Source organism: Triticum aestivum, chromosome 2D (genome assembly GCF_018294505.1).
Source record: "Triticum aestivum cultivar Chinese Spring chromosome 2D, IWGSC CS RefSeq v2.1, whole genome shotgun sequence".
NCBI classification, from domain to species: Eukaryota; Viridiplantae; Streptophyta; class Magnoliopsida; order Poales; family Poaceae; genus Triticum; species Triticum aestivum.
Window position 1 is genome coordinate 2293190 of NC_057799.1, and position 72089 is coordinate 2365278.

A 72089-nucleotide genomic window follows, 5' to 3' on the forward strand; every position below is an offset into this window, starting at 1 on the left:
CGCCCCGATGGACATGGCTTAAACCTGTCATTGGGCCGCATCCAGGAGATAGGTCCCGCAGCAACTCTGGCCTTTGATCCGGAGCAGATCAAGTCGTCCCAGGATGGGAAGCTCAACCCCATCACGGGGGCTACCGATTCCGCAGCCTTGGAGCCGCACACAGACTCTACTGCGTATGATATCCGCATCAGCGGAACCCCGAACTCGTCCCCGGCGACAGGTTTCGAACCCTGCGAGTCCGCAGATACCGAACTCGATCGGTTATCGATCTTCAAGTTCAGCGCCACAGACGTCTTCCAACACTCGCCCATGGGCGATGTACTAAACTCACTAAAAAACCTATCTCTGGCAGGCGACTCACCACCGAACTATGTTCGGTTCGAACTTACGACTGATGATGGAGAATTTTGCTTCCCACCCGCCACCCACTTCATAGCCACTATCGAAGACCCAACCAACACGCTCGACCTCGGCCCCGAAGACATCGACGGTATGGACGACGATGAGGGGCAAGGCCAGAACTCACTACCCGCTAGACACGGGATGGCCACTTCATGGTACGACGTGTGTATGATAGACACACCCAACGACGCTTTCGACAATGACAAGGAGGACCCAGTTGAGGATAAATCTCCTGGTACACAGTCCGAACACCGGCGCGCCCTGCGCCGCTCTAAGACATGACGCTCAAGAGAAAATAATACCAGCACCGGAGAAGACAACACTCCGGACGATGAAGACCCTGTTGAGGAAGGATCCGAACAGGAGGAACAAGAAGGCGGGCGAGACAACCTTGATGAACAGGCAACATATGGAGACTCGGAGGATAGCAATTATCTCCCACTCTCCGAGGAAGAGGAGATCCTCGACAACGAGGATTTTATCGTGCCTAAGGAACCTCTCGACCAGGAGCGCATTAAACGCCAGCTCGTAGCCACTGCAAGGAGCCTAAGAAAGAAGAAGCTGCAGCTTCAAGCGAGCCAAGATTTGCTCAATGATAGATGGACCGAGGTCTTGGCCGCCGAAGAATACGACCCTATTGGCCCAGACAAGAGCCACCCCAAGAGTAGGTGGCCCCCTCAATACGATGGCAGGGCGATGAAGCCCACACCACCATCGAATACGACTGTAGGCCGACCACAGTTTGGTCCGAATAAAGCAGCAGCCCAAGCAGAGCACCATACCAACCCATCTGGCCATCAAAACAAGAACAAAACAGCTCGGGGGAACACTCGCGACATCCAACAGGACCTGGAGGGTAGAACAGGACACACGAAGTCAATACACAGATTGAGGGGATATGCCCCGACCGGTGATGATGGTCACCTATTCGGACACAACAGAGCCGACCACGCTCGGTCCGAACTCCGTAAACAGAGTCCGCCGGAGGTGCTTCATAGTGTGGCTCAACATAGAGGAGCCGCACACCCTCTCTGCTTTACCGATGAGGTAATGGAGCATGAATTTCCAGACGGGTTTAAACCCATTAACATACAATCATACGATGGAACAACACATCCCGCGGTATGGATTGAGGATTACCTCCTCCATATCCACATGGCCCGCGGAGACGACCTTCATGCCATTAAATACATACCTCTCAAGCTTAAAGGGCCAGCTCGGTACTGGCTAAACAGTTTGCCAGAAAATTATATTGGTAGCTGGAAAGACTTGGAAGACGCCTTTCGAGACAACTTCCAAGAAACATATGTCCGACCATAAGATGCCGATGACTTAAGTCATATTGTCCAGCAGCCCGGCGAGTCATCCAGGGAGCTTTGGACTAGGTTCTTAGTCAAAAAGAACCAAATTGTCGACTGTCCGGACGCAGAAGCCCTCACGGCCTTCAAACATGGCGTCCGGGATGAATGGCTAGTGCGTCACCTCGGCCAGGAAGGACCCAAATACATGACAGCCCTTACCGCTCTAGTGACTCGCTTTTGTGCGGGAGAAGAAAACTGGCTCGCTCGTAAAAGCAACACCGCCAGCGACCCGGGCACTTTCGAAATTCGAGACGGCAACGGTAAGCCACGACGAACTGAACACAAAAGTCACAACAATACTGAAAGATTAGGCGACACAACGGTCAACGCCGGATTTGACAATCCGAAACCCGGTCAAGGGAAGAAGCCACTAAAGGCAAACCAGGATGGATCATCCACCCTTGACAGAATATTGGACCGACCTTGTTAGATTCACGGTCATCCTGATAAGCCAGCTAACCATACCAACATAAACTGTTGGGTCCTCAAGCAGGCAGGTAAGCTTAACGCCGATAGCAAGGGGAGGAGGCCACCAGGCGATAAGGACGACGGAGCGGCTCGCCAGCCGAACATCAGGGGCCAAAAGCAGTTTCCCTCCGAAGTTCGGCCACTCCCTGAATGGAAATAGCAGTTCGGCTTCCGCCACCCACCTGCCATACTGACGAGATCTACACCACGCGTACATCACTACACACTCAAGATACCATGGGCATCGGCGGAAGCACAATATGGACAACCCTGCAAGAATCCTCGTAATGTTTTTTTATACGTTTTTCTTATTTTTCTGTACCATTTCTCAAGAACAGGTGACCAACACGACAGCATCTACAATGGACTCTATCGGAGTTCAGATCCGTACACTCACCTAAGGGGCTACTTCCGTTAAGGTCCCCCCCCCCCCCCGAGGACGGGCGGCGCAGACGTGCGACAGGAGGTCCAAAATAACTTTTTGTAGACCGCACTCTTTATTCCGAGCCTGTACTATGCCCTTTTTCCTCTGTTCTCAACCCCGAGCATGTCAAATAGCTGGGCTTGTGGTTTCTTTTTTATTATTTTATATATACATAAATTCGTCATTGGCGTATTGCTCCGCTTCCAGTAAACCTCGTCCGAACTAATTTTCATACTCTTTCAACAATGTGTACGGCCTCAATGGCTGCGTTACAGATGCACCTCGGCATACCCTGCCAGGGGCTCGGTATCGGAGCGAAAGAGTCGCCAGTAAAAGTCTGAACAACTCTATAGCGTACTTCGGCGTCGCAAGTTTGGCCTTATATGGATCAGCTCCGAATCATTGTCCTGGGTCAATAGTTGGGTTGCCCGGCTCCTGTGCTTGCTACCCTACGTTCCGCTTCATCGGCTAGGGTAGTAAAGGGAGAACTACTGCGATTGTGCCCTGGTCTAAACCGGACGAGCACCTCAGTAGAGAAAGCCGAAAACTGACTGTCATGATGCGGCGAGAGCTGGTCAACCACTTGACGACTTCTTGAAATCCTTAGCGATTCTCCGTGTCACACGAGGAATCTTTTTCAGATCAAATATGCAAGGCATTATACGCCGCATACATACCAGGGGCATTATCACCTCCTTTATGGACCAAGACGTTGGATAAAGAGTGATTAAATGCTTTTCCGAACACGCCCGTACTTCCTACGAGGGGGCTGAAGCCGACGACTGGAAAAGTTTCCGATTATATTAAAACGGCCGCACAGGAGGAATTCAAGTTTTGGAGCAAAAATATAAAATAGATCAAGTATAAAATTGTCTTTTACAATTCTAATACACCTCACTCAAACATTACGTTGTTCGAGCACTGACCCTTGATACGTCTCCGTCGTATCTACTTTTCCAAACACTTTTGCCCTTGTTTTGGACTCTAACTTGCATGATTTGAATGGAACTAACCCGGACTGACGTTGTTTTCAGCAGACTTTCCATGGTGTTATTTATGTGCAGAAACAGAAGTTCTCGGAATGACCGGAAACTCCACGGAACATCTATTTGGTAAATAAGAAAAATATTGGAAGAAAAATCCACGTCAGGGGGCCCACACCCTGTCCACGAGGGTGGGGGCGTGCCTACCCCCCTAGGGCGCGCCCCCTACCTCATGGGCCCCCTGACGCTCCACCGACCTCAACTCCATATATTCACTTTCGGGGAGAAAAAATCAGAGAGAAGGATTCATCGCATTTTACGATACGGAGCCGTCGCCAAGCCCTAAAACCTCTTGGGAGGGCTGAGCTGGAGTCCGTTCGGGGCTCCGAAGAGGGGAATCCGTCGCCGTCGTCATCATCAACCATCCTCCATCACCAATTCCATGATGCTCACCGTCGTGCGTGAGTAATTCCATCGTAGGCTTGCTGGACGGTGATGGGTTGGATGAGATCTATCATGTAATCGAGTTAGTTTTGTTAGGGATTGATCCCTAGTATCCACTATGTTCTGAGATTGATGTTGCTATGACTTTGCTATGCTTAATGCTTTCACTAGGGCCCGAGCCATGATTTCATATCTGAACCTATTATGTTTTCATGAATATATGTGAGTTCTTGATCCTATCTTGCAAGTCTATAGTCACCTACTATGTGTTATGATCCGGCAACCCCGAAGTGACAATAATCCGGACCACTCCCGGTGATGACCATAGTTTGAGGAGTTCATGTATTCACTATGTGTTAATGCTTTGGTCCGGTACTCTATTAAAAGGAGGCCTTAATATCCCTTAGTTTCCATTAGGACCCCGCTGCCACGGGAGGGTAGGACAAAAGATGTCATGCAAGTTCTTTTCCATAAGCACGTATGACTATATTCGGAATACATGCCTACATTACATTGATGAATTGGTGCTAGTTCTGTGTCACCTATGTTATGATTGTTACATGATGAACCGCATCCGGCATAATTCTCCATCACCGATCCAATGCCTACGAGCTTTTCACATATTGTTCTTCGCTTATTTACTTTTCCGTTGCTACTGTTACAATCACTACAAAACCCAAAAATATTACTTTTGCTACCGTTACCACTACTATCATATTGCTTTGCTACTAAATACTTTGCTGCAGATACTATGTTATCCAGGTGTGGTTGAATTGACAACTCAACTGCTAATACTTGAGAATATTCTTTGGCTCCCCTTGTGTCGAATCAATAAATTTGGGTTGAATACTCTACCCTCGAAAACTGTTGCGATCCCCTATACTTGTGGGTTATAAAGACTATTTTCTGGCGCCGTTGCCGGGGAGCATAGCTCTATTCTTTGAGTCACTTGGGATTTATATCTACTGGTCACTATGAAGAACTTGAAAGACGCTAAGACAACAATTTATCCCTCAACTACGAGGGGAGGTAAGGAACTGCCATCTAGCTCTGCACTTGATTCACCTTCTGTTTTGAGTAAGCTTGCGACACCTAAACCTGCTTCTGCTATTCGTTCTGATATGTCGCATGTTATTGATGATGCCACTTCTGCTATGCATGATACTTATGATGAAACTACTTCTACGGTTGATACTACTGTGCCACTTAGTGAATTTCTTGATGAACAAATTGCTAGGGTTAGAGAGAAAGAAATTATTGAAACTGATTATATAGATGAAAGTGATGATGAAGACTCGCGTGTTATTCCTGAGGGTTATGTTTTTGAAAAAGAAGCTGCTTTAGCTATTTTAGCTTGCAAAGATAGATATGAACTCAAGAGGTTATTAGCTAAATGGAGGCAACAATCTCTTAATGCTAGAATGAAACCTGACCCTGCTTTTGCCACTTCACCTATCTGTGTTACTGATAAGGATTATGAATTCTCTGTTGATCCTGATATAATTACTTTGGTTGAATCTGATCCTTTTCATGGCTATGAGTCTGAAACTGTTGTGGCACATCTTACTAAATTAAATGATATAGCCACCCTGTTCACTAATGATGAGAGAACACGCTACCTTTATATTCTTAAAATATTTCCGTTCTCATTAAAGGGTGATGCTAAGATATGGTTTAATTCTCTTGATCTTGGTTGTGTGCGTAGTCCCCAGGATATGATTTATTACTTTCTCTGCTAAATATTTCCCTGCTCATAAGAAACAAGCTGCTTTGAGGGAAATATACAATTTTGTAAAAATTGAAGAAGAGATTCTCCCACAAGCTTGGGGGAGGCTTCTCAAGTTACTTAATGCTTTGCCTGATCATCCTCTCAAGAAAAATGAAATACTTGATATCTATTATAATGGACTAACCGATGCTTCCAGAGATTACCTGGATAGTCGTGCTGGTTCTGTTTTCAGGGAAAGAACACCCGATGAAGCTGAAATTCTATTGAATAATATGTTGACAAATGAAAATAATTGGACACCTCCTGAGCCAATTCCTGAGCCTATTCCTAAACCAACTTCGAAGAAGAGAGGTGTTCTATTTCTTAGTGCTGAAGATATGCAAGAGGCAAAGAAAACTATGAAAGAAAAAGGTATTAAAGCTGAAGACGTTAAGAATTTACCTCCTATTGAAGAAATAGATGGTCTTAATATACCGCCTGTTGAAGAAACATATGATCTTAATCCATTACCTATTGAAGAAATTCATGGTCTTGATAACCCGACACAGGTAGTAAAGGTAAATTCTCTCTATAGATTTGATAAAGCTGAAATCCCTCCTACTAAAATTGCTAGCCAATGCTTGGATGAGTTTGATAACTTTATGGTTAAGCAAGAAGATTTCAATGCTTATTTTTGTAGACAATTAAAACAAAATGCTTATATGATTGAACACTTGGGTGATTATATGTCTAGAGTTAATGGTGAACTTAAACTCATTACTAAACATGCTTCTATGGTTACCACTCAAGTAGAACAAGTACTTAAAGCTCAAAATGATTTGTTCAATGAAATGAATAGTAAGAAAAATGATTATGATGTTAGAGTGGCTACTAGAACTGGTAGAATGACTCAGGAACCTTTGTATCTTGAGGGCCACCCTAAGAGAATTGAGCAAGATTCTCAGAGAAATAATATTGATGCACCTAGTCCTTCTAAAAGGAAGAAAAAGAAAAATGATAGGACTTTGCATGCTTCTAGTGAACCTATTGCTGAAACACCTGAGAATCCAAATGATATCTCTATTTCTGATGCTCAAACACAATATGGTAATGAACATGAACCTAATGAAAATGCTATTGATGATGTTCATGATGATGCTCAACCTAGTAATGATAATGACATAGAAATTGAACCTGCTGTTGATCTTGATAACCCACAATCAAAGAATCAACATTATGATAAGAGAGACTTTGTTGCTAGGAAACATGGTAAAGAAAGGGAACCATGGGTTCAGAAACCCATGCCTTTTCCTCCCAAACCATCCAAGAAAAAGGATGATGAGGATTTTGAGCGCTTTGCTGAAATGATTAGACCTATCTTTTTGCGCATGCGATTAACTGATATGGTTAAAATGAATCCTTATGCTAAGTATGTGAAAGAAATTGTTACTAATAAAAGAAAGATACCGGAAGCTGAAATTTCCACCATGCTTGCTAATTACACTTTTAAGGGTGGAATACCAAAGAAACTTGGAGATCCAGGAATACCCACCATACCATGCTCCATTAAAAAAACTATGTTAAAACTGCTTTATGTGATTTTGGAGCCGGTGTTAGTGTTATGCCTCTCTCTTTATATCGTAGACTTGATTTGAATAAGTTGACACCTACTGAAATATCTTTGCAAATGGCTGATAAATCAACTGCTATACCTGTCGGTATTTGTGAGGATGTGCCTGTTGTGGTTGCAAACATTACTATTTTAACGGACTTTGTTATTCTTGATATTCCAGAGGATGATAGTATGTCTATTATTCTTGGAAGACCCTCTTTGAATACTGCAGGGGCTGTTATTGATTGCAACAAAGGCAATGTCACTTTTCATGTTAATGGTAATGAGCATACGGTACACTTTCCAAGGAAACAACCTCAAGTTCATAGTATCAATTCTATTGGAAAAATTCCATCGATTATTATTGGAGGTTTTGAATTTCCTCTACCTATTGTCAAGAAGAAATATGATATTCTTATTATAGGGGATGTGCATATCCCCGTTGAGGCAACATAGTGTTATTCGAAATTTCTCCGGTTCCATGTTATTCGGAATGAGTTTGTTAACAAGACCTGATCAACCTTGTTAGTGGATTCCTTTTGATGAGCATGAGATGGATGAAACTAGAAGGCACAACCTTCTGTACCCTCTTTCTACTTTCTAATATTTAGAGGAAATAAAGTAAAAATAGTATTTTTCTGTTTGTTTTCTGATTTATCCGTGCAATATAAAAATACCCCGAAAATAAAAGTTCTCCAAATGCCCTGAAAATGGAATATGATTTTTTTCTGGAATATTTGAGAATATCTGGCACTGAGAACACAGCAGGAGGGGCAAGCATCTGGCCACGAGGGTGGAGGGCGCGCCCTACCCCCCAGGGCGCACCCCCTGCCTCGTGGGCCCATGGTGGCCCCCCTCCACTTATTCCTGCACCCACACACTTCTTCTTCCTCCCACAAACATCAATATCTAGCTCAAGCACGAGTTCTAGCTCATTTTGCTGCGATTTTCGATCTCCTTGCTCAAAGCACCTCTCGCAAAACTGCTTGGGGGGATTTTTCCTTGGTATGTGACTCCTCCATTGGTCCAATTAGTTTTTGTTCTAGTGCTTTATTCATTGCAAATTTGTGCTGCCTAGGTGACCATGTTCTTGAGCTTGCATGTTAAATTTATATGGTTCCAAGCAGTTCTAATGCTTGATATAGGCTTTAGTCACTTGTAGGAGTAGTTTCTACCAATTTTATTGAGCTTAGTTCACTTTTATTTGAAATTACTAAAAATTTCAGAATTTTTCAGAAAATAATGAAGAGATTTTTGAGGGGCTCATCGAGCCGAAGCTCGAAGGAAAAGCAGAATGAAGAAGCATAGAGGCCCAAATATAATTTGCCTCGCACTGCGGAGGTTCGGCCGTGTGAATGGCCTTCCGATGATTTCTTGAGAGAAGCCGGGATTTATGAAGATTTCTATTCATTGGCTGAGAATGCAGGCCTCACCGACTTCCTCCGCGACCAACGTCATCAGTATCTCTTACTCACCAATACTTTTGTGCAAAACTTTTACTATTTTCCTAAGGAAACACCTCCTTCAGTAGAGTTTCATTTATATGATGTTGTTAAGAAGATGCCACTAGATGAATTTTGCAAGGTTTGCAAAATACCCTTCGAGGGTACCTTAGATGAACCACATCGTAAAGATGTGGACGGGTTTATTGACACCATTACTGTGGGGGAAACCAGGAAGGTTTCCGATGCAATAATCACTAGCATACATTTTCCTGTTTTACGCTACTTTGCCATATTTGCTAGTCGTTGCTTGATTGGTCGCGGAAACTGAACCTTAGTGTTCCTGATATTATCATTTTGTTCCATGGTTTATTTTCCGATAACACTGTTAGTATGGGCGGTATTATTGCTAAACGGTTAAGTCTGAACCGGACTAAGGGTCCCATCTTTTGAAGGTATTTATGCTTCACGCCTTGCTGCATATTATAATATACCTATTACGCATTATGAAAAAGAAGAAAAATTGCTGCCCACTACTTATTTAGATTATAAGAGTATGGTAGCTCATGATTTCATTGTTAAGAACAAGGAAGGGGAGCTTAAATACAAATTGTTCTTTGATAAACATCACCCTGAGACTATTATCCTGCCTGCTCCTTCCTTGTTTAATTTATCTGCAGGCCCGTATCTTGTTCCGTCGGCGGCCATTTACTCTTACCGGAATCCTACACCAGCCCCGGAGCCAGAACCACAATTTGAGCCTCCACGACAGTCTGATTACTTTTGGGGTCCGGAGATGCCTGCCAGCCAGTGGCAATCAGAGTCTTCTTCATCTCAGTACGACCCCGACTCAACTATGGATATTCGCCAGGCCATCCGTGGCAATAAACCAACTTAGGCCAAAAGCCTAAGCTAGATGTCGGTGCTCATACTTTTTCACTGTAATATCCATGCTAGTTTATTTTCCTTTTCTTGCTGTAGTAGTAATAATTAAAAAGAAAATCCCAAAAAGATTTCCCGTTCTTCTTTTTGCTTGTTGGGAGCTTTCCCGCGTAAATAGTTTTTATTTCTTTTCTTTTCTTTGGAGGTCGCTAGGAGAAGACCATGATTAAATTGTTGAATTGGTTCTTATATGCATTATTGTTGATTTAACCAAGAGCCCATATTGCCTTGTCTTCTCCTGTTTCTTAAATGCTCGCAGATTCCAACTTAGTCCAATGCACGTGCACTCTTATTATTTTCACTTTGTTCGGTCGTGCAAGTGAAAGGCAATTATGACGATATATGATGGACTGACTGAGATGAGAAAAGCTGGTATGAACTCGACCTCTCTTGTTCTTTTAAATATGATTAGTTCATCGTTCCTGATTCAGCCTATTATGAATAAACATGTTTGCAATGACAATTAGAGATCATAGTTGCTCGTGCCATGCTTTATTAGCTATGAATTATAATGGTTTACCTTCCGTGCCAACATGCTATTAAAATGGTTGTGATGTGGTATAGTGGGGTGGTATCCTCCTTTGAATGATTTAAGTGACTTGACTTGGCACATGTTCACACATGTAGTTGAAACAAATCAACATAGCCTTCACGATATTTATGTTCATGGTGGATTATATCCTACTCACGCTTGCACTCAATGTTTATCAATTTTAATGCATGTTCATCACTGTTGTCGCTCTCTAGTTGGTCGCTTCCCAGTCTTTTGCTAGCCTTCACTTGTACTAAGCGGGAATACTGCTTGTGCATCCAATCCCTTAAACCCCAAAGTTATTCCATATGATTCCACTATACCTTCCTATATGCGGTATCTACCTGTCGTTCCAAGTAAATTTGTATGTGCCAAACTCTAAACCTTCAAATGAACATTCTGTTTTGTATGCTCGAATAGCTCATGTATCAACTAGGGCTGTCCGTATCTTCCATGCTAGGCGGGTTATTCTCAAGAGGGCTGGACTCCGCTCCTCATTCACGAGAAAATGGCTGGTCTCCGGGATGCCCAGTCCCATGCTTTATGCAAACTAAATCAAATTAATTGCAAACAAAACTCCCCCTGGGACTGTTGCTAGTTGGAGACACTCGTTGTTTCGAGCAAGTCATGGATTGATGCTTGTTGGTGGAGGGGGAGTATAAACTTTACCATTCTGTTTGGCAACCGCCTATAATGTGTGTAGCATGGAATATATCGCCATCTCTTGGTTGCTATGTTGACAATGAAAGTATGCCGCTCAAAATATTATTTATCTCTATTTCAAAACAGAGCTCTCGCACCTCTACAAATCCCTGCTTCCCTCTGCGAAGGGCCTATCTATTTACTTTTATGTTGAGTCATCACCCTCTTATTAAAAAGCATCCATTACTATTAATTTATATTGGGTATGACTATGACTGGATCTCTTGTACCATGAATTATAATGTTTAGTAAGTCCTTGATCTTTAAAGGTGCTCTGCATTTATGTTTTGCGGTCTCAGAAAGGGCTAGCGAGATACCATCTTATTATGTCATATCATGATTGTTTTGAGAAAGTGTTGTCATCCGAGATTTATTATTATGGCTCGCTAGTTGATTATGCTATTGATATGAGTAAACATGAGACTTAACAGTTATTGCAAATGTGGTTAGTCATAATCTTTGCCGAAAACTTGAATGCTGGCTTTACATATTTACAACAACAAGAGCAAACAGAGTTTGTAAAAGTTTTTCCTTATCACTTTCAGTTTATCAACTAAATTGCTTGAGGACAAGCAAAGGTTTAAGCTTGGGGGAGTTGATACGTCTCCGTCGTATCTACTTTTCCAAACACTTTTGCCCTTGTTTTGGACTCTAACTTGCATGATTTGAATGGAACTAACCCGGAATGACGCTGTTTTCAGCAGACTTTCCATGGTGTTATTTATGTGCAGAAACAAAAGTTCTCGGAATGACCTGAAACTCCACGGAACATCTATTTGGAAAATAAGAAAAATACTGGAAGAAAAATCCACATCAGGGGGCCCACACCCTGTCCACGAGGGTGGGGGCGCGCCCCCTACCTCGTGAGCCCCTTGACGCTCCACCGACCTCAACTCCAACTCCATATATTCACTTTCCGGGAGAAAAAATCAGAGAGAAGGATTCATCGCATTTTACGATACGGAGCCGTCGCCAAGCCCTAAAACCTCTCGGGAGGGCTGATCTGGAGTCTGTTCGGGGCTCCGGAGAGGGGAATCCGTTGCCGTCGTCATCATCGACCATCCTCCATCACCAATTTCAAGATGTTCACCGCCGTGCGTGAGTAATTCCATCGTAGGCTTGCTGGACGGTGATGGGTTGGATGAGATCTATCATGTAATCGAGTTAGTTTTGTTAGGGTTTGATCCCTAGTATCCACTATGTTCTGAGATTGATGTTGCTATGACTTTGCTATGCTTAATGCTTGTCACTAGGGCCCGAGTGCCATGATTTCAGATCTGAACCTATTATGTTTTCATGAATATATGTGAGTTCTTGATCCTATCTTGCAAGTCTATAGTAACCTACTATGTGTTATGATCCGGCTACCCCAAAGTGACAATAATCGGGACCACTCCCGGTGATGACCATAGTTTGAGGAGTTCATGTATTCACTATGTGTTAATGCTTTGGTCCAGTACTCTATTAAAAGGAGGCCTTATTATCCCTTAGTTTCCATTAGGACCCCGCTGCTACGGGAGGTAGGACAAAAGATGTCATGCAAGTTCTTTTCCATAAGCACGTATGACTATATTCGGAATACATGCCTACATTACATTGATGAATTGGAGCTAGTTCTGTGTCACCCTATGTTATGATTGTTACATGATGAACCACATCCAGCATAACTCTCCATCACCGATCCAATGCCTACGAGCTTTTCACATATTGTTCTTCGCTTATTTACTTTTCCGTTGCTACTGTTACAATCACTACACAAAACCCAAAAATATTACTTTAGCTACCGTTACCACTACTATCATATTACTCTGCTACTAAATACTTTGCTGCGGATACTAAGTTATCCAGGTGTGTGGTTGAATTGACAACTCAACTGCTAATACTTGAGAATATTCTTTGGCTCCTCTTGTGTCGAATCAATAAATTTGGGTTGAATACTCTACCCTCGAAAACTGTTGCGATCCCCTATACTTGTGGGTTATCAACCCTCTATCAGGCGGGCGGCTTCCAGGACGTCTTCAAAATAATGCTCCGGCTCATTACGGTCCTCGCCCTTGGGCGGACCCTTCGCCGCAACATCGACGGCCTTCATCTTCCCCCAGAACGTGTTGACTCGGGCAAAGGCCATCCGTGCACCCTTAGTGCATGCCGACCGCTTCGCAGCATCGATACGCGGCACCGCATCAACTAGACGCTGCACCAGGCCAAAATAGCTCTTGGGAACAGGCTCACTCGGCCACAACCGGATTATGACGTTCTTCATGGCGTCGCCGGATATCCTATGAAGCTCGGCCCACTAGGACAACTGTTCATTTAGCAACAGAGGGCGCTTTGATGCGCCAAATTGTGACCAGAAAAGCTTCTCCGTTGCATACCCCTCTTGCGCTTGGTAAAATTGCGCCGCATCGGAAGAACTCTTCGGCAAGTCCAAAAATTCAGCCGGAGAACTCCAGACCTGGTTTAGCTGAGCATAGTCCGGATCGCCAAACTTAGTCTGAAGCAAAAAGGGCTTACCGGCCGCTATCTCCTTAGCCTGCCGAATCTCTTCACGAGCTGCCCTAGATTCAGACCGAGCTTCACTCTCCTCTCGTACGGCCTTATCAAGTTCAGCCATTTTGGCTTTATTCTCCTTCTCAAGGAATTCATAGCGGCTGGCAGTATTCTTTAATTCAAGCGCCAGTGCGGATATTTTCTCCTCACTTCGGCGCCGAGCTGCCTGTTCGGCTCTTAGATCAGCCGATGCCTTCTCGGCAGCCGCATCACTACACCGGGCCTGCTCCTTGGCCCGGGCTAGCTCCGCCAGAAGAGCTTCAACGGTGGCAGCTCCATCTGCAATCATGCACATTTCATATAAAACCCTTTTCGGCGTTAGGCCTACATTACAAGAACATTGGTGTAAGGAATGCTCGAACTATATACCTTGCGAGTCGTCAAGACGCCTGTTGATCAATGCAAATATCACCTTCTGCAATATCCAGCTTTCGCTGCAGTTCGGCCACTTCCGTATTTCGGGTAGCCGCAGGAGGGGAGGCAGCCTGTATTCCAAGTTAAATCAAGGTTAGTAACTGAGCATATCTTTTTGATGCTCCGATCGCTTCCTTCGGAAGGCAATCCGAGTCTCAGGGGCTATAGCATATACAACAGTTGCATTCTGTCAATATCATTCAATTGGCAAAACTACATCACAAACCTCAAAACCTCTTAGAAGGCTCGAGAAGGCCTCGTTCAATCCGCTTTTCGCCGATAGAACCTTTTCGACCACCGTAACCATCAAGGCACGGTGCTTCTCTGAAATGGACGCTCGCCGCAGCATGTCCGTCAGCATTTCCGGCGCTCCGGGGTCTTCGGAAACCGCCGCTGGAGTACGACATTCCTTTGAAGGAATCTGCTTACTCTCCCCAAGAATCGTCTTTGGATGTAAACCGGACGGTTCGGGGCCGTCATTCTTGATTCCCGAACCCTGGGTGACAGAGGCACCACCTCTGGGTAATGCCTTCTTCGTTTCCTGCACCGCTTGACGATGGGGAGGAGCCCTTCGGGACGATACCTCCGTATCATCCCCCCTGTTGGGTGAAGAAGCCGGAGATGGCGTGTCACTCTTCGTCATCTCCGGAAGAAGGTCTCCCGAGGAGGAGGACGATTGAGAAACACCAGGCGTTAATCTGCGTGGATGTGCATATGTCGGATGATTACTTCACCAATAGGAAAAGAATGAGGTACGTTTAAAGTGCCCCAACCTCACTTACGGTTTGGCCAGAGGTTCGTCCTCGCCAGAAAGCCTTACGGCAGCGTCGCTCGCCCGGCCCAAACTGCCCGACGATGGCATTTTCCCCCTCTTGGAAGGCTTCCCCTCCTGATCTTCGGAAGCAGCCCTCTTTTTGCCATAGAAGCTTCCTCCGCACCTTTGCCCTTGGGCAAAAGAGTTTTGGTTTCCCCGAACACAGCGTCTAATTCGTCCTCAGGGCGGGTATCACCTTAGGGCTCCCCGCTCTCGCCCCCCTCTGCAGACACCTGGTACGGTGTGGGAATCAGCATTCTCATCAGCAGGGCGGTCGCAGAGTCTTCGGGAAGGGGCACCGGACACCAGATTAACACAACTTTCTTTATCCAGTCCTGTATAGGGACGGATTGTTCCGTACCTTGTCAAGAGGTGCTTGAGTGGAAGGTGTTCAGAGTTTGAGTACTTACTGCAGTGTCCAGATGATTGCAGTCAAGCCCGACATCTTCCGTGGTGTCCGGCCATTGCTCTTGTTCCCCGAAATATATTCCACATTCCTTCATGCGTGGTGCCAAAGAAGTGCTGAAGAGGCCATCGCCCTTCTGGATTAAACTCCCACATACGAAGAGGCCGCCGCTGACATGGCAGGGTCCGGCGGACTAGCATTACTTGAACGATGTTCACAAGACCGATGCCCTTCTCGGTAAGTCTTCGGATGTGACCTTGCAGAGTCCGCACTTCATTGACGGATCCCCAGTCCAGTCCCTTATTGATCCATGAAGCAAGCTGAATTGGAGGGCCGGGTCAGAACGCAGGCGTAGCCTCCCACTTGGAGCCCCGCGGCTTGTTGATATAAAACCACCCCTGTTGCCATAGGTTGGAAGACTTGGCGAAAGATCCTTCAAACCAAACCGCGCTGGCAAGCTTGCCTATTGTGACGCTGCCGCACTCTGCCTGCTCCTCCTCTGTCACCTGCGGCCTCATGTCAAAGGTCTTGAGCCACAAACCAAAGTGCGGAGGAGTCCGGAGGAAGGCCTCACACGTGACGATAAATGTCGAGATGAGGAGAATAGAGTCCGGGGCCAGATCGTGAAAGTCTAGCCCATAGTAGAACATGAGCCCCCGGATGAAGGGGTTAAGCGCGAACCCTAACCCATAGAGGAAGTGGGACACAAACACTACCCTCTCGCTGGATTTGGGGGTAGGAACGACCTGCCCCTGTGCAGGAAGCCGATAAAGGATTTCCGGGGTCAGATACCTCGCTGTGAGGAGCTTCGCAATATCCTCCTCTGTGACAGAAGAAGCCACCCACCAGCCTTGACGGCTGGATCTGGACATGATTAGGGCTGGTGGCGATGGGAACCCGAGGGTTTGAACTTGGGGTGGCTAGGGTTGAGGAAGAAGCAAGCGCAAAGGAAGAAGACGAGTCTGGGACCCTATATAAAGACCCCAAATAATAAGCGTATCCACCTGGGTCTCGAAACTTACCTATCCCCAGAGAGTTGTACCCAGGGGAAGGTTGGGTTACCCACGCTTGCATTAATGAAAATCCCATGAATAAGGGAACACGATCTCTGCCTTGGCAAGACGTGCCAGTAAAACCGCGTCCTGAGACGTGGGGCGACGTGCCAGCCGATGGTTGGAAATTGTAACCGGGCAGGCGTGATGCGATGTCATAAACAGTTATCAACAGATTAGACTCGTGGAATATTGTATTTTCTGCAATTATATACACAGGTCCGGATATATCTACTACATCCGAAGACTATTCCGGAGTTCGGAAGGAGGGAACCCGCCTTGCAATGCCGAAGACAATCTGCACGCCGGACTCCTCGTCATTGAAGCCAGGTTCAGGGGCTACTGAGGGAGTCCTGGACTTAGGGGTCCTCGGGCGTCCGGCCTGTTATTCATTGGGCCGGACTAATGGGCTGTGAAGATACGAAGTCCGAAGACTATACCCGTGTCCGGATTGGACTTTCCTTGGCGTAGAAGGCAAGCTAGGCGACCAGCTGTGAAGATTCCTTCTTATGTAACCGACTCCATGTAACCCTAGATTTCTCCGGTGTTTATATAAACCGGAGAGCATAGTCCAGATAGGGGACATTCATTACCATATACACATAGGCTGGACTTCTAGGGTTTAGCCATTACGATCTCATGTTAGATCAACTCTTGTAACACTCATATTCATCAAGATCAATCAAGCAGGAAGTAGGGTATTACCTCCATAGAGAGGGCCCGAACCTGGGTAAACATCGTGTTCCCCGTCTCCTGTTACCATCGATCCTAGACGCACAGTTCGGGACCACCTACCCGAGATCCGCCGGTTTTGACACCGACAGAGGGGGCGGGGTGGGCCGGTGCGAGCGCGTCGGGCGGCCGGCGGCAGCGGGAAGGGGCTGGAGCACCGGCGTCGGCGGGAAAACCCTAGCAGGAGGAGGGCTAGGAGTAGCAAATCAAGACTAGTAAGGGTAAACCAAAATGAGAGGGATTCATGCCATGTCCTGGATTGCTCAACACCATCTCCAATGTGTGTTCTGAACGCAGGGGCGGAGCTTTTTTTCGTAGTAATACGTGTCTCGTTAATAAAATAAAGGTTCACTTACAAGCCACGTAAACATCGACATTACATGACTAAAAAGATATGATAATCCTATGCAAAAAACCAGCGCCTGTCCCTCTCCACTAAGGAAAAGGAGACAGATCACCTCTTCACCCGAGCTCGACGCAGCTCCATGATGTCTACTACACAACTTTATTCTTGTAGACTCGTGTTGGGCCTCCAAGCGCAGAGTTTTGTAGGACAGTAGCAATTTTCCATCGAGTGGATGACCTAAGGTTTATGAATCCGTGGGAGGTGTAGGATGAATATGGTCTCCCTCGAACGACCCTGCAACCAAATACAAGAAATCTCTTGTGTCCCCAACACACCCAATACAATGGAAAATTGTATAGGTGCACTAGTTCGGCGAAGAGATGATAATAAAAGTGTAATATGGATAGTAGATATGAGTTTTTGTAGTGCGAACAATAAAAAACAGCAAGGTAGCAAGTAACAAAAGTGAGCACAAACGGTATTGCAATGCTTAAAAATGAGGTCTAGGGTCAGTACTTTCGCTAGTGCAACCTCTCAACAATGCTAACATAGTTGGATCATATGATTATTCCTCAAAGTGCAGTAAAGAGTCACTCCCGAGTTCCTATTAGCGGAGAACAAAAGATAGAAATTGTTTGTAGGGTATAAGACCACCTCAAAGCTATTCTTTCCGATCAATGTATCCAAGAGTTCGTACTAGAATAACGCAAGCTATTCTTCCCGATCGATCTAATCAAGAGTTCGTACTAGAATAACACCAAAGCAAATTCATATTCATAATACTCAATCCACACAAACAACTATAAGGAGACCCCAAAGTTTCCGTCGGAGAAAAACGTGCATCAACCCCTATGCATAGATTACCACAATATCACCGCGGGAATCCACGAGTTGAATGCCAAGACACATATCAAGTGAATCGATATGATACCCCAATTGTCACCTCAAGTATTCATATTGCAAGACATATATCATTTTGGGTACACCTTCTATCACAGATCCGAAGGCAAGATATTCATTGCTAAAAATGGATCCTTTCTAGAGTAGGAGTTTCTCTCGAAAGAAGTGAGTGGGAGGAAAGTAGAACTTGATGAGGTAATTGTACCTGCTCCCAAATTGGAAAGTAGTTCATCACAGAAATCAGTTCCAGTGATTCCTACATCAATTAGTGAGGAAGCTAATGATAGTGATCATGAAACTTCAGATCAAGTTACTGCTGAACCTCGTAGGTCAACCAGAGTAAGATCCGCACCAGAGTGGTACGGTAATCCTGTTCTGGACGTTATGTTACTAGACCATAACGAACCTACGAACTATGAGGAAGCAATGATGAGCCCAGATTCCGCGAAATGGCCTGAGGCCATGAAATCTGAGATGGGATCCATGTATGAGAACAAAGTGTGGACTTTGGTTGACTTGCCCGATGATCAGCAAGCCATCGAGAATAAATGGATCTTCAAGAAGAAGACTGACGCTGACGGTAATGTTACTGCCTTCAAAGCTCGACTTGTTGCGAAAGGTTTTCGTCAAGTTCAAGGAATTGACTACGATAAGACTTTCTCACCCATAGCGATGCTTAAGTCTGTCCGAATCATGTTAGCAATTGCCGAATTTTATGATTATGAAATTTGGTAAATGGATGTCAAAACTGCATTCCTGAATGGATTTTTGGAAGAAGAGTTGTATATGATGCAACTAGAAGGTTTTATCGATCCAAAGGATGCTAACAAAGTGTGCAAGCTCCAGCGATCCATTTATGGACTGGTGCAAGCCTCTCGGAGTTGGAATAAATGTTTTGATGGTGTGATCAAAGCATACGTGATGAAGGGGGTGCAATAGTACTGGCTGATGTAATCGGTCCTGTAGAACAGAGAATGGATGATGAGACGGAGGTCGACCCAATGGGTTTCCTCAATACAAACGCGTATGAGTGTGACTTAGATATGATGAGTCAACCATATGACAAATCGGGGTATCAGCATGCTAATGAGGATATGGATGATCTGCCCGGGCAGGAAGGTCGTAGCAGGGATTGCAAAAAGTCTCTCTTCATGAAATCCTCACAGGACACGCCTGAAGATGCCGCCTCAACACAGGCTCAACTAGCCGGGGGTCGTACAGTGCTTAGCCTAGGAACACTGGGGCAGGGGTTAAGGAAGGGTCTGGAAGGTGTGCCCAAGAAAAAGGAGAGCAATAGATCGGGGAAGATAGCTGCCTCCAAACAAGCCAGAGCACATAGTAGCCAGACGATGGATTCTGAAGAGCGTGTACCCGTGAAAGGTGTGGCCATGTTCCATCTCACGGGCGAGCCGATGCTACCGCCGAATACGCTGGAGGCACTATCAGGGGATCTCAGGAGACTGCACGACCATGTGTTGTCGACTGAGAAAAGCCTACTAGCCTCGAAGGATCCAGGATATCCAACATACGCGGCTCGTGTGCCCGAGGGGAAGTGCTACGTCGACACACGGCCCGCAGAGGTGTTCTTCCTGCGGTTTGACCATATCTTTGAGATGTTTCTGACAAGGCGGCTCAATTTTACATCATCCGCCTTCTTGCGCTACATATGAGCTCCGTCATGAAGAGAGAAGAAGTCTCACAAATCTGTGTGGCGGATCCGTACTACATGCACGAGTCTTTCTTGAGTCTCGGCGACTTTGAGCATGAAACTGCTAGGGACTACCTCCAAAACTTCATGGTGCATAATAAGGACCAGGAAATTGTCCTCCTGCCTTATCATCCAAAGTAAGTCAGTTCCGGACAACCCTTTCGTACATTTCAATCATTCCTTCTCGCTCATATGGAGAATAATTTGAGGTGTCTTTTCCCCGCAACAACAGGCGCGCCGTCCTTATCGTTCTTTACCCGCGAGTCTCCCACGCCGTGTATTTCGACCATTCCAGAATCTACGAGAAGACGGTCTACACCCACATAATGAAAATTCTAGATGATGCTCTCCAAGGCTTCAGCATTAGATTTGGCCACATGCAGATCAGCAAACAAAGGAACAAGAAGATGGGTTTCACGCATAAAACTAACTTCTGCTGCATCCATGTCCCAAAACCAGGCAAGAAAAAATGGCTTCTACATCCTCCATCTCATGATTGAGTTCAGTACGGATCACCAAAAGCTTCGCATGACAAGCAGGAATGATGATCATATCCACAAATGGGTAGAATCTCATGGAGAAGCGGATTATAAACTTAGAGATGACTTCTTTCGCATCCAAAGGGACATTGCGACAATCATCATGAAAGAAGTCATCGATGAGAAGGGGATGTTCCACCACGGCCCTATATTGCGAGCTGACTTCCGAACTCGCATAGGCATGCAACGTCATGACCTCACGCTGTTCAAGAAGCTAGGGTCCATCCTCGATGATATGGAAGGATGAAACTTCTAGTGATTTACGATGCCGATGATGATGATATGTGTCGGTTGAACTTGTATACTTTCTGTAGCGATGAAACTTTGTGATGTCCACGGTCCCTGCCGAACTTGTGTAACGCTACTTTGTTAGTTTGGGTACGATGACCTGCGTACCTCTAGTTAATTAGTTTGCGTACTGTATGTTGCATCTAGTTGCTAACCCTTTCTTTTTCATGTTGCTCTAGTATATTTTGTTGCATATGATTGTACATCCGCTTGATGAAGATGCATCTCTAACAGGTACCTAGTTTCTTGATGGCGAGATGGCAGTGCTATGTCGTGTACAAATGAAAGGTTCCGGGGGTGTACAACGAGTGGCCTGAGTGTCAGGCGCAAGTGAATGGGTTCGCGGGCGCTAGCCTTAAAGGCTTCAAAAGCAGACAAGAAGGAGAAGCTAGTTACTTGAGGTTCACGCTAGCGCGAGAGAGGACTCGTAACCGCCGCCTCATGTACTGCATAGTTCCGCTCTCACTCATAGTGATAGCTCTTCTCGCGTATACCATTGTTTAGATGGATGATGTTGTAGTTGCAAGTATTCGAGACTTGCATGTATCGCTATTTTCGAGATGATGACGAGATACCACTTTGTGTTGGATGATGATTATGATGAGACTATTTGTATGTATATGCTATGATTACATTTGTGTCTCACAGCCATTTGTATGTGTATCATGATGACATTTGTATCTGCTAAAGATTCTTGTATAAAGCCTGTTCAAATACAAAACAAATATGCAGAAAAATAAATATCAAAAACTACAAAAATTAGCAGTAGCGAGTGGAGAAAAGTTAGCAGCAGCGTGACAGTAGCAGTAGCGCGTCCAGCCAAAGCGCGCTAGAGCTATTAGCAGTAGCGAGTTTCCATGCAGCACGTTGCTGCTACACTTGTATAGCAGTAGCGCGGGCGTGCACGCGCTGCTGCTACTGGTTAGCTGTAGCGCCTTATTAGTAGCGCCGGTCCCCGCGATACTGATATACCTAGTACCCGCGCTGCTGCTAGGCTTTTCCCTAGTAGTGCTCCTAGCTGGATACTTTGTAACTAGCGTTGGATGGCTCCCTTCCATGTCATATCCGCGGACCACGTCCGAACACAAAAACGAACATATACCCGAGGAATTTGCGGGTCAGCGCTGGAGATGCGCATTTCAAGCGATAATAGTCTATGTTAGCAGTTTACTAGTTTTTAAGAGCTTTTTTTATTCTTTTGTTGCTGAATGCTATGAGTTTTTGTTGAATAGAGTGGCATTTCATTGTCTTCCATCATAACCCCTCTCTCTCCGTGCTTGGTCCAAACATTATAGTGGGGCATGAAACTGGACTCAAACAGGTGGACGTGAATGGTTCTTGACTTAGAGTAATTGTGATCATTCTTACAGCCAGCACATGGACAAGGCATAAAACCATCCGTCCGCTTGTTTGCCTCAGCCGTAAGCAGAAAAGTGTGCACGCCATTAAAGAACTCCGGAGAGCATTGATCATCGTACATCCATTGTCGGCTCATCTTCATTGCACAACACCGAAAAGACCAAATTAATACAAGTTCATACATAAAGTTCATAGAACACTTAAATGCAACAAACAAATAACTCTCTAGCTAAAGCATTTAATGCAACAACAAATGCGATCAAGATCGCAACTAAGGTAACAATTGATCCAACAGCATAATGATACCAAGCATCACTATCAATGACATATTTTCTAATCTTTCTAATCTTCGAGCGCATTTTCTCCATCTTGATCTTGTGATCATCGACATCGGCAACATGCAAATCCAATTCCATCTTCTCCCCCTCAATTCTTTTCAATTTTTCTTTCAAATACTCGTTTTCTCTTTCAACTAACTTTAACCTCTCGACAATAGGGTCGGTTGGAATTTCCGGTTCACATACCTCCTAGATAAAAATATCTATGTCAATTTGATGGACATAATTTGTCATAAACACGAAATGCAACAAATAGTTTTAAAAAAGAATATACCACATCCGAATCATAACAAGGACGAGGGCCGATGGGGACGGATATCAAAACCATGTCACTATGTATAACAAACAACGTACGGGTAAGATAATTATACGAGTAACTATATATCCAAATCACACAAACATCAATTTTTTATATAAAACATTCATGAACAAGAGGCTCACCACAAGGTGGTGCCGGCGACGGGACGGTGCGGGCGATCGATGGTGGTTACAACAGAGATTTAGAAGGCACTAAGTAAACCACACTTACATATGCAAACTAAGTGTTATTTTGACCTCAGATTGCATATAAATCAAATACTAGCACATATAATTCCTTCCAAATTACTAAACTCACAAATTAATCACTATATAAAGCATTGCAAGAGCTAATCTAGCAATGAGAGATGAAAGGACAAAGTTGCTAACCTTTGTGATCATTTGAATGGATGGGGGCCTTCAAATCTTGACAAATTTTGAGAAAAATGTGTGATGAGCTCGAGAGGAAGAGGGGAAGAACAGAGAGGAGAGGGAAAAGGGGAAGAACAGAGCGAGCTCAGATGGACGAAGGGTTTATGTAGGATGACCTTTAGTGCCGGTTCGTGACACGAACCGGTACTAAAAGTGCTGGAGGGGCCCAGACTGACAACTCCTACCACCACTGTCATTAGTATCAGTTCGTGGCACGAACCGGTGCTAAAGGTTCGCCATGAACCGGTACTAATGAGAGCGGCCTGGCTAGCTGTTAGAACCGGTACTAATGGACACATTAGTGCCGGCTCAAATTCAAACCGGCACTATTGTGCTTCAGATTTGACCCTTTTTCTACTAGTGTTTGTACCCAAAAAAAATTAGACATTAAATGTTCGGCCCAGCTAACTTCAATTCCTGGGTCCGCCACTGACTCTACCCCTCGCCCGCCAACCTCACCACCACCGCCGCGGCCAACCCCGTCGCGGCCGCCTCCGCCGTCCTCCGTGGCCTCGATCCCCTGGACGCCGGCGAGCTCGCCCCGCACGACCCCGCGCGTTTACCACGCGTTCATCACCGCCTGCGCGCAGTCCAGGAACCTCGAGGATGCCAGCAGGAAAGTCCACGCTCACCTGGCCAGCTCACGGTTCGCGGGCGACGCCTTCCTCGACAACTCACTCATTCACATGTAGTGCAAGGGCGGAAGCGTGCTCGAAGCGCAGAACGAAATGCGGAGGAAAGACATGGTTTCCTGGACCTCGCTCATCGCCGGGTACGCGCAGAACGACATGCCGGAGGAGGCCATTGCGCTGCTACCCAGCATGCTCAAGGGGAGCTTCAAGCCTAACGTACGGGTTCACGTTCGCCAGCGTCCTTAAGGCCGCTGGTGCTTACGCGGACAGTGGCGTCGGGGGACAGATCCATGCTCTCGCCATGAAGTGTGATTGGAATGAGGATGTCTACGTTGGGAGCGCACTTGTTGACATGTACGCGCGGTGTGGGAGGAAGAACGGGGTTTCCCTGGAACGCTCTGATTTCTTGGTTTTCAAGGAAGGGCGACGGAGAAACAGCTTTAAAGGTGTTGGCCGAGATGCAAAGAAATGGGTTTGAGGCGACACATTTTACTTACTCCAGCCTGTTCACTGCCATTGCTAGTTTAGGTGCTCTTGAGCAGGGGAAGTGGGTGCATGCACATATGATTAAGTCTCGGCAGAAACTGACCGCGGTTCCTTGGGAACACAATTCTTGACATATATGTATGCAAAATCGGGGAGTATGGTTGACGCGAAAAAGGTGTTTGACCGTGTGGAGAGTAAAGATCTAGTTACTTGGAACTCCGAAGCGAAGCAATCTCCCATTTTGAGGAGATGAGGAAATCCGGCATTTACCTGAATCAGGTCTCCTTCCTTTGCATTTTGACCGCCTGTACCCATGGAGGCCTGGTGAAGGAGGGAAAGCACTACTTTAACATGACGCAGGAGTATAATTTAGAGCCCGAGATTGACCATTATGTTACGGTTGTTGATCTATAAGCGGAAGAAGTAGGTAAGCGGAAGAGATATATAAGATGTGGGATGAGATAACCATGAAGATTAGGAAAGAAGGATATGTTCCTGATATGGATTATGTCCTTGTGCGTGTAGATGATCAAGAGAGGGAGACAAACTTACAGTACCACAGCAAGAAGATCGCGCTCGCATTTGCACTGATCCAGATGCCTACAGGGGCAACAATTCGGATCATGAAGAATATTAGGATATGTGGGGATTGCCACTCTGCATTCAAATACGTCTCCAAAGTTTTTAAAAGGGAGATTGTTGTGAGGGACACTAATAGATTTCACCATTTCAGTAATGGGTCTTGTTCCTGTGGAGATTACTGGTGATTCTGCTAATATTTAGTGTGTTTATGAATCTACACGGCCATGGGTTGATTCAGTAACAGACAACAAGAACTTGTTCATGCACAGGTCGAGCCATATCTGCTTGATTTTCTGTCGGCAGAACAAACAGCATGCTGCAGCCCTCAAGATCATTCAGCATTCATTTCGTTCATGAGGGAGGGAGGGAAATTAAGAGCTACTCTTGAAGACATGTGCTTTCGCTCTTATAGCACAATCACTAAAATTTCGCAGGTTGCAGAAGCAGCATTATTGTGTGTGTGTGTGGCTTATGGGTTTCTGAGAGGAACTTAGACCACCTGCATTTGGAGGTGCAATGTCCGAATAGAAGCATGCTTCGGATGTCTTTATTTCAGGTAAAAATTCCCAACAATATATCTTGCGGATATTTGCAAATGATGGTGGGTTGACTTCCAAAACCTAATTACCACATCGGATGAATTCCACAGAGAAATAGTGTTAGGCGTAATTAATTCTAGAAATATAAGGCTGGGTGATTTGCTACTTATGCACACTACCACCTCATACATTTCAGGTATCGCCCTCCGGCACTGACGACGGGTCTTCTGTAGTCACTTAATCATCGTTCTTTTGATCGGTGCTTTCACAAGTCCTCACAAACAGAAGGTATTATCCCTTTTGGGAGTCAGAAACTCTGAGAATCTGCATGGTTGTTGTACTCGGCTGAAGGAGGTGATTGTCCACCAAAAGAATGCAGTTCCGTACTTACCTACTTAATTACCTTCCAGCCTTGATTTGTGCAGTTCAGCCTTGTACAAAAATATACGTACTCCACATAAGTGTTGGCTGTTCTTGGTCTGTTGATGATAACAGGGAGGTTTTTACTTTGTCTTCAATCTCTTTCTGTCGCTATCTAGAACATATTAAATAGTTGTACTTGCTCCACAGGAACAAGAGCCATTACTGAAATGTTGCCTGTTGAATCTAGATGGTTAGATTTAAGTCATGATTTTTTGATTTTGTTTGTTTGAGAAAAGATTCAAATCCTGATTGTACAAATGGGCGGACCTAGCGGGTGGGCCAGATATTTTTTGAAAAAAAAAAACTTGTATATGTCAACTACGGACCTAGCGGGTGGACCAATTTGGCTTCTTTCTACTTCTGTCCTGTACACGAGTGAGCGGCTGAGCGCACGCACCCAATCGATCCAACAGCGGCTGCTCTGCCCGCCCTCCCCTCCCCGGCCCCTCCGCCGGCCACTCGCCGCTCAGCCCTGCGGCCGCAGAACCACAGCAGCTGAGAAGAGCAGCCAGCCGGTAAGTCTGCCTCAGTGTTATTGCCTGCTTATTCATGTCGTGCTTGGTTAAAATCAAAATCTGTAGCTGCCCCCAAACAGCCAATTATCCCTAAATCCCCAGTACCGATGTTCCCAAGTGCTTTCGGAGTCTGTTCCTCCTGATGTGGAGGCTGTGGCTACCAAAGATCTCTATGGTTTCTGTAACCAAACCTTTTCATCATAATCAACACACACCCATTTTCATAAAAAAAAAAGTGCTACACTGCTGCTTGTGCTAATTGTTATTGTGTATTGGTACATTCGTTTCTTTCCCAATTCGAAATCAGGTAGTATCATTATGGTGTCTCAACTTCTGTCTAAGACATTTTTAGAATTTTTGTTCTCCATCTATTTGCTTGCCAACATCGTGTGTTCTAAATTTCTATCTCTCAGCAAGATTTTTTACCTATAGCCAAAATTTTCACATTAATGCACTGCAACTTAGTCCAATGTTTAGCCCATAACAGCTCGCTGTGCAGATCGTTCTGATCTTGAAACCAAACATAGTTTGGGCATAGGCTCTTTGTATTCAATAAAATTGCTTTTGTGTCCTCCCATACAGTTTCAGTTTTTTTTTTATTAAGACAGTCTCTAGGTTCACACCATGGATACCCACATAAACTTTTGTCAAGAGATGGCAGTGTAGAATTATATATTTTGTGTAACTCTTTTGCAAAATTCTCACAAAAGGGAAACAAACCATAACTGCCCCCTGTGCAGATTATGTTAGATTAGAAACCAAACTTTGCTTGGGGATAAGGTCTTTTACCCCTAGATTAGCAAGGCTTGATATTGACTTTTGTAGACTTATCAAATATTAGTGATGTAATTTTCTATTTGTGCTATATTTCATCCTGCAAGAGTTTGTTCATATTTTAAACTATTTGTAATGGAACCATGCACATTTGAAACATATGTTGTGAATCAATTGGTTCTTTATATTAGTCACTTGACAAATTTTTATCGCACATGGGTAGTGTGGAAAAACAGATATAGAGTGTGGTTCTTTATATTATTCATTTGACAATTTTTTATCGCACATGGGTAGTGTGGAAAAACAAATATGGAGTGTGCCCACCCACCAGTTTTTTCCTGGGTCCGCCAGCGACTGCTACCCCTGTTGACATGGAAACCACCGGCCAAGCGCTGGTGCGCCGTTTTTGGATCCCCGGTCCTCACGACCTTCACTATCTCATCTTCTTTCCGAATCCTTGACAGCAACATGAATTTATATGTTTTTTTTATCTCCGACTGGGAAAGAGGCATGCAGCTTCTTCCTCTGCTTTCTTTCATAGAAAAGCACTTCGTTTTCAGTGATTCCTGCACATCTGTTCATCTCCCCTTCGACCGGCTCCGTGGTCCCATGTAGTTAAAGATACTACCACGGAGGATGTACCGTGGGTTCGTGGCGGCAGTCCATGCGAAGACGAGTGAACACATGTCGACAAAGGCTATAAACTTGAGCGCGCGCATTTGAAAGCATGAGCATGATCAAGATTGAGACAAGGAAGGAAACGTCGGAGGCCAATTTAAACCGGAAATAATTGGGCCCGTAGTTGCGGATCATGACGGGCTCTCCAGCCTCCTGCCCTCCCGGCCCGGCGAGGTCGTCTTGCCAGAGCCCACTGGCGGAGCTATGTTGAGGCCGAGGGGGGCCGCTGCCCCCCCCCCCCCCCCCCCCCCCCCCCCCCCCCGCCCCAAATCTTGGACCAAAAATTTAGGGTAAACTTAGATGAGATTTTTTTAGCAATTTACAACCTCAAATACTCATTTTTTGCATTGCCCCCCTCCCCCCAGCAATTTGTACCAAGCTCCACCAGTGCCAGAGCCCCATGGGGGAGGCAATGCCCAGCGCGATCGCCGCAGTGGCGAACAAGCTTGTCAGAACGACAAGTTGCGTCTTGCTTTCTTTGATCCACTTCCTTTGCGCGCGCAGTTCTTGGTTGTCGTCGCCGTCGTCGTCAGCAACAGGTGATGCAGCGTGCAGCGCCGCCGTCGCTGCAGCCTCCACCGCCGCAGCCGCACGCTTCACAACATCTTCTGCCGCCGTTGCAGCCTCCACAGCCGCCGCCGTGCACTGCACGACATCCTCACCACCGTGGACCGGCATGTCGATGACGATCTCCTCCGTTGCCATGTGCCACGAAGATGGGCGGGATCATAGGTCGTGGTGGATTGGACGCGCGCGTGCGGATGTGTGTGATGGTCTTGATACTGTTGCACTTCTGACGTACGAAAGGGAGCATATATATATATATATATATATATATATATATATATATACATATATATATACATATATATATATATACATATATAGATGAAAAGACACCCTTTGGGCGGTGGCGTAGGTATATGGTCACGGAAATTGACACACATTATCAGTGAAAATTAACAACTGCCCTGCAGGTAGGCCTGTTACCCTGTGTTGTGAACTCAGGCAACTTTTGACTGGTGTACGTATGTCCTGCGGCTGCCGCGAAACCCTCCCCGGCGATCTCGCCAACGGATCAGGCCAATATTTGTACAAATGGGAGGCATGCGCCGATCGAGATGATATACTCTAGCATGCATAGCATGCATTGGTTAGCAATGCCACCGTTCCGCATGAACATAAATAGGAAAACCTCGCCGCCCCATTCTCTCCTCTCTCGACACTGGAATATACACCCATCCCTCCCCAAGAACACAACGACATTGCGTTGCGACGTCGACGCGGCCCTCTCCTTCGCCGTCTCCACCCTCTCGTACGTCTCAGGTGCGTGCATGCCGTTCGCGCGCGCCATGCATATCCACCGACATCAAGAACATAAAGTTATCTTTGCGAAAAGGCCCAACGCCATGTATTATCTTTAAACAAAATTTACAAGAACATAAAGTTACAAACAAGTTTTTTAAAAGAACAAACACCATCCACCGACATCACGCCGTGAGAACACCTCGTTTTTTCGCAGTCTCTGGGGACCTTCAAAAAACCCAGTAGTTTGTATAAGGGTGACTTCTTTTGTGGCTTCTAGCCTGCTTACGGGTGGATTTACGGGAATTGGACATGTCGTTGCACGAAATTATGGGTGCATTGCCACCGCACGAACGCTCTCTGCTTCCCCACTCGCGAGTCAACCGAACGTGCAAAAAAATGCATCGCACCTCGGGCCGCACCATTAAGAAGGGAACATGCATGTTTTTTGTGTGGCTAAATTCGTGTTTATTTTTTCAGTCAAGTTCATTGTAATGTGGTCGACTCACATTGTCTACAGAATTTTATCTAGCATCCTTGGTTTGGTGTTCTTACTAATGTGAAGGCTATGAAATATTATTGTTATCCAAAAAGACCATTAAGAAATCAGGGGTATTATAGATATTGCACAAGTCAGGAGCCCAACTTCTATAAGCCAAAAGAAGTCTCCCAATAGTTTCTCCCCGCAGGAGTTTATTCCCACCGAATCCGAGAAGCCTGCTTATGCATAAGCATAAGCACAAAAGAAGTCACCCTAAGTAGTGGTCGGAGAGTCGTTGATGTAGGCCAGAACACAGCAACGGCCGCAATCTAGAAAGACCACTAGTGGAGAACACCCCTTTTGTTCAGCCCAAAACACCCCTTTAGCCTCGGCCCCGGCTCGAACTGGGGCTAAAGGCTGCAGAACTGGGGGCGGGGCAAGCAGAGCAGCTCATGGGGGGCCTTTAGCCCCGGCTGGAGACACGAACCGGGGCTAAAGGGTGCCGCACTTGCCCGCAACACCTTTAGCCCCGGTTCGTGGTTCCAACCGGGGCTAAAGGCCCCCCACTATATAAAAGCGGCCAGCCACCCTCCACCCATCAGCCACTCACTTTGGAGGACATACAGAAGGTGTGAGGGTGTGTGCTGATTTGTTTTTCCCTCCTATGCACAAGAGGTGTTCGATGAAATCCCCGGGAGCATAACGCCACTTCAGGTCGCAGAAAACAAACATGATTTAAGTTGTCCGAGCCACACTTAATTAATTAAGCTTTCTCCTCGTTCTTTCCTCCTCGGTCGAGGTACCAACTTTATCCTTTCATCTGTCGATGTACATTGGTCATTTCTCTATTCACGATGTTCTGTAATGGTTCTTGATAATTATATAATGCAGATGAACCGGCAATGGATGTACGCTGACCGACGCTCTGCCGAGTTCATGAAAGGCGTGGGTTATTTTCTCGATGTAGCCCAGGCAAACAAGCAGAATAATTTTATGTGTTGTCCATGTGCTGTATGTCGGAATCAGAAGGAATACTCTTCCCACATAGTCATCCACAGCCACCTGTTTCAGTCCGGTTTCATGTCCGGCTATAATTGTTGGACCAAGTGTTGGGGAACGTAGTATTTCAAAGAAATTCCTACGATCACGCAAGATCTATCTAGGAGAAGCATAGCAACGAGCGGGGAGAGTGTGGCCACGTACCCTCGTAGACCGAAAACGGAAGCGTTTAGTAACGCGGTTGATGTAGTCAAACATCTTCACGATCCAACCGATCCAAGTACCGAACGTATGGCACCTCCGTGTTCAGCACACGTTCAGCACGATGACGTCCCTCGAGATCTTGATCCAGTTGAGGACGAGGGAGAGTTTCGTTAGCACGACGGCGTGGTGACGGTGATGATGAAGTTGCCGGCGCAGGGCTTCGCCTAAGCACTACGACGATATGACCGAGGTGTGTAACTGTGGAGGGGGGCACCGCACACGGCTAAGACAAATCTTGATTGCCTTTGGGGTGCCCCCTACCCACGTATATAAAGGAGGGAGGGAGAGAGGCCGCCCCCCTAGGGCGCGCCAAGAGTATGGAGTCCTACTAGGACTTCCAAGTCCTAGTAGGAATCCTTTTCCTTTTCGGAGTAGGAGAGAAGGAAAGAGGGAAAGAGAGAGAGGGAGTAGGAAAGGGCAAGGGGGGCGCCACCCCTTCCCCTGGTCCTCTTCGGACCCATGGGGGGGCACCTCCCCTTTGGCCTGCCTCCTCCTTTCCCGTATGGCCCAATAAGGCCCATTACTTCTCCCGGTGAATTCCCGTAACTCTCCGGTACTCCGAAAAATACCCGAATCACTCGGAACCTTTCCGATGTCTGAATATAGCCTTCCAATATATGAATCTTTACCTCTTGACCATTTCGAGACTCCTCGTCATGTCCGTGATCTCATCCAGGACTCCGAACAAACTTCGGTCATCAAATCACATAACTCATAATACAAATCGTCATTGAACATTAAGCGTGCGGACCCTACGGGTTCGTGAACTATGTAGACATGACCGAGACACATCTCCGGTCAATAACCAATAGCGGAACCTAGATGCTCATATTGGCTCCTACATATTCTACGAAGATCTTTATCGGTCAAACCACATAACAACATACGTTGTTCCATTTGTCATCGGTATGTTACTTGCCCGAGATTCGATCGTCGGTATCATCATACCAAGTTCAATCTCGTTACCGGCAAGTCTCTTTACTCGTTCCGTAATGCATCATCCCGTAACTAACTCATTAGTCACATTGCTTGCAAGGCTTGTAGTGATGAGCATTATCGAGAGGGCCCAGAGATACCTCTCCGAAACTCGGAGTGACAAATCCTAATCTCGATCTATGCCAACCCAACAAACTCCTTCAGAGACACCTGTAGAGCATCTTTATAATCACCCAGTTACGTTGTGATGTTTGATAACACACAAGGTGTTCCTCCGGTATTCGGGAGTTGCATAATCTCATAGTCAGAGGAACATGTATAAGTCATGAAGAAAGCAATAGCAATAAAACTAAACGATCATTATGCCAAGCTAACGGATGGGTCTTGTCCATCACATCATTCTCGAATTATGTGATCCCGTTCATCAAATGACAACACATGTCTATGGTCAGGAAACATAACCATCTTTAATTAACGAGCTAGTCAAGTAGAGGCATACTAGGGACACTCTGTTTGTCTATGTATTCACACATGTACTAAGTTCCCGGGTAATACAATTCTAGCATGAATAATAAACATTTATCACGAATTAAGGAAATATAAATAACAACTTTATTATTGCCTCTAGGGCATATTTCCTTCAGTCTCCCACTTGCACTAGAGTCAATAATCCAGATTACATTGTAATGATTCTAACACTCATGGAGTCTTGGTGCTGATTATGTTTTGCTCGTGGAAGAGGCTTAGTCAACGGGTCTGCAACATTTAGATCCGTATGTATCTTGCAAATCTCTATGTCTCCGTCCTTGACTTGTTCACGGATGGAGTTGAAGCGTCTCTTGATGTGTTTGGTTCTTTTGTGAAATCTAGATTCCTTCGCTAAGGCAATTGCTCCAGTATTGTCACAAAAGATTTTCATTGGACCCGATGCACTAGGTATAACACCTAGATCGGATATGAACTCCTTCATCCAGACTCCTTCATTTGCTGCTTCCGAAACAGCGATGTACTCCGCTTCGCATGTAGATCCCGCCACGACTCTTTTCTTGGAACTGCACCAACTAACAACTCCTCCATTCAATAAAAATGCATATCCGGTTTGTGACTTAGAGTCATCCGGATCAGTGTCAAAGTTAGCATCGATGTAACCGTTTACGACGAGCTCTTTGTCACCTCCATAAACGAGAAACATATCCTTTGTCCTTTTCAGGTACTTCAGGATATTCTTGACCGCTGTCCAGTGATCCACTCCGGGATTACTTTGGTACCTCCCTGCCAAACTTATAGCAAGGCACACATCAGGTCTGGTACACAGCATAGCATAAATGATAGAACCTATTGCTGAGGCATAGGGAATGACTTTCATTTTCTCTCTATCTTCTGCAGTGGTCGGGCATTGAGTCTGACTCAACTTCACACCTTGTAACACAGGCAAGAACCCTTTCTTTGACTGATCCATTTTGAACTTCTTCAAAACTTTATCAAGTATGTGCTTTGTGAAAGTCCTATCAAGCTTCTTGATCTATCTCTATAGATCTTGATGCCCAATATATAAGCAACTTCACCGAGATCTTTCATTGAAAAATTCTTATTCAAGTATCCTTTTATGCTATCCAGAAATTCTGTATTATTTCCAATCAATAATATGTCATCCACATATAATATCAGAAATGCTACAGAGCTCCCACTCACTTTCTTGTAAATACAGGCTTCTCTGAAAGTCTGTATAAAATCATATGCTTTGATCACTTCATCAAAGCGTATATTCCAACTCCGAGATGCTTGCACCAGTCCATAGATGGATCGCTGGAACTTGCACACTTTGTTAGCACCTTTAGGATCGACAAAACCTTCTGGTTGCATCATATACAACTCTTCTTTAAGATATCCATTAAGGAATGCAGTTTTGACGTCCATTTGCCAGATTTCATAATCATAAAATGCGGCAATTGCTAACATGATCCGGACGGACTTAAGCATCGCTATTGGTGAGAAGGTCTCATCGTAGTCAACTCCTTGAACTTGTCGAAAACCTTTTGCGACAAGTTGAGCTTTGTAGACAGTAACATTACCATCATCGTCAGTCTTCTTCTTTAAGATCCATTTATTTTCTATGGCTTGCCGATCATCGGGCAAATCCACCAAAGTCCACACTTTGTTTTAATACATGGATCCTATCTCAGATTTCATGGCCTCAACCATTTGTCGGAATCTGGGCTCATCATCGCTTCCTCATAGTTCGTAGGTTCATCATGGTCTAGCAACATGACTTCCAGTACAGGATTACCGTACCACTCTGGTGCGGATTGTGCTCTGGTTGACCTACGAAGTTCTGTAGTAACTTGATCCGAAGTTTCATGATCATCATCATTAACTTCCTCTCTACTTAGTAAACATATGACTTAGTGACATGTGTAGAAATATTCATGTGTTGTCATTAATAGAATTTTATTATTGAAGTATTTCATTTTTAGAACTATTTGACTTACTAATGTATTTTATCTTCCATTTGTATTAGTTGAGCTATGGACGGCAGAGAGGGTGAAGAAGAGGTGTTCGAGATAATAGAAGAAAGTACACTCCCCGTTGGACCCAATGACGATGGAGATCATGACGACGGCTCGCAGTACCTGAACGATTCAGGTCAGGGAATGGAGGAAGAAGAGCAATTGCAAGGATCAGATGTGGAAGCGGAAAAAAGCAACGATGAACAAGCCTTAGTGAAGGTCGTGGAACCTACTGCTTCCAAGAAGACCTCTGCATCGACATCGTCTAGCAAGAAGTCGAAACAAGGCCCGGCTGGAGAGATGGCCTCTGGACAACATATGATAATCAACGCAGTCTATCCTTCCGGCGAACCTGCTCATCCCGATAAGGCTTCAACTAAGTTTAGAAATCAATGTGGAGTTATTGTTAGAGACCTCATCCCAATAAGTGTTCAAGAATGGAATGAGCCAGCAAAGGAAGACGATCGTCCTGGAGTTTCTTTTGTCTCTGATAGGTCCAAAAAGACTCTTTTCGACAAGCTCATGACACATTTCACCCTACCAGACCTTGATACAGAGGCGGAAGCAAAGGAAATGCGCGAGAAAGTCAAGCACTGGGCTCTTAAGAAGATGTCCGAGGCTTTCAATACTTACAAGAAAAGATAAAGGAAAGAATATCAAAAGAAAGAAAGAGTCCCAATATTCGAGGGGCCGCTAGAGAAGCAGAGGCGACACTGGCCATCATTTCTAGCGTACAAGCAATCAGAAGAGGGTAAGTTAAGGTCAGCAAAGAATAAGGCAAATGCGGTGAAGAAGGTATATCACCATACTATGGGTCCAGGTGGCTACAGGATTGCATTGCCTAAGTTTGAGAAACTTGAGGCAGATCTGCGAGCTAAGGGGATCACTCCAGCTACAGCGGATTTTCCCCTGAGGTCAAGAAATTGATTACTTGGGCATGGGGCAAAGTTTGACGCAAATGGGAACCTTATTATGGATAAAAATATTGCGGCCCCCTTTGCAGCACTTGAAAAAGTGTTCAAAGAGGTTAAAGCGGGACAGTTCAAGCCGGATCGAGAGAATGACGAGCCGACGAAGGCCCTCGGGAATCCGGAACATACCGGCTGGACACGAGGCTGGGGAGGATATTCGTGGTGTACTGGGTTTACCAAGGAAGAGTGCGTATATCCATATAGAAGCCGAGCGAGAGGAAAGAAGCGGAAGGAGGCGGAGGTCGCAGACCGGCTTGGTGAAATGGAAGCCAGATTTCAGGCGCAGCAGCACCAGATTAACGAGCTTAGAGGACTGCGCTCCCAGGAGCAAGACCCTACATTCAACGTAGGCCCATCTCAACGCCGGAGCAGCGTGGCTTCAACGGAGGTCCCGGCTGGCGATGCAGCGGTGATGGATACTACACGGATGATACATGATGCCGCTGCACAGACGGAGGCCGTGATGCAATCAAGGAGAAGACAAGCTGTGAGCTACATGTGTCGATTTCGAACGTATCCATCAAGGTGGCAGACGGCTATGCTTTACCTTGTGTAGATGGAGCGACCTGCCATAGCCTTCCGATTCCACCTGGTTATGCTCGTGTCGGTGTGGATGATGTTAAGCAGGCTTGGAGGGTACTGCGGCTTGACATCCCCGGAGGTGATGGGGTAGAGACACTGGGAGAAGCCGTCAATAACATCATAGTATGGAAAAAGAAAGGCATTGTGTTTCCGATGAGTAGTCCGCCGCCACCACCACCACCTCCTTCTCCCAGACGCGGTCCACCGCCACCTCCTTCTCCGAGACGCAGTCCACCGCCACCACAACCACCTACAACGAGTCCACACCTCGACGCCATGGACCTCAGCAGCTCGAGTCTGGCTCGATCTTCGCTGCCTCAGCCGACTCCGCCGCCCACTAAGTCCCGCGGGGAAAAGCAGAAGGGTGGTACCTCTAAGTCTTCCCCAAAGAAGAAAGCTGCTCCGAAGAAGAAACCCAAGCCGCCGCCAGAGGTGTTGCCTTACCATATGACTGACGAGCAGAACGATGCGTGGGTGGCTGCGGACATGCAACGTCAGATGTCTATGTGGGGAAAGAAACCCTTGGAGCCGCCAAAGGAGCCAATAGATTCGGCAGTACGGAAACACTTCAAGGATATGCTGGAAATGCCATCCCAAGTTCAGCTGAATCTGCCATCGGACTATGAGCACGGTTTATCAAAGACTTATTCCAAAGCCCTGAAGAAGGGGAACACAATTCCCCAGCACGGGGAGCAGGAAAAACAAGCGGCCTCCCCGCTCAAGGTGTTGCCCGCTGCACATAATCCCTCCGAGCAAATTGATATGGAAGAAGTTAGGAGGCTTGCCAGAGATTATGGTATGACTGTTGAGCAAGTGCTAAGCGGTCGCGACGGGTCCTTCACAATTGCTGATCCCCTCGCAGCATGGAAATATGAGCCAGGGAAGTCTCTCGTCAGACCTAATCTGCTCGGCTCTCTATCAACACTGAAGCGTCAACTGCATCAGTGGTACTTGAAAGCCTCAAAAAATGGGCTGGATACACTCATGGTGAAAGTTACAGAGGAGCATTTCTTCCGCGACGACTCGGTCTGTATTTATCTTCAAGATCTTTTTGACCTCTATAATCTAGACGCCCTCGACAAATCGATCATCAGCACCTATTGTCTGTAAGTGATTAATTTATTTATGTAATTAAGTCTCTAACTCAGCTTTTTCGATCACTGCTTCTTATTATCCTCACTGTACGATATATTATATGCAGAATGAAGATTCGGGGATGTAAAGGAACCGGTGGCATTGGGTTCATTGACCCACGTGTCCTCAATGATGCAATGCTAGGGCAATACCCCAAGGACACGGAGGATAACATCCATATGTTTTTGAATAAACAATTTTACTGTAGTGAAATATTATTTCCTTACAGACATGATTTTTCGAAAACCTTTGAGATAGAGTGCGATGCAAGTGGCATAGGAATTGGTGGTGTACTCATGCAACAAGGTCGCCCCGTTGCATACTTTAGTGAGAAACTTGATGGAGCACGATTGAACTACCCAATCTATGACAAGGAACTATTTGCTTTGATTCGTGTTTTGGAAGTTTCGCAACACTACCTTTGGCCAAAAGAATTCATTATTCATTCCGATCATGAGTCCTTGAAGTATTTGAAAAGTCAAACGAATTTCAACAAAAGACATGCTAAGTGGGTAGAGTTAGTCTTTCCCTTATGTGATCAAATACAAAAAGGATAAAGACAATGTTGTTGCAGATGCTTTATCTCGCAAGGAATGCCTACTTACACGTCTCGAAATAAGTGTTCTTGGTTTAGATGACATTAAGGATTCATATCATTCCGATGCTTTCTTTGGCCCCATCTTTGAGCAATGTTCCCCACATCGAGGATTTCAAGATTTCCATTTGCACAAAGGGTTCCTTTTCAAAGCTAACAAATTGTGCATCCCCGAGTCCTCGCTTCGTCTCTTATTATTGAAGGAATCGCATGGAGGTGGACTCATGGGACACTTTGGAAGAGACAAGACCTACGCCATGCTCTCAACGCACTACTATTGGCCCAAGATGAAAACTCATGTGGAGCGCCTCGTCAAGCGATGTCCTACATGTCTCCAAGCTAAGTCCACTTTGCATTCTCATGGTCTTTACACACCTTTACATACACCGCAACTCTCATGGAGTGACATTAGCATGGACTTTGTGTTAGGACTTCCACGCACTAAGCACAATATGGATTCTATCTTCGTTGTGGTTGACCGTTTCTCAAAAATGACACACTTCATACCATGTAATAGAACGAACGATGCTTCACACATTGCGAATTTGTTTTTCAGGGAAATGGTCCGTCTTCGTGGAGTGCCAAGGACCATCATCTCCGACCGTGATGTCAAGTTCACCTCATATTTTTGGAAGACCCTCATGGCCAAGCTCGGCATCAAGTTACTCTTCTCCACGGCATACCACCCACAAACGGATGGGCAAACGAAAGTGGTGAACCGAACCCTCTCCTCACTCCTTCGAGCATTGATCAAGCCGAACCTTGAGGATTGGGACGAGTGCATCCCACATGCCGAGCTCGCCTACAACCGTGCTCATCACCAAACAACCAAGAAAACATAGTTCGAGACCGTCTACGCCTTCAACCCCAACACCGCCCTCGACATACTCCCACAATCTCTTCAAGAGAGAGTAAACATGGACTTCGACAAGCGAATCTCCTACATGAAGAAGCTCCATGAGTCAGCAAGAGCTACACTCGAAAAGCACAATGAACACCAAGCCTCCAAGATGAACAAGGGCAAGAAGCCATTGGTGTTTCAAGAAGGAGACCTAGTTTGGCTACATCTACGCAAAGATCGCTTCCCCAACGAACGCAACTCCAAGCTCGACCCCTTCAAGATCCTCAAGCGCATCAACGACAACGCATACAAGCTCGACCTTCCCAAGGCCAAGTACTTGGTGCATGACACCTTCCCTAGGCCGGCTCCCCTGCGCACTCAGGCCGGCGCGCTCGGGCACTTGTCCGGCCTCCAGCCAGGCCTCAGCCGGCTCCTCAGGCCGGCCGCCTCAGGCACCTGCCCGGCGTCCAGCCAGGCCTCTCTGCGACCCCTCAGGCCGGAGCGCTCGGCCACCAGCCCGGCCCATCCGGCCTCCCTGCGCACCTCCATAGGCGTTGACTCCAGCCCGGCCCGGCCGGCTCCCCTGCGTGGGAAAAAGGAATATTCCCCTGTAATCCCTCTACCTACCCCCTCCTCTATAAATAGAAACCCCCACTTCAGATCTGAGATTGGGAAAGAATAGACTTGAGCTTAGCTCTTTTGGTTCCTCTTAGAGGCTACTCCTTGGGTGATCCCCTGGACCGTATCAAGGCTACTCCATCTACTTGCTTGTATTTAGATCGAATCAAGGCTACAACAAGAATACCTATCCTTCTCCCTTGGAGTTCAGTTAGGGTTCTTTCAATCTACCACAACTAACCATTGTTGCTTCTATTGACACGGTGAACCTACCGTGGTGTTGAAACGGTTGCACACAAGGTGAGTTGGGTTCGATTCTTGAGTCGCCGGAGGCAGCCTCGGGTGTAGTTGCCGGTCTCTCTTGGAGTTGTTCACTTCCCGCTAGTTATCCCGGCTACCCCCGTCTCCCCAACGGGCATATATCTTACTTTGCGTTCTTGAGTGTTCATCGTTGTGTTCTTCGTGTTCTTCGTCTTCCCTCCTCTCCCCTTTGGCCAATCCGTGAAGATCGGGCCACAACGAGCGGCTAGCCGCATCAAAGACGCTTATTGACAAAGCTTGCAGCCCGATCCGCCAAGGCCATCTTCCACCTCGGAAGTTTTTCGGAATCGGCTAGCCACATCTGCTCCACGTGGCGCCCAAAGCCGCGAGCATCGAAGCTTTGAAGAACGACCTTATTCATGGAGATCCTCCACCCCAGCTCCGCCGCCTGCCACAACTCCTGCCACCGGAGTCGAACAACAATGGAAACCAGCAAAGAGCCGCCCTAGATCTGTCCGCAAGAGCGTGGGACTCTACTCCTATTCGCCATATGGGACAGGCTAGCAGAAATCATAACTAAGGTATATACAACGGGACCTCCGGCGCTTCTCCTCCGCCATCGCCGGCCGGCAACGCCGCCGGGAAAGGCTCGGGATCGCCTCGGCCGCTTAGGAGGGACTCTCAAGGGTACTCTAACGAGACGAGAGAGGAAAAGGGGAAGGTACATCTAATCATTCGAAAGTTGCACCTAACTCTACCAAAAGCTCCCTAGATCTCTTCGTGACATAGACTGCAACTTCTTCTTTTCTTTTCTTTTTTGACTTGTAGACTGCAACTTCTTGATCCACCCTCAATAGTCAATACTCTCCTCGCCGCAGAAGAATGCCACATCCTCCGTTACAAGAATTCCCTTCCATGGCCCGTTACGGCCCTGCAACGACATTCACTAGGCCCGTTAGGAAGTGGCGTAAGGAGTGGGTCCCCATCGCCGCCGCCACGGCCACGGCAACCTCCGCTGCTGCCTCCTCCACCGGGACCGTATCTTTAGCTTCTTTTGGGTTTCCTGCTTGCCTAAAGATTCATTTTTCTGCCGATTCAGTTTTCTGTATGTTGGTCGAATTGAACTCTTGAAATATCAATTGATCTCTTATATTATGCAAAAGATCAGAGACCATATGGTTGAAACATATTTGAATATCTGTGGATTTGCAACTTTGTACAGCTGTGGTGTCCCCCCTGTACTGAACTTGTATTGGTTATTTCTACAGTTCTAGTTGTTCATAAGAATTACTGGTGCTGTCAAACTGTAATTTGCACAATTACACTAGTAAGCTATATCACCTTAATTGTCACTTGGCGAATAATCAGCAAGTTTCTTTAACCATTTACATTAGTCTTTTATTCTGAAATCTGAATAGTAATATTAATTCAGCGTAGCAACGCCCTGAGAATTATTGTTTAGCTTAGTTCAAATATTATACGTAATCTTCAAGTGATCATGGTTGTAAACACATTTTATATCAGGTTCAAACTTGGGTCATGTAGAAGTACATGCTCACAGTGTTTGCTTGCCTTGTCCCCCTTCTCGTCATATGTTTGTACTGACAAGTTGACTCACTGTTGGCGACAACATTTACCTCCACACTCTTGGTATTTTCACTTGCTTGCTTTTCTGATACCTTGTTAGTGTGTATTTACTGAGTCTGGACACACGACAGGTTTCTGTAGTCCAAGGTCAAAGACAAGAATCTGCCAAATCTGATAATGAGAACAAGGCCAATGATGGAGAACCTTCATCTGCTGAAACCGAGCAATCTAATGGAAAGGCCAATATTGGTGATACACTTATGGATGAATCTCAGGTAACATTTTTCAGTAATTAGCTGTAGAATTAGTAAGTGATGGTCATGTTCGGCGTTACTAATGTTCAACAGCTAATAGACAGAAATATGCTTGTTTTACTACGAACAAATGTCATTTGCAACATGTGGCAACATTCTTATTCTTCTCGATTCATACAAAAAGTATCTACCATTGCATGATGACACAAATAATTTTGCCAGCAAATCATTTAGTTTAGTGTTTGAATTTTTTTGCCATCTAACATCCAATTCTTTTAAATATAAGTATTTACTACATATGAGAATACCAGTGCCAATCATTATTCGTGATTATTCGCACTAGCAATGCTATATGGTTCTATGCAAATAGTCGGTAATAGTGTCACACTTCATATGACTTATGCCTTGGTAGCTCTGGTTCACTAAAGTTTAACTTTTTCCTTGTAAAATGAAAATGTATATTAAATCTCTATCACGTCCAGATGGGTTGACATATATCGACATATACACACTTTGGTCATCTCTGCTTGTATATCTACATTTTGACATTGAAAATAATGTTGTCCATTATGCAGTCTTTTTCCAAGAGCACTGTTTTGAACTTTATGTACACTAGTTTAATGCCTGTGCGTTGCCACGGTCAGTCAAAAATAAAAAATTTACATGTAAACATAATACTTAAGAAAAACTAACCTTATTTAAGATGCAATTCCATAAAAACCTATAACTCGACTTCCTACGCATATATAAAGAAAAAACCCATCTAATCATCTCATTTTTAGATTAGTTATCCGTGTGTTGATATGTGATAAACCAACATTATGATCAGAATACAGTACCGTGCAGGACTAAACCAAGCAGGATCATATAGCTGCAAACCCCTTGTGATAAACAACAACAAAAAATGGCAACATTCAACATTTCCTAACTTGGAGCATTTGGAGATAAACAAAAAAAAACTGAGTGCCAGAATTATTTATTGGTCCTTTCAAATCAATTGTATGCAGCTAGATAAGATCATGTGACTTCACAACTGCATCTCAATTAAATCATATCATTTGTGCATCCAGAAGAGATAAATGAGCAATACTCCATTCCATTTAAGAGCTATATTTTAGTTATTCTAACGTAAGCACAGTGCCCATGGCTTGTTGTCCATGAAAATGGCTAAACCGTTGATAATTTGGGAATGAAGGGTGGCCACAGTTCACTTAGCTGATATGATATAGGTCAAGATTTAACATCTTGATCAATTACTTTCACAAGCGTACTGTATATGTCTGTTACAGAAAAAGCAATTGCTAAAATCATCCTTTGCAACCGACAACAACAGAATATATGTATTTGGTGCACTTACAAAAGAGATGAAAAAGATCAGAAAAATGTATTCCCCATGTATAAGTCACAAAGCTGCAACAGACTGTGAAACGTACTCATATTTGAAAACGTTCTTGCATCTACACAACAATTTTTATGGAGGACACTATCTTAGTTGCTTCAAGGGCAACGACAGCTCCAGCAGGCCTTTGCAAATTGGCAATTGAAGGAAAGATGATCTCTTGGCTCAGGAGCCTGGAGTCCACACATCACACAGAAGTTTAATTGCAGGAAGAAAATCTTTGTCAGTAGCAGCCTAGCAGGGCTCTAGTATTCAGCCTGACTACCAGGACACACCACCACCCTTGATCGCGCATTAAAAAAATACAGCTATGAAGACTGGATCTGTGGCTGTTTGAATCACCTTTAATTACTGTCTCTTTGTTCTCCTACTCTACTTTAGCGTTTTAAAATTACCTTTCACTGGTTGTAATGGGTATAAAACTCAAGATCTATCTGAGAGCCCTAGAGCTCATCTTCTTGTGCTTGGGGTATCTATCCCTAGCCGCCATGTCCTGGTTGGCGTAAATGTGTATACTTAATTCGCTATATTTAGCTTCTCTCCTGATCATCCTCTGAATTCACATAGCTACTCTACTTGGTATGATCTGCCAGTGATTTAGCTTTCTGAACCAGTTGGGCCTTGTCACTCCTTTGCTGCTGCTTTGCTTGCAGGTGAGATAAATGGCCAGCTTCTTCTTCTTCTTCTCAGCAGAAGAAAGAATGCTGCTCATCTCGTCTGGCTTGCTTCAAGTCCTGGCCTTCAGTTGTATTCCAGAAATCATATTCCGTGTGCGTCTGCTTAATGGAGCATGCGCCGTTGATCATCACCGAAGGTAATGGAGTCCCAAGATATCATCATCACCAGAGTGGGTCATCACAAAATTTACTGCAGTTGGCGCATCGAGCAGCTCAAGATGCTCTTCAGATGAGTAGCTTCTTCTTGTCCATCAACTGCATCATCTTAATTGTGCTCCAGACTTGGTAGCAGCAGTATGTGTTGATCGCTTTTGGGAAGATGATCAAGGTGGTAGGACCTTAACTCATGGCGAGATGGTAAGTTGCCGTCGGATCTTGATCTGACTGTGCTGAGCCATCGAGAAAGGCGCGAAGTTGGTGGGTGTCGATTTCTTCAGACAAAACAGAGCAGGTGTCGAAAACTTCAGGTCAGGGCCTGAAACTGGGACCTTCATTGAATGGGGTATGGAATGGGTGCAGATTAGAAGCAGAACCATCCAATATTAATCCAGTTTCGCCGTCAGGCCTTCATGCAGCTCTTAAATCTGTGATGTTGTACAGAGCCAAGTTTCTCTTTGAAGTGTGCATTCATTCATAAAAAAGGACAAGGCAGTCGATGTTCGACACATCTTAGACACCTCCAGAGCTGCGAGCGAGCGCGGATGCCGTGACCCGAATTCCAAAACCACCATGGCAGTGTGGCGTGCTGCAAATGTGGGCATCTCTCAGGCTCATTCTCTCAAGACCACTTCGTCAACAACATTTCGCTGGACTGCAGCCAGGCTTTGGGAAGGGAGGCACATTTTTCGGGTAAAGAAGAAATCTTACAAATTACACAAAAAAAACGTTGACCATGTTGGACAGGCCCCAACATTTTTCAGGTGAAGACATCTTACAAATTACACACAAAAAAACTTTTAAAAAAGTAATAAGAAAATATCCACCGGCTCATTGTCCATTGGATGGACACGCTAAAGACGTTAAACCTGTTTACGTAAGCAGCCACTTCTTTGCAACAAGAGTGATGTTGCGGAAGGCTCTCTGCAACAACCAGCTTGTTGCAATCGCCCAAGCCTATGCTTTTTTTATTTTTTTGCAACACATGACTTATTGCAGAAATTTTTTGCAACATATATCCTGTTGCATAATTTATTTATTTATTTGCAACAGAAATCTTGTTGCAGATTTTTTTTCGCAACGGAGGTCTTGTTGCAAAAATTTAAAAGACCGATTACAGAATCTTTATGCAACAGGGGTCATGTTACAGAATTTTTTGCAACAAAGGACTTATTATGGAAATTTAAATCCATAGAGGACACACGTCATGTGTGGGAACGATGTGATCCGCCGGTTGATTAGAAGAGTTCTCCTTTAAAAAAAATCATGGATACGAGTGGACACATACAAGTTTCCACGGAGTTGTTTTTGAAATTTATGAATTTTAAATATTGTTTTTTTTTTAAAGCAATGGCCTCCATGGTGCCCGGGCATCATAAGCCCGCACTCTGGCACACACATCGATGTAGAGAAAACGAAAAAGCATTGGGGTGGGCTGCTGAGGCCCTTGTACCCGGCCCTGTAACATTATAGCACTGGAGAGGCCCACCATTCCTTCCTCTCCTCCTCTCCTCTGCTCTGCTTCCGACGAGTCCATCAGCAGCAAACGGCGGGGAGGAGACGAACGGCGGGTTGCCCATCTTCGATGGCGCAAAATATCATGATCCCCTTACACAGCAGCCACTGGTCAGATATCTCATTCTACTCGCTCGCGTGGTACAGCAACTCGCCGCTCCAAGCTAACTCGTAGAGGAGTGGCCAGTTGCTCCACGCCCACACACGAGGGAGCACGGTGGCACGGACACCGTGGCTGCTGTGGATGACGACGTGTAGTCCCGCTCCTGTGGTCTGGTCACGCCATCTGCCACAAACGTTGATGGAACCACGCCTTGCCGGCGGAGGCGGCCAGCACGTTCGCGGCCGCTATCGACATCGAGGAAAAGTAGACGATCGGAGGCCGGTGCACGTGTTGAACGGGATGTTGGCCATGATTTGCTTCCTGTCAGTAGTGAATATGCTTTGCGCTGTCAACACTCGCGTGCGTGTGCTCGCGCTGAAGCTCCTACGACTGGTGAACCTGCTCTGTGTCCACTAGCTTCACGTGCTGGAGTTGGCCCTCCGTGTTGTGTACTACGGCCGAGGCGGTGACGCCAGATGGGGATGTCGGCCGTAGAGACGACGATGCATGTGGATGCGGAGGGCAAGACGTCGACCATGAACACGGAGGTGGCACATCAGTGGGAAAAGCTACGAGGCGAAGAGATAAGGAAGAGAGAGAGGGGCGAGCAAAGCGGTGGGCTGGGGGAGGGCATTTTGGTCCGAAATCGCTTGGAAGGGAGATACGCACTGTACTGTGAGATACATATATCTCTAAAAAGATTAAGCGCACTGCAATAGTGTGCGCATTATATTTAAGAACAAAGAGAGTAGTACGTGTCAAAAAAATGTTGTTATATTATTATGTGATGTAGTACTGTGCGCGTACTCAATTATTAGCAGACAAGACAATTATTAGACATTATTAGAGGAGCGATGTAGATGTGGCAAGAGCAGTGTGACAACTGACAACTGGCTCACTCATTCACTCGCTGTGCTGCCTGTCTTTCTTCTCTTCTCCACGGCCGGCCCTGCTCTTCACATCTCTCTGCCTCACCGTGCTGTAATGCAGCTTCGTTCGCCTCTCTCCGGTAACGCACCTCGCCCTCTCACCACGGCGACGCCGGTTCCCGGATCTGAACCAGCCACACCCTACCGACCGCAGCAGGTCAGTAGCCTCTCTCTCTCTCTCTCTCTCTCTCTCTCTCTCTCTCTCTCTCTCTCTCTCTCTCTCTCTCTCTCTCTCTCTCTCTCTCTCTCTCTCTCCCTATCTCTCTTTCCTGCTCTGTTTCGTTGCCTCCATTTCTGTACCCTCCCCTGGCTCGGTGTAACTCCATCACCGGCAAACTTCCCAAGTACAGCAGCAGGTCAGATCTCCCCCCACCCCTCTCTGGCCGACTGTTGGATCTGTTCGGCTGCTGGATTCATGTACCTGAGTTAGCACTCGATTTAATAGAAAGTGCCGAATCATGAACCGAGCCAACTGCGAATATGGTAACTACCTTCCAGCACAATAGTAGGGCAAAAAGATGGTCGTGCTTTACATGTAGATTATGCAGTTTCAACTTGTTCATGTTTCAATCATCTTCCGACCATTTTCAACACTTTACATGTAGATTATGTATGCACTTGTGTATATGCACTCAGATTGATTTATCATCTTCGGTGCAGGGCTCTCTGTTGGACACTTCCGGTCTTCTGTTGCAGCCACGATTTATTATATTATAATAAAGTTATAAGAGTATACCGTAGGTACTTTTTAAGAAAATAGAAGTGAAAAACACAATCATTATGTTCATAGTTTGCATTGGCTCATAATAATCATTACTGCCTTCACATGTTGCATGGTGCTAGCTCATCATTTTGTCTTGTCGATGTCATGAATTACTCTCTGTGGTTTAATCCGGGTACACCCTAATCTGACCATTTTGTTCTAAAATACAAGTCTGATATTATGTGTTTCATGGTTCTCGATTCATTCAGATGCTGAGTCTAGCTAGTAGCCTAAACGATAATGGGCTTGCTCTTGTTTTTCACTTTCAAGGATACCGTGGAATTTAACTGCAAATGGATTGCTTATCAAGTACAGCAAAAAGTGACCTGGAGCGCATGCTATTTGATGAAACCGAACACCCCAAGGCCCTGCCATTATCACTTTTGGCAGAAATCACAAATGGCTTCTCTGATAAGCAGATAATTGGCCAAGGTGGCTTTGCAGTGGTCTACCAGGTATGTCACAGCTCTCAACTGTCCGGGTCTTGATGAAAGTTGACATTAAAACTCAAGTTGACCCTGTCAACTCTCCCTCACTGATTTTTTGACTGTCACGTATGGAGCCCCAACATACTTAAAGTCAACTCAAAATGTCATTTAATTCTTTTTCTAGCAAATCCGGGGCACTCGATATTTCCTACATATTCTAGCAGAAGTCATGCTTAAATTCATGAAAAAATCCGACATGACCTTTGCTAAAATAGGACATATCGAGCGCCTAAAATTTGCTGGAATGGAAATGAATCAACACTCCGGCAAAACATAGGCCACTGTGAGGTGTTCCCTGCAAACATAGGCCACTTGGGCAAGCACTAGTACTACAGAACACTACATATCACATGTCTAAATCTCCATCATATTTGAAAGACCTACATTGAAAATTTACTATTCCATGAAAATTGTCACATCTACTCATGTAGGTACTACTCTACTACAACTATCAAAACATCTACATTATCATCGACATGGGGATTTGGCTGGTCTCACCTCGAGGTCTGAGGTGGTCGGTGACGGGGACGATGGCGGGGATGATGCAGGGGCTCCTTGATTTCTGCAAAAACAAAATATAAACAAAAACATTATTATCCTCATCTTAGGACTTAGTGAAACCCTATGTCTAAAACATCCTAGTTCTAGCCCTAACATTTACTAAAAATACCTTGTTCTAACCCTAAAAATTGAAAAGAACTATACATTTACTAAAAATACCCTAGTTCTAGCCCTAACATTTGTCCATCCATCCATCTATCTATATATCCTTATAAACCCTAGTTCTAATCATCAACATGGGCATTTTCATATTTTATTTGATACCGACATCGAACGAAATCTATTGTATTCAAAAACCTACATTTACTAAAAAAATCTCATATAGCATAATACATTTCTGTACCTAAAAATTTCTATGATTAATTTCTTTTACTAAAAAAATTATTACTAAATTCTGTTACTAAAAAACTTTCTATTACAGAAAGGAGGAGGAGGAGGTGGGAGGAGGAGGGAGGAGGAGAAAGCAGGAGGAGGGAGGGGGAGGAGAGAGTAGGAGGAGGGAGGGGGAGGAGGTGGGAGGAGGGAGGGGGAGGAGAGAGCAGGAGGAGGGAGGGGGAGGAGGAGGGAGGAGAAGGGGGGCCGCCGGAGGGAGGAGGAGGAGGAGGGAGGAGGAGGAGGGAGGGACCTTGGGGGCGACGGTGGGCGACGGTGGGCGACGGCGGCGACGACGACGGCGACGGCGCGTGGCGGAGTGAGTGAGAGTGTGAGGGGGAGAGTGAGGACGCGCGCGAGCCGTGTACGGATAAGGTGCCCCGTAGTAGTAGCGCTGGTTCTTAACCACCGCTACTGCTAAGTACAATAGCAGTAGCGCTTTAGATGAACAACCGCTACTGCTATTCTCATTAGTAGTAGCATTTTTGCAGAACCAGCGCTACTACTAAGGCTACTGCTATTGATCATTAGCATGTAAAAAAAACATTGGTCATCATTGATTTTTTTGTGTAGAATCTAAATTGTCAGTGTGAATCTTCGCCGGTTTAGGAACCGGCGAAGATTCATATTGCCACAGATCCTACACATAGAGTACAATGAAGACCAAGTGATTGTGATAGTTTAAGAAGCACCATATTTAAGGTGGTAAACATTCTGTTCGCGGAGCGAGGTGGGACTAAAGTTTGGTCTTATTAGGAGGGGACTGAATTTAGCAGTAGCGCTGGTTAGAGGAAAGCGCTATTGCTAAGTTCAATAGCAGTAGCGCTTTTAATGTATGAGCGCTACTAGTATACCTAGCCTACCTGCAACGGTCTGACAATTATAGTAGTAACGTGTTTTCTATCTACAGCGCTACTGCTATGTGCATAGTAGCAGCGCTCGTTTTGCCCAAGAACTACTGCTGAGCTCCTGTGTATAAGCATTTCCCTAATAGTGTTTCTATGCGATCTAGATTGGATATTGGATAGATAGAGCAAACGCGCCAAAAAAGTAAACGAACCAATTCATGCTATTAAGTCAGTGAGGCGATAAGTACTCAAGGATGTGCAATAATTGTTCCATTAATTCCCTAATATTAGGATGGTATTTAATTACCACCATAAAACTCAGGATGACTTAGCGTGCTCGCCCTATATAAACGCCTGCAAATCGGTTTACTCATCAACACATTTGGTAGATCAGATCAAACGGTAAAAAGAAGAGGGTACCAGTACATAGCTAGCATTGTATTTTGTGATGGCGATTAGTAAGAGCAATGCAAGCTTTGTATGCTGGGCGGCCCTGATGTTGGTGATGGCCACTCTGATGTTGTCATGTGATGCTGATCCAAAAGGTTAACATCCTTTTTTCCCTATTGTGTACATATACTTAAATTTTTCCTTGCACCTATGTTTGTAGCTAATAGCAACCATCAACAATGATTGATGAAGGAGCCCATATTATATTTAAGATTGTAATTCATTTAATCTTTTTGTGTAGAATCATGCGATTTGATTGAAGATGGATGCAACGAAGCCCAGTGTAGGGACTATTGTAGGATCATTGGTCACACCAAGGGATCTTGCCGGGAAGCCGAGTATTGTTGTTGTTTGATTGCCGCAAAGCCCAAGGTGCATCATCGTGATTGAGCTTCTATGAACATTATTTTATTAGATATATAGCAAAAGAGCCCTTGTAACGGGTACAAAATAAATAAATTTTATGCAGAAACATTTAATTAGCGCCTCCCATCACAGTTGCATAAGCTGAGTCATCAACATGCCACTTTGACCCGGATTTGGGACAGCCCCTCCTTTTATCTTCTGCCATGATTGCTCCCCATTTTCATAAACCATGGTTCCGCCTCTTGGGTCATGACGGTGGAACCTTGGCACCATGGATCATGTGTTGTCTCGCCTCTGACTCAGCTCATTATATGACAAGAAGTGGTAGAAAAAAAATTAAATATGCTTAAGTTGCACCTAATTCTTAAGTACCTATCACAGGAAAAATGAGCTTTCTAACCCTACAAGCATGTCAAGAAGTTAAGTGCTAAAGCTCCACACTGCAGCTTGAGGACAATACTATTTAAATCCAATCTAAGCAGCTTAGTTGTCATATGTGCACTTGAAAAACTATGTAACTTATCAAAGAAACAAAATATACAACATGGAATGGGCCTTGCATTGTTATCAGACGCAATGGCAGTGTGCATATATATACATACATCGCTATGTGTATGATCAAACTAAAATATATATCTTTTGAAGCCATGCATTGCTACAGGGAATAGTGCACCAAAGATCAAACGAAAATAACAAAATTAAAAAGTTTTATCATGGATTAATCAATTGAGAAAGAATCCAGCTACAATAGTTAGTTAACAAAGAATAATATCCCTGCCAAAAGAATAGCAATTGGCCGCTCGCATTAGGAAATTATACTCCTATAAAGGATGGTGGAGTACCCTCCACCCTGGGCGCCTCACGGGCAAAGAGCGCCTCCGAGCCATCTGTTGCTCGGTGGCTACTCGGGGGCGTCGCGAGCCGATCCGATTTGCTCGTATGGCTCAGATCAGGGCGACCTAATTGGGATATCCATGACAGGTGGATCACCCGCGAGCCGGCCACCGTCATTGGGCGGCGTCGGGAACGCCCGCAAGTGAGCCACCGCATGCTTTCTTGCATGCGAAGCCGTGCCCTGAACCGCCTGGCGGCGTCCTCGCCCCATGCCAGGAAGGGTCGGTTGCGACAGGCACGCTAGTGGCTAGAGAGCGCCTCCGAGCAATCCATCCGGCGATTGCTTGCCATGGGGGCCTCTCGGGGGCTCTCCGAGCGTCTGATATGCGCGGATGGCTCGGATCGCCAGGCATCCCAGGGGCACCCGTCATTGGGCGGTGGCGGACGCTCTCCCAATGGCCCTGTCGTTGCCCTGTCGCACGATGTTCAACGTCGTCACGACGGGCCGGGATGGTCCAGTTGCAACAGGCGGGTTGTGCGCCACGACCGTCTGGCTGGCTCGCTCGTGTGTCGCGCCCGGTTAGAGTGCTTGCTACTCCCGGTCTCTCCAAACACCCCCACCCCAGAACTTATTTCAGCACCGTCGACACACACCCTCGACTCTAACCGTCAACCCTTTTATAGCCTCGTCGTCGCGGATGTTTTAGGCCAACGATGTCTTCCCCGTCTCGTGAGACTTCGCAATTGCATGCATTCCCTCAATGAGCCAGAGAAGGTTGGGCATACGTAAACAAATAGATAAAGAGGTTCACCTACGACCGAACAAGAGATTCTACGAAAGACTATCATGAATTTCTTATTATCTTATGGTTTGCGAACTGATCGCTTTGTTTCCTTGATTTATCCAGGCGGATAAAGTATGAAAATTAACAGAACAACCAACAACGGTATGAATAAGGAACGCTACGATACGGTTGTTAACACTAATTTTTATATTTCATATCCGTATATTTAGTTTGCTTTCGTTATGCATGTAGCATAGGTTAGGGAGTAGCTAGTCCCGTGAATCTTCGACGGATGCGTGTAGAGGAGGTGAGATGGTAAGCCACCGTGCGATACTGCAAGCACGGTGAGATGACGATGGCGGCGTGAAGCTGCGGTGGTGCGCTAGGCGACAAGGTCGTGTGATGCAGCAAACGTGCGGGGGGTTGAATTCTGACAGGCTAAGCAAGCTGAAGCCATGAGAACTGGTGTGCTGGTTAGTTAGTTTGTTAGCTGCATGCAAGTCTGTTTGGCGTGCATGTGCAAGTGATGGACGGGTCATGCGTTGGTGGCCGGTGTGGTGTGCATGCATGGAGTTAGTGTGTGCGTCGGTTAGTTAGCTAGTGAAGCAGTAAAAAATATGTGTAGAGGCTCGATTAGATTTCACTGGTAGAAAAAAGCCCTTTAGTCCCGGTTCGCAAAGGCCTTTAGTCCCGGCTGTGCAACCGGGACTAAATATGCGCGACTAAAGACCCCCCCTTTAGTCGCGCCTCTTACGAACCGCGACTAAAGGCTTTAGTCCCGGTTCTCGTGACTGACCGGGACTAAAGGCCCGTCCCATGGCCGCCAGGGGTCTGTCGGGGCGGAGGACCTTTAGTCCCGGTTCTCGTGGCTAACCGGGACTAAAGGCCTCGTCCGCAGGTTTAGGGTTTTAGCCCCCCTAAACCTGGTTTCTTTTTAATTTGTAGTGTTTTATTTATTTTATATTTTATTTTGTGTTTTGTTTTAATTTTGATGAAGTTTCAGTACACATATTCTACGATACTATATACATGCATATGAAATTTCAAACAAGAAGAATTCAAGAGGAATATATAATATATATTCAATCTCGGGTGACCATATACAACTTCGAACAAGTTTCCATACACAATTAGGATGGAGGACCATATACAACTTCGAACAAGTTTCAATCTCGGGTATGCATATAAATGTCTGCGTCCTCGGTATAGTGTTCTCCTTTAGGATTGATGACTTCCCTCAAGAAAAATCCTGCTAATTCATCTTGAATTGGTCGGAAGCGAGCTTCTGGACTAAGCCTCCTCCGCAAGTTATCCGTCGCCTTCCGCACGCTATCCGATGCCTTCCGTTCAGAGGTTAGTCTCCGGATGTTCTCACAAACATAGTATCCACATAGATTGGTCCCCGGTGGCTGCTTATCCACATTAACTAACCTTCTAAAATCTAGCTCATGTTTGAATTCACCGACAATTTCTTCTGAGAACCGTCTCCAAACCCTACAGGGCAAAGAAAATTAAATGAACAAGGGAGTTATTAGTTACTTGATATTAGGAAATGAACGAAAGAGACCGATCGATATAGAGCTCAAATGATTGAAAATAATTACTTTTGCAGCATTTTTCTCATGTCGGCCCAACGCTTTGGATCCGAATCCATAGAGTCCATGATTAGAACTCTGGAGGTGTGAAGTTCAATATTTAGCAGAATCCAGTGAAACCTGCGGACACGTTACATGCACAGTCATGCATAACTCATCAATTAGACATACCATGCATGGAGTAAACAAAAGAGAATGGGCACAAGAGAGAAACACTCACCCAAAATGGTAAGGAAATAGAATATGACTTTTGAGTTGATGCTTTCTAAGAAACTTGTACAAGTCTTTCTCCACGTCTTCGTGGTGATATTGTAACACATGTCCATTAACGATATGTGGGTCAATGAACCCAACATCATGGATGTTTCTTATTTTGCATTCCCAAATCTTCAATCATATATATATATATATATATATATATATATATATATATATATATATATATATATATATATATATATAGTGCAGGCAATGAAGAATGAGATGAGGTAGAAATAAATCACTTACAGAACGTAGCAACTCAGCATAGATTTGTCGAGGTCGCGCAGATTGAACAGCTGGAACAATTCACTCATATGAACTTGTACAGAGTACCGTTTGGTGTGATGCTCCTCTGTAACATCCGCATAAATATATTCTTTGTCGGCCCATGTTATGAATTGTTTGTACCAACGTAGCAGATTTCGCATTTGTGGCGGTAGACTCTTCTCCCGCGCAGGCTCGACGAGAGGCTCATTCCGCACATATTGTAATGCTATCTCACATACTGGCGCATCCTCAAGGCCTAAGAAGGTACGAAGAGTCAAACCCATCTCGGACGCTTGTTTCATGGCACTCGCTACAGTCAATCCAAGTGCTGCCGCAGCTGCTATGATCTCGGGGTCCTCTTCCGGACCGGCTTTCACTATGAGCGGGGGGATCGATTGTTTCTTCTGCATCCCGAGCTGGTCAACTTGTTTCCCGCTTTTTTACTTTCTTCTTTCTCCTCCTTCAATATTTTTGCTTGCCTATGAAGTTCATGTCCATAGTCGACAGGCATATTCAGCTCGGCTTGGGACGGTGTCGTCAAAAAATCCTTAGCCCACTTCTTTTGCTTCTCAGTGAATACTTGCTTGGGCTCAGGCTCTTTTATCGCCTTCATATCTGCCTTCCATTTCTCATAATCAGCAGACGCGACCAATTTGGTTTCAGCTTCACTAAGTTCCCCAGGCCTTGGGAGGAGAGGCTTCAGTGATGGCTCCGGTACCCTTGTGGTCTTAGGTACATAAGGGTCCGGGTTAATAGTCCAGGAGCGGGTTTCCTTGCTGTCCGCCTGCTTCTGCTTCTTCGCCGGAGGTGAATTGGGGGGCGTCGTACCCGCCAGAGGAGGATTGGGGGGCGTCGTACCCGCCGGAGGTTGTGGATCGGGGGACGGCGTCGAATGGCGTGAAGGAGGTGTAGGTGAACCACCACGACCACCACCACCGCCACCACCGCGACCACCACCACCATCGGAGGGGGGTGGACTTGCTAGCCTTGGCGCGTCGCCTGGAAACACTATGTACTTCTTTTTCCATAGAATGATCTGGCGCTTGACATCTCCAAGTCTTCTCTCCCCTTCGGGTGTAGGTTTGTCAATCTCCAGGTCCTCAAACCCTTGGACTATGTCTTCCACCGTGACACGAGCATAGCCATATGCAATGGGGTTGTTGTGGTGGAGTGCTCCAGGTGTACAGGGTAAAGCACTGCCACTAGCTACCTTCGTGGAAACGTTCCCCACGGGATAATGCAGATCACATTCTTTCATCTCCTTTACATCATCCACGGGGTAGTGAGGCTCCGGTGCACGAATCTCGATCATCGGTGCACTAGCACCAGGCGGGGCATCCGTGGAAGCCACGCTGCTTCTCCGTTGCTGGCTTCCGCGATCCGCTTCATGATCTTCATGCGGCCCTGCAGCCGATTTTTCTTTTACTAGTTCATGCACGGTCTGCTTCAACTCATGGAGTTCCGATGCAAACTTCGTCATAAGATCTGCATCCCGGTCCGTCTTTCTCTTACGGCTTCTGTAACAGTACGGGTCATTGTCCTGGGAAAACCCTACTTTCCACGGAACTTTGCCTTTGCCTCGTACACGTCCTCCATGTTCATCATTCCCGAGGGCTGTTGTCAGTGCGTCTTTCTCTCTGTTGAACTTGATCAAGCCCTCTTGAGCTTGGGTCATTGCGTCAATAAGGGCTTGGGTGGGAGCAAACTGTCTCTGCCGGTGAACACACACCCCTGTCTCCGGGTCTACCGATCCCCCATGCCCGTACCACCAGCTTTTGGCCCTTGGGTCCCATCCCTCTGTACCTAGAGGGATTCCTCGCACCCTCAGGTCCTCCTCCATCTTCTGCCACCTAGGCTCCGAAAGGCGGTATCCTCCTGGCCCCATAATATGATGGAACTTTTTCTTACTCGCATTATCCTTATTTTTTTTCGATATTTCCTTGAAATGCTCCGATTGCTTTTGCCTCACAAATTCTGGCCAATCATCTTTAAGTTTCTCATGTTGTCCATTGAAATCCGGAGTCTTGCCCTTCTTGACATAGTCACGGGTTAAATTTTTCTTGAAGTTCCGGAATGCTTCGCCCATCTTCTGAAGAGCGAACTCTTTAACTAGCCTCCTCCTCTGACGTCCACCCGGAACCTCGTTACCGAATTCATCGACTTTGTTGTATTCCAGAGGTAGAATGAAATGTTCCATAAGCTTTCTCCAGCAATCCTTTTTCGTTCTCTTGTCGACAAAACTGAAACCAAGACGTGCCTTCTTTGGCTCCTTCCATTCCTGGACGGTGATCGGGACGTTGTCTCTAACAACGACTCCGCATTGGTTGATAAACTTTGAGGTGTGCTGTAGGGGCTTGCCGGTTTCACTGACAAACTCAATGGCATATGTTTCTCCTGTTTTCATCGCCTTGGATTTGCCACGCTTTGTCGTACTCGATCCGGAGGGCTAAAAAAAGAAAGAGAGTCGCGCGCGTTAATACATATGTATTCACATTTCAGTAAGTTTGTATCACGAGAGGCTCAATGTATATATATACCTCGCCGGAGGTGGTTGCTACTTGCAATTCAAGATCGTCGTTTGTTGACGGTTGACCTCCGTCGACAATGTCCGTTCCTTCACCTTCTTGATCATCGACAATCTCTGTTCCACCATCAAGGTTCAGAAAAGAAGAGACTACATCCTCTTCTTGCTCATATTCTGAGCCCGGCACATAAGGAATCTCGTTGTTGATGATGCCCATTAAATAACGTTCAGCCTCCGGATCCCTAAGTGGCTCGGCTCTATCGTCCGCCATATGTCACTCCTGCATGTAGTAAAAATTCTTTAAGTATAAAGGAATTAAAAAATAAGATTAAGGGGACATAGAGGAGGAGGAATTAAAAAATAAGATTATCCAGCAATCCTTTTTCTTTCTTCTTTTTTTCTTCTTCCTTTTTCTTTCTTCTTTCTTTTTTTCTTCTTCCTTTTTTTCTTCTTCCTTTCTTCTTCTTCCTTTTTTTTCTTCTTCCTTTTTTTTCTTCTTTCTTTTGGTTTTCATTTGGTTTTCTTTCTTCTTTCTTTTTGGTTTTCATTTGGTTTCTTTTGTTTTCTTTCCTTTTTTTCTTCTTCCTTTTTCTTTCTTCTTCCTTTTTTCTTTCTTCTTTTTTTCTTCTTCCTTTTTCTTTCTTCTTTCTTTCTTCTTTCTTTTTTTCTTCTTCCTTTTTTCTTCTTCCTTTTTTTCTTCTTCCTTTTTTCTTCTTCTTTCTTTTGGTTTTCATTTGGTTTTCTTTCTTCTTTCTTTTTGGTTTTCATTTGGTTTCTTTTGTTTTCTTTCCTTTTTTTCTTCTTCCTTTTTCTTTCTTCTTCCTTTTTTCTTTCTTCTTTTTTTCTTCTTCCTTTTTCTTTCTTCTTTCTTTCTTCTTTCTTTTTTTCTTCTTCCTTTTTTTCTTCTTCATTTTTTTTCCTTTTTTCTTTCTTCTTCCTTTTTCTTCTGTTTTCTTTTGTTTTCTTTTGTTTTTCTTCTGTTTTTTTCTTCCTTTTTTCCTTTTTCCTTTTTTCTTCTTTTTTTTTCTTTTTTTTTCTTCTGTTTGTTTTCTTCTGTTTTCTTTTGTTTTCTTTTTTCTTTCTTCTTCCTTTTTCCTTTGTTTTCTTTTTTTTCTTCCTTTTTCCTTTTTTCTTCCTTTTTCTTGTTTTTCTTCTGTTTTTCTTTTGTTTTCTTCTTCCTTTTTTCTTCTTCTTCTTCCTTTTTCTTTCTTCTTCTTCCTTTTTCTTTCTTCTTTTCCTTTTCCGGCGGCGGGAGGCGCGCGGAGGACGGCAGGCAGGGGCAGCGGGCGGCGGGCGGCAGGGCGTCGGGCGGCGGGCGGCGGGCGGCGGGCAAGGGCAGGGGCTGCGGCGGGCAAGGGCAGGGGCACGCTGCGGCGGCGGCGGAGCGCTAAGGGCAGGGCACGGGCGGCGGCGGCGCTCACTGGGGCAGGGCTTCGGCGTCGGCGTCGGCGTCGGGGCAGGGCTTCGGCGTCGATCGGCGTCGGGGCAGGGCTTCGGCGTCGAGAGAGGAGAATGGGAAGTGGCAGAAACTGCTAAGTGCAGTATATATAGACATACCTTTAGTCCCGGTTGGGGAGGCGGACTGCGACTAAAGGTACCCTTTAGTCGCGGTTGGCCATACCAACCGCGAATAAAGGGTACCTTTAGTCGCGGTCCGCCTCCCCAACCGGGACTAAAGGGTTTTGGCGCCGCTTTCGTTCCCGCGCACAAAGAGCCTTTAGTCGCGGTTGGGGACAACAACCGAGACTAAAGGGTACCTTTAGTCCCGGTCCGCCTCCCCAACCGGGACTAAAGGCATTGTGCTGCTACGCCCGCGTCGAAAGTTTAGTCCCACCTCGCTAGTTGAGAAGGGCGCGCAGTGGTTTATAAGCCCCACTGCCGCTCCCCTCTTGAGCTCCTCTCCATTGCAGGCTTACGGGCCTAATTGTCACTGCTATGCCTGATGGGCCTACTAGGCCTTCTGCGGGCCTGAATCCTGGCCCATCGATGGGTTTCTAGTCGTATTCAGGCCGTGGTGGCCCAGTAGGTGGCATATTTTTTATTTTTTGCCTGTTTTTTGTTTTCTTTTTTGCTTTATTTATTTTGTTTTGTTTCTACTTACAACAAAAAACTTATTTATTTTATTTTATTTTGTTTCTAATTACTTATTTATTTTACTTTATGATAATTATTTTTGCTATTAAAGTTTCTAACAAAAAAAGTTCTTTATGAAAATTCTTTTAGCTTTCAATGATTTTAAAATCTTAAAAATACAATTATATATCAAAAAAATCAGAAAAATAAAACTAATTCATTTTAAAATCTTAAAAATACAAATAATATATCAAAAAAATCAGAAAAATAAAACTAATTCATTTTAAAAATACAATTATATATCTAAAAAATCAGAAAAATAAAACTAATTCACTTTAAAATCTTAAAAATACAAATAATATATCAAAAACTTCAGTTCATCGATCCCTTGAAGGTTTGACAAAAGGTTTGATACATCATTCAGTTCATCGACCAAATACAAAGTTTGGTACAATAAATTATTACACATCAATTCTTCCCTTGTGTCCCTGCTTGCTTACGATTGTGCCGTATCCATGGAGCATCCTCATCATTTAACTTAATGCTTGGGTCAGTGTTCACTTTGAAGGGCGGAATTTCACCAAACATATTATAATCTTCTGACATGTCTGTCTTGTCCTCCACTCCCACGATGTTTCTTTTCCCTGAAAGAACAATGTGGCGCTTTGGATCATCGCATGATGTACTGATCGTTTTCTTATCTTTCCGTTTCCTCGGTTTGCTACTCATGTCCTTCAAATAAAAAACCTGAGCGACATCTTTGGCAAGGACGAATGGTTCGTCAAGGTAACCAAGATTGTTGAAATCCACCATTGTCATTCCGTATTGCTCGTCCACCTTTACCCCACCTCCTGTTAGCTTGAACCATTTGCACCGGAACAAAGGGACCTTAAAGGAGGGTCCATAGTCAAGTTCCCATATCTCCTCTATGTAACCATAATATGTGACCTTTCGCCCATTCTCGGTTGCTGCATCAAAGCGGACACCACTGTTTTGGTTGGTGCTCTTTTTATCTTGGGCGATGGTGTAAAATGTATTCCCATTTATCTCGTACCCTTGGAAAATCGTTATAGTCGAAGATGGTTTCTTGGCCAACATGTACAGCTGATCTCCAACATCATTGTCATTCATTAAATGTTTTCGCAACCAACTGCCGAAAGTCTCCATGTGGGCCTTTCTAATCCAGGATTCAGGCTTCCCCGGGTTGTCCGAGCATAAAATATTCTTGTGCTGCTCGAAGAACGGAGCCACCAAGCTGGAATTTTGCAGAACTGTGTGGTGTGCTTCAGTCATAGAATGACCGTCCATACATATCGTTGATTTCCTTCCGATGGTGCCTTTTCCACTTAGTCTCCCCTCGTGCCGCGATTGAGGAATACCAATCGGCTTAAGGTCAGGAACATAGTCAATACATAACTCAATTACCTCCTCATTTCCATAGCCCTTGACGATGCTTCCTTCTGGCCTAGCACGGTTACGAACATATTTCTTTAATACTCCCATGAACCTCTCAAAGGGGAACATATTGTGTAGAAATACAGGACCGAGAATGGAAATCTCTTCGACTAGGTGGAGCAGGAGGTGCGTCATAATATCGAAGAAGGATGGTGGGAACACCAACTCGAAACTGACAAGGCATTGGACCACATCGTTCTGTAACCGTGGTAGATCTTCTGGATTGATTACCTTCTGAGAGATTGCATTGAGGAATGCACATAGCTTCACAATGGCTACTCGAACATTTTCCGGTAGGAGCCCCCTCAAAGCAATCGGAAGCAATTGCGTCATAATCACGTGGCAGTCGTGAGACTTCAGGTTTTGGAACTTTTTCTCCGCCATGTTTATTATTCCCTTTATATTCGACGAGAAGCCAGACGGGACCTTCATACTGCTCAGGCATTCAAAAAAAATGACCTTCTCTTCTTTGGTAAGAGCGTAGCTGGCACGACCTTGAAACCATTCCGGATGCCGGTCATCTGGGTCTTTCAAAAGTTGCTGGTCCTGCCGTGCTTCCTTTGTATCATTTGTCTTCCCATACACGCCCAAGAAGCTTAGCAGGTTCACGCAAATATTCTTCGTAACATGCATCACGTCGATTGCAGAGCGGACATCTAGGACTTTCCAATATTCTAGCTCCCAAAATATAGATTTCTTCTTTCACATGGGTGCGTGCCCGTCAACTCCCTGCGGAACTGATTGTCCGCCAGGACCCTTTCCAAAGATGACTTTCAAATCCTTGACCATATCAAATATCTCAGCACCAGTACGTTCCGCAGGCTTCGGCCGGTGATCTGCCTTGCCGTTGAAATGCTTGCCTTTCTTTCTTACGTTATGATTTCGGGGAAGAAATCGACGATGACCCAGGTACACGTTCTTCTTACAATTAACCAAACGTACACTTTCAGTCTCATGTAAGCAGTGCGTGCATGCATTGTATCCCTTATTTGTCTGTCCCGAAAGGTTACTGAGAGCAGGCCAATCGTTGATGGTTACAAAAAGCAACGCTCGTAGGTCAAATTCCTCTCCTTTGTGCTCATCCCAGACACGTACACCAGGTCTGGCCCACAACTGTAAGAGTTCTTCAACTAATGGCCTTAGGTACACATCGATGTCATTGCCGGGTTGCTTAGGGCCTTGGATGAGCACTGGCATCATAATGAACTTCCGCTTCATGCACAACCAAGGAGGAAGGTTGTAGATGCATAGAGTCACGGGCCAGGTGCTATGGCTGGAGCTCTGCTCGCCAAAAGGATTCATGCCATCAGTACTTAGACCAAATCTTATGTTCCTTGCGTCAGCTGCAAAATCTTTGAACACTCTGTCGATCTTTCTCCATTGCGTTCCATCAGCGGTGTGCCTCAACTCCCCGTCGGACTTACGGTCCTCTTTGTGCCATCGCAACGACTTGGCATGCTTTTCGTTCCTGAACAGACGTTTCAACCGTGGTATTATAGGAGCATACCACATCACCTTGGCGGGAACCCTCTTCCTGGGTTTCTCGCCCTCAACATCGTCACCAGGGTCATCGCCTCTGATCTTATAACGCAATGCAGTGCATACAGGGCATTCATTCAAATTCTCGTATTCACCGCGGTAGAGGATGCAGTCGTTAATGCATGCATGTATCTTCAGAACCTCTAAACCTAGAGGGCAGACAACCTTCTTTGCTTCATACGTACTGGCGGGCAACTCGTTATTCTTCGGAAACATATTCTTCAACATTTTCAGCAAATTTTCAAATGATGAGTCACCTACACCTTCCTGTGCCTTCCATTTTAGCAAATCCAGTGTACAGCCTAGCTTTTCAGACTATTATCGCATCCTGGATACAACGACTTTTTGTGATCCTCTAACATGCGATCCAAATTCTCCCTATCCTTGTCAGTTTCGCAGCGTCTTCGTGCATCAGCAATGGTCCGACCAAGATCATCAGCGGGCTCATCATGTGCCTCTTCTTCACCTTCACCTAACCCTTCCCCACCTTCAGCATCATCCTCCATGAAAGTATCACCGAAATGATCATGATAGTTGTCATCGATATCATCCCCTTCTTCATCTTCTTCCATTCTAACCCCCCTTTCTCCATGCTTGGTCCAACAATTATAGCTTCGCATGAAACCGCGCCGAAGCAGGTGCATGTGAACCTCTCTTGAGGAGGAGTAACCCTTCTGATTCTTACAGACAGCACATGGACAGATAATAAAACCTCGCTGCTTGTTCGCATTTGCCACTACGAGGAAATCTTTCAAACCCGTAGTGAACTCGCCAGAGAGTCGGGGACCGTACATCCATTGCCGATTCATCTGCATTATTATTATATAAAGTATATAATTAACCATCATGCATTTGTTAAACTAACTAGCTAGAAATAATACAAATTAAACAATGAACTACACACATGCATATTTTATCAATGACACATGAAAGGTTCAAGTTGCTAACCGCGATCGCGGAGGAAAAATAAATGAGAAAGCTCAAGTGTGGCTCGGACACTTCATATCATGTTTGTTTCAAGCTCTCGGGCATTTCATCGAACACCTTGTGTGCATAGGAGGAACCAAAAGCAAACCCACCACCCCCTTCTGAATATTGTGAAGCAGTGAGCTGAGTGAAGTGAAGTGAAGTGAGCTGAGTCCTATATATAGGGATGGGCCTTTAGTCCCGGTTGGCCTGGCCAACCGCGACTAAAGGCCTTCGGGGACCTTTAGTCCCGGTTGGCCAGGCCAACCGGGACTAAAGCCCCTCCCGTCCGCCAGCTGGATGGGCCTTTAGTCCCGGTTGGCCTGGCCAACCGCGAATAAAGGCCTTCGGGGACCTTTAGTAAGGCCTTTAGTCGCGGTTGGCCAGGCCAACCGGGACTAAAGCCCCTCCCGTCCGCCAGCTGTCGACCGAGCGCGCTGGGCCCAGATAGTTGGTCGCGGGTCCCAGATAGTTGGTCGCGGGTCTCCTCCCGAACCGCGACTAAAGACCCCTTTTGTCGCGGTTCGATTATTTTAGGGACTAATGGGGGCGTATGGAAGCCTCTTTTTCTACTAGTGTTTCTCTCTCTTTTTCTCTGTTCTTTTAAAATTATTATTGTTAATGCACAAAATACACATTATATTTTTCTAAAGACCGTCCTCGTTTCAAAAAAAAAAGAATTGACGGTTGGGCAGAGTATTTGCATTGGCTTAGAGCTAACCCTATAGTAGTGCAACTTAATCACAATCAACGATTTATTTTTGCGGGACATCACAATTAATATATAAAAAGGTTCGTGTTGCTCAACAAAAACCAACAGCAACTTAGAAGTAAACAGTACTAGGCTTTGGGCTCATTCAATCACAGCCAACCCAATCAAATCAAATGCAGTTAAGTTAACACTAACAGGCCCCCGCAAAAAAAAGACACTAACAGGGGATGCTTGACCGCTGGACTGAGATATCACATGGAGATACCAAACTTGTCTTTATATATATATGAACCCGGCCATAGCCATGTCCATTGAAGAATACATCTTAGTAGCTGCTAGCATATCCCACACTACTATCGACGCTAACAATGCCAATTATGTTCTCGCAAGAGCTGCCCATCTACACAGCACTCGTGCTACTTGCTCTTCCCCAGTACTACTTGTACTCCAAGGCTACTTGTAGATCAAAGAACCCTGCAGTGCTCCCCACAAACTGGCCAATACTGCACATGTTCCCTTCCTTCGTGGCCAACCTCCACAAGATGAATGACTATTTCACCCTGGTCCTCGTCGGATCAGGCCACAACTTCAGGGCGCACGGCCCACCCGGGACCGGGATGCGGTTATTCGTCACATGCGATCCTGCCAACATCCAGCACATCTTCACGACGAACTACACCAACTTTCCCAAGGGCGCGGAGTTTGCCGCAATCTTCGACATCATGAGCGGTGGCATCTTCACCATCGAGGGTGAGCCGGCTCGTCAGCAGCGCATGAAAATCAAGAGCGTGCTCAGCAGCCCGCGGTTGGTTGCAAGGATGGAGGCTTGGTGCCGTGACAAGGTGGAGAACAACCTCCTCCTGTTGTTTACGCAAATGGCGAGCACCGGCACTTCGTTCAACATGCAAGAACTGATGTCAAGGTTAATGTTTGACCTTGCTGCTACGCCTCTCTTCGGCGTGGACCCCGACCTTCTATCTTTGGACATGCCTCCCATGGAAGCCGCAATCGCCATGGACACAGTCATGGAGGTGGCATTTTTTCAGGTCGTGATGCCGGCTTCTTGTTGGAAGTTGATGAGGCGGCTGAACATCGGCCCTGAGAGGAAGCTCAAGGCAGTGCACAAGGTGCTGCGTGTGTTTGTCATGGAGATGACGGAGAGGAGGGTGATTAACGCATCTTCCGTTGGTAATGGCAAGCAACATGAGGGTGTTGATATATTATACCGAAGATGTCATGTTCCATGCAATGACCATTAGCTACATGATCGCTGCGAGGGACACAGTTGCAACGGCCCTGACATGGATTTTCTACAACCTTGCACAGAACCCTAATATTGTGTCAATCATGCGCAATGAACTCTCACTGATTGCATCACACAAAGTAGCGGCCCATCCAGATGCCATGGTGATCTTTAAGCCAGACGAGACCAAATCTCTCGTTTATCTGAGAGCTGTCTTGTACGAGACTCTCAGGTTGTACCCACCGGCCCCTCTCGAGCGCAAGATGGTGGCCGCTAATGATATCATGCCGAGTGGTCATGAGGTGCATGCCGGCGACACTATCCTTATTTCTCTCCACTCCATGGGAAGAATGGAGGGTATATGGGGTAAAGACTGCCTCAACTACAATCCAGATAGGTGGCTCTCGGAGGATGGCAACAAGCTAAGGTACGTACCATCTCACAAGTTCATGGCCTTCAACTCGGGTCCGAGGATGTGCCTCGGCAAGGACATCGCGGTTATGCAGATGAAGACCGTCATCGCCTCAATGTTGTGGAACTTCGATGTGGAGGTAATGAAAGGGCAATGCATCGAGCCTAAGTCATCTTGTATACTGGAGATGAAAAAGGGGCCCACAATCACATTAGTTATGGAATAATAAATGTTTGACAAGATTTTGTCACTTATTTATCTGGCCCATATGTCATATAGAAAACATAAACAATAATATGAAGCACTAGTGTATACATTCAAGAGCACAAGTGAATGTGCCCTACGTGCATATTCCCCCCCTCAAATACTTGTGCTATTTTCCTTGGCTTAATTAGGTGGGCTTGACATGATACAGCCCATGCCCTGATCGATGGATGCATGGCCGGAGGGACACTATTTATCAATCTTTTATAGCATTACTAAAATAGTTTGATGGTGCAACCAAAGGATTAACACGTACGTGCATAAAAATAGGGCACAATACCTACCAAACGTACGCATGCATGGCCGAACGGCCTGGTTGTTATCCTCCGTGAGTGAGTTAGCTATAAAGTCATACTTATCCATTAGATCAAGACGTACAGCTTGACATGCAACGGAGATGGCCTAGCATGCAGGAACAGCCACGGACGAGTCGCTCACTGGTTAACACCTCGCGGCGGCGCTCCGTAGATTTCTCATCATCTACCGGCTGCCCTAGCTCGTGGCTATGTAAAGGAGCGCATTTTCACATCGACGGGGAGAGGCGCACACGCACACCCGCAAGGGAACACACGCATGCGCAGAGGAGATGAAGGCCACGATGGCTAGCTAAGCTCTGTACAACCTCATCTTACCCCTATCCTATGCAAACACCATACCAGGTTTCTTTTCCACCAATCGATATACGCCCAATCCCAGGTGCATGTATACGCAGAGGAGAACCATCTTTCCCGGGTCACTCTGCGGAGTTGGTCGACCGGCCGGTACTCGTTTACGCGGCCGCAGGTATACAAGGTGAGGTCATGATTATTTGCGCTGGTGCTTTGAACACTAATGTTCTGTTGAGTTGGCTTGCAGGCCGTGCATCCCATGGCCGCACAGGTTTTTTTTATGAAGATGGTCTATGTTGATAGATGCACACTCAAGATCATATGACGATCGAGTGACGCGATAATCCTAGCTCCATCATCTTAATGGTGTCGATCAATCACAGGATCATTCACATAGATAGTTGCACACTCAAGATCATTTGGCGATCGAGTGATGCATTTATAATTCCATGTTGTGCAAGGATCCAATTTTTGGTGAAGTCCCGTATGTCAATAGCACACTCATGATCATGTGGCGATCGAGTGATGCATGGAGAAGTAATTCCATGTTTTATATGGATCCGATCTATGACGAGCCCCGTATATAATGGCATACTCAAGATCATTTGGCGATCGGGTGATGCATTCAGGAGCTTGGCTTCATGATTTAAATTGACACTCAGAGAGATCCATTGTCTCGTAACATTGCCAAATACTTAATAGTGCCAACGCACTTAGTTTGAGCATTCGGTACCGATGAGGCCGGATATTTTATAGAAAGTCTTGGCACATATTCCTTTTCCGCGACCGACGAGGCCGGAATTATCCATCTCTGTCTAGGCCGACGAGGATAGACATACTTCTCCTTGGCCGACGAGGCCAGGAGATCTTTCCCCTTTCCACGACCGACGAGGCTGGAAATCATTCATGTCCTGACCGACGAGGCTGGACTCGCTTTGTTTGTGACTGACGAGGCCGAACACATTTTTTGAGACTTTACTATGAACCCGATGCCGACGAGGCCGGACGTTTCATACCAAGGGCTGACGAGGCCTTGGAACATTCACTTCTGCCACTTTTACTTCCCAACACATATTATGAGAATATTTCAGGTCCAAGACGACCATCAGCGCAGCTTAATCGGAGGTGTTCTGCGGGATCTACTGGCAGATGCAATTAACCGGATGGTCTTACGAGGCTCCGGGAACTAGAACTCCCACAATCGCTGGCTATTAGTCAGATGTACTTGTCCATGGCGCAACATATGTAATCATGTGGGAAACCGCACTTTGCAATTCTCAAGAGAATTAATAAAGCAGTATTTCCCTATGTGTGATTGTCTTTTATTTATTCATATACGAATGTATACTGGCACGCCCGCATTTTTACTGCCGTTCCGCATTAGAAAGTACCCCTACCCGGGGGACGTTTCTTTTTCACGAAACAATAAAAGCATCCATGAATCAAAATTTATCTTTCTTTACTGAACAACTAACGTGCTGCCATTTATTACTCCATTGTATGAGACGTGGCACACATCTACACATTCTCTAAAAAGATTGATCTGGGCCATGTCAGGCGGATTGGGAACAAATTGTTCCTCCAGTCTTATTACCTCACTAAAGTCCAAAAATGCCTTTTGGTGGCCGAGCTACCTGGAGGCCGGTATCTGTGCCGTCGCTCGTTCTGCTGATCAGCGCCACGCATGCATGTATCTGCCGTATTTCAGCGACAAGCCTTTTCCAGTCTCTCGTATTGCTATTAAATCAACAGTGACAGCTCATGCAGAGGGCTCGGCACAGTGGAAAGCGCACAGTTGCCATCAAACAGTCACACATGTTCCTTCTGGACCCTTCCCCTTGTTCAGAAAAAAAAAAAAGGCCTGAGCACACGAGCCCTGCTCGAACCTTTTTCCTCTCATCTGCTGCCTTACCGACCCTAATTCTGCAGTTCATCAACATGTTGCACATGCATTCAGTCAGTTCTATCAGAAAACAGTCTGTTTCTGGCTGCACACTCTAGTAAACTATATTCAAACCACACTCAAACACAATTTTGGATGGCTGGCTAAATATTTCCAAAACAAGCCATCTACGAGCCAGAAAAATACATTTATATGAAAAGTTGTCAACTTGATTACCTTCTAGTCCAGCAGGACCCTTTTGAGTTGGATACGAACACGCCCTCTGCTATGCATCTCCATCCTCTCTGACGGTTGCATCGCTGATAACTTGAGGAGGCATATCGTTTGAATCGGCAACCTCATTAGCATCGTTGTATGAGTTAATCTCGTCTCCATCCAGCACTGCATCCTCAAGGTAGTGCTCTGCATCCATGACGCCAGTTGTGGGTTCTGGGTTATGAGGAAATGAAATCCTGCGGTCCCGGCGAGCTTCATGGATTGAAACAACGACCAATTCCACAACAGGCAACAACGATATCTCCCCCTAAAAGATCACCGGCAACCACCCTTGGAATAAATTACTGATAAATCTGCAACGAATCACAGGAAATCACCTTTTTCAGATCTAACACAATGGGGCAGTGGCAACATGCTCTACACGCACAACTTGTTCCCAGCTCTAGAACAGAATACCCTAAAGTGTAAGATCAGATGGAGCTTACCCTGATAAGGCTTCCTCGAAGAACTCCAGCCCATGCATGGTGATCCGTCGTACACCCTGCCGCGAGAAGGCGATGAATGGTCTAGCCAGGCAGAAAAGCTGCTCACCGTCGAAGTAAATTGGGCCCATCGAAAACATTATTAATCACCCAACAGCCAAACTACTCGTGCGACATTTAAAGCGGCCAGTAGGTACATAACGTCCGTGCACAAGCCACTGGACATCAGGCCCATGTACAAACGCAGCACCGATGTACTTCAACTTAATGGCGATTGTATAAGAAAACGGAAACAAGCCAGCACACATCATAGCGCGATACGCCACGGCCGAGATACCGGCCTCCAGGTAGCTCGGCCACCAAAACGCTCCTCTCCAAAGTCTCCAATACATAACAACCGGAGATCATAGTTGGCCTTCAAAAATCGCATCATGTCCCATGTTTTATACTGCAAGCTCCTATTTGCTTGACCATACCAGCATGCCCACCTCCAAGGTTCTTTTCCTTCCTTCTTCACAATCATATTAATGTCGTACTTAGAGAAAATTCTCAATTCCAGCACAAGGGTTTTTTTTCCAATAAACACATAGCCCACCTCTTCTTCCACTACTCCCCGCTCCATAAGCATGATCATAACCCAAAAGTTCCGGCCAATCCTTCCATGCAATATTTTACAAGCTGAGTTTCCACCACACATAATATCGCCGAAGCACACTCCCGCGCTAGAACGTGCAACTCATGAACTGTCGCGGGATCGCCTAACCCGCGACAATTCCAGCATAGAGTATCCATTGTTCCCGGCGATCCTCCCCTAGGAGGTTGCCAATTCAACTTCAAAAACGATGGACTTACATGGGGAGGATCCCATCTTTACTTTCTTCCTACGGTGCCATTCATCCCCAAGCTTAGTCGTTTCCTACCTTGATCTTATGGCCTCCATGGCATCACTCGTGACGGATAGGACCAGATCACGTGTGAACTCCCCTAGGGTACCCTCACAGTAGAGACCTGGGCCAGGAAGCCTTTGGGACTGCGCTTCAGGTACCCGGCTAGGGAGGGCAACGGTAAGGAAGACCCAACACTGTGAGATCTGAGATGTTGCCGGCGGAGTATGTAAACCCTCATCGCCTCAGGCGGCGCTAGGGTAGGTCATGTTCGCCGTCCTAGTAGCAGATGTATCAGAGGTCACGGCGCAACTACCCACACCCAGTACGATTGCTGCTTGTGAGCTCTTGTTCCACGTTGAAACCGTGGAATTATTGTTATAACACTCACATAGGTCGCCGGGAGCAGAACCGGTTTTTGTAGCTCGTCATGCCACCAGCTCCTACTCAGATTTTGTTGTACCAACGCCGATATCACTATTTCTATGATGTGCTATTTATGAACATTTTTCAAAGTAGATGAATTTGAGTAAGTCATGAACATTTTTTAAATTCACAAGTATATTTTAAACATGTGAACATTTTCGCATACATATATTCTCGTTTGCATTTTTTTTCTAAAATCATGAACAATTTATAAATTCTAAACCACTCTAAATTTGAGAACATTTTAAACATTCACGAATACTTTAATCTTTGCAAAAGAGAAAATAAAACCATAAACAATTTATAAATTCTAAAACATTCTAAATTTGTGAACATTTTAAACATTCGTGAATACTTTAATTTTTACAAAAAATAAAATAAAATCATGAACAATTTATAAATTCTAAAACATTCTAAATTTGTGAACATTTTAAAAATTCGTGAATACTTTAATTTTTACAATAAAATAAAATAAAATCATGAACAATTTCTAAATTCTAAAACATCCTAAATTTGTGAACGTTTTAAAAATTCGTGAACACTTTAAGTTTTACAAACACAAATTCAAATCATGAACATTTTTCAACCTGCGACTAATTTCAAAATTTTGTGAATATTTTTCTGATTTTTACGAATACTTTCACAAACATATTTGAATCTATAAAGTCTTTTTAAATCTGTCAAAAAACTGAGCTTCCTTTTTCTAAAGAACTGTTGTGCATTACAGCGCCCCCATGCTAGTAAACCAAACAAAAAAAAACCCCAGAAAAGGGACTGTGACTCCCAGGTTGCCGGTGTGGATTTTAGCGACGGCTTGCCACTTGAAGCGCAGCATAGGACCTCCCATGCGAGAGTGGATTTTTGGAACCCGGGTGTATTGAAGGACTTTATTTTAAATACTTTGAAAATCACATTTAAGATTAAAAAAATTCCGAAAACAAATCTACATGATCATATGGATGTATATTACACATGTGTAAAGTTTGATGATGAAATAAGTAAATATGCGATCTATACAAAAATGACAAAATGGTGATTTCCAAATAGTGAATAATGCATGCAATGTTCATCTTTCCAAAATCATGATTTTGTCATTTTTGTGTAACTCACATGGTTACTTATTTCAACATCAAAATTTACACATGTGTAATATACATTCATATAAACATGTTGATTTGTTTTCAGAATTTTTTGAAACTTCAAAATAGCATTTTGGCACAGTTCAAAAAATAGGGCTCCAATGCACCCTGGTTCCAAAGTGACTTTTTGCTCCCATGTCGACTAATGTAAGAAAAAGAAAAACAGTCATTCCTTCCTTCGCTCTGCTTCCGACGAGTTCAACAGGCGACGACAACGGTGAGGAGGCACGAACATCAGCAAGGACGAAAACTTTAGCCATTTATCAACCTTTTTTGACCGAGAAAACTTTAGAAAATGCAAAATTTGTCGAAAACCCAACCAACTTGATTGGCGCCTTGAATTGGTCATACAAGACCATGGAAAAAATATTGGGGGCATGGATGCCTACCATGGGCATTCCATCTGCTGGCAAATGTTGGGGTCATTTCAAGAATGTCCAAAAAAACACCATATTCAACATAGCGTGTCCGAGTAGTCATCCATGCCAGTTTTGAAGGAAAATGTATTTAAAATCATAATTTACATAGATACTTAAAGCTGTCATTTTAAGTTTCTAACATACCTAATAAATACAAAATGATAGAATTGAAAACAACAAATGCTTTTTTAAAGCATTTAATAAATATATAAATGAAAATAATAATTTTTAACCATTATTTAAAATAGTAACTTAAAACTGTTATTTTGGTATTTCAATTTTTTGAACAGGTTTCAAAAAAAAAATAAAGTTTTAAAAGGACTAAAAGATAAATTAACGAAAAAAAGAGAAAAACCAAAAAATAGAAAAAAAAATCTTAGGCCTTGCCCATCTAAGCGACGGCATCGCTCCTGTCGGGCGACTATTGGAATTTGTTCAGAATTTTAAAAATGTTCTCATTTTCAAAATAATTTTTCACAAATTGAAAAAATGTTCGGGGAAATTTAGAACACTTGTTTGATATCATTTATTTAGTCTCATTTCTGAAAAAAATGTAATTTAATTTTTTGTCCGTGCTCTCAGAAAATGCTTGTTTTCACAATTTTGTTTGTGCTTTTCGAAAAATTATTCACATTTTGACATTTTGAACAATTTTTTAAAGACACAAACATTTTTTGAAATTACCTTACAATTTCTGAAAATGCAAATATTTTTTAATTTATGAACAAAATTTGGAAATAACGAACCTTTTGTACTTTTGAACAACATTTTGAAAGTGTGACCATTTTTTGAAAAGGAAAGAAGAAACGTAACATGGAAAGGAAAATAAACAAATAAAAAGATATTATGGAAAAAGGACCAGTTCACAAAGTGTTGCTGCAATCTTTAATAAAATTCCCAGCCCGTGCATTACTTAAGGTGTCTAGCTTTAGATCATTCACCAGATGCTTGCTGTCGCAGTGGTTGTGGACGCACTGAAAGGTTCATATTACCCTTTATACGTATTGCAGGTCGCCGGTGACTGCTCCGGTTAACGCTCCACCTTCAAAGCATCGACTCAAAACATATTTATGCATGACCAAGTGTGCCCAGCATGCAAGAAAGACCCGACGATAGATTAATTAATTACCCAGAGCGAAGAGGCCAGAGATGAAGCCGGCGATCAGCCTGGAGGAGTAGACGGCATGCACGCCCGCCGGCGCCGGCTCTCCCGCTGCGGAACCCTCCATCGATCGCCAGGTCTCCACGGGGATCGGAGGAGACGCACGAGGTTATGTTTGGCGCCTCGGCCTCGTC

At 45.1% G+C, this 72089-nt stretch overlaps 3 protein-coding genes, 1 long non-coding RNA gene and 1 pseudogene across 5 annotated transcripts; 4 read left to right on the forward strand and 1 right to left on the reverse strand.

Annotated features, from left to right (window-relative positions):
• The first annotated feature begins 23628 nt into the window (after positions 1-23628).
• LOC123050895 (pentatricopeptide repeat-containing protein At3g24000, mitochondrial-like) lies at positions 23629-25080 on the forward strand (annotated as a pseudogene).
• A 15153-nt stretch (positions 25081-40233) lies between these two features.
• On the forward strand, positions 40234-42184 carry LOC123050896 (uncharacterized). Its single transcript, XM_044473612.1, has 3 exons — positions 40234-40356; positions 41037-41180; positions 42167-42184. Exons 1-3 carry the CDS (start codon positions 40234-40236, stop codon positions 42182-42184), a joined length of 285 nt encoding a protein of 94 aa, XP_044329547.1.
• Positions 42185-46103: 3919 nt separating this feature from the next.
• On the forward strand, positions 46104-50518 carry LOC123050928 (uncharacterized). 2 transcript variants are annotated; one of them, XR_006423866.1, is made up of 2 exons: positions 46104-47156; positions 49662-50518. XR_006423866.1 is itself a non-coding variant. In XM_044473638.1 (2 exons), exons 1-2 carry the CDS (start codon positions 46995-46997, stop codon positions 47768-47770), a joined length of 312 nt encoding a protein of 103 aa, XP_044329573.1. In that variant the 5' UTR covers positions 46104-46994; the 3' UTR covers positions 47771-48178. The 2 variants fall into 2 exon arrangements, 1 of the variants encoding a protein (XP_044329573.1); XM_044473638.1 differs by lacking the exon at positions 49662-50518 and adding an exon at positions 47621-48178.
• Positions 50519-63165: 12647 nt separating this feature from the next.
• On the forward strand, positions 63166-64678 carry LOC123048109 (noroxomaritidine synthase 2-like). Its single transcript, XM_044471277.1, has 2 exons — positions 63166-63985; positions 64029-64678. The coding sequence occupies exons 1-2, from the start codon at positions 63166-63168 to the stop codon at positions 64676-64678; spliced, it is 1470 nt and encodes a 489-aa protein (XP_044327212.1).
• A 2086-nt stretch (positions 64679-66764) lies between these two features.
• Positions 66765-68281, reverse strand: LOC123048110 (uncharacterized). The gene is made up of 3 exons (XR_006423240.1): positions 67929-68281; positions 67444-67796; positions 66765-67247 (listed from the first exon to the last, which is right to left on the reverse strand). It is a non-coding gene; the product is annotated as an uncharacterized lncRNA (long non-coding RNA).
• Between the last annotated feature and the right edge of the window lie 3808 nt (positions 68282-72089).

Bases quoted from the DNA above. Each gene is read 5' to 3' on its own strand.
- LOC123050896 (XM_044473612.1), top strand. From the start codon at position 40,234: ATGGCCCGTTACGGCCCTGCAACGACATTCACTAGGCCCGTTAGGAAG. The intron at 40,357-41,036 runs GTATCTTTAGCT...GACACACGACAG, and splicing joins CTGCCTCCTCCACCGGGACC to GTTTCTGTAGTCCAAGGTCA.
- LOC123050928 (XM_044473638.1), top strand. From the start codon at position 46,995: ATGGATTGCTTATCAAGTACAGCAAAAAGTGACCTGGAGCGCATGCTA. The intron at 47,157-47,620 runs GTATGTCACAGC...CTACTCATGTAG, and splicing joins GCTTTGCAGTGGTCTACCAG to GTACTACTCTACTACAACTA.
- LOC123048109 (XM_044471277.1), top strand. From the start codon at position 63,166: ATGCCAATTATGTTCTCGCAAGAGCTGCCCATCTACACAGCACTCGTG. The intron at 63,986-64,028 runs GTAATGGCAAGC...ATTATACCGAAG, and splicing joins GATTAACGCATCTTCCGTTG to ATGTCATGTTCCATGCAATG.